We start from the raw sequence: 72,089 nt of genomic DNA on the forward strand, positions 1-72,089 counted from the left end.
ATAATACTAGCAGTTCAGTAGTATTTTATCGGTGTCTAGGTTTGAACCTAATTTTGTCTGAAATTTGTGAATGACATCTCTGAAAAGACAACACAGTGAAACGTTCCCAAACTAACTTTTCATCAGGTTCAAAAGCTTCAAGGATCAAATTCAGGTGTGTATTGTTTCAGTAATCACCTTGATCACAACACCTGAGGCTTAAATCACTGTGAGATCTAAAAGACATTTTATAACCAAATGAGACTCCCGAGAAAAGGTAGACCTCCAATTTGCACTGTCATTTCTTTTGTCTCTCTCTCCTTATATGAAATTATATCCACAGTGGAATCCATTTTAGTGATTTCTCTTTTAATGACACATGTTGCCAGTCTCCTGATTCCTCTATTTCTGTGTCATCATTTGCAGAGCACCATATTGATGTCATAAGTGATACTTACTGCAGTTGAGACGTTGACATTGATCTAGAGGATGTGTTGTGGACTCAATAAATGTTAGTTTATTGCTCATAACAGTGCAAACAATTTTGCAACATCTATCAATTCCCCTGGAATAATAATATCATATCCTGAGTGAGTGTTGACTAGATGTGACACACAGTATTTACTCCAAGATAAAGTTTATGAGGCAGTTTAACAGCAGGTGTACATTAGAGGGTCAAGTATTGAACACATTCTGAAGTTTTTGTGACAAATGGTTGATATATGTTAGAACCAAAACATGTATGTCACTGACAACTGACAATATTATGAATTTAAGGTGGATTGCTGGATCTTTGTTTCTGCCAGAATGATTCACTTTCCTGTTTTATGTTAGGCATAAATTAATCACAGAGAAGTATGTGTCAAATAAAAGGAGTGTAACTGTATAATTTATATGGAAAAATCTGACCTTCAGAACATGATAAAGATGGCTCGACACACACACCATGCACCGATGTAGCACACATCTTCACTTTTGCTTTGCTTTCTCCTCCTCTCCAGGCGTGACAAATCCATCGCCTAACAGAGGCGATGTTGTCAGAGACCTTGAAAACTAAGCAACAGCCTGGCTGGTATGACGAGCTGTGAAGCAAGCTGGGTTGCTTGGTTTCAGCTCACAATGCAGCGACAACTGGCCCTGACACATTCACAAATGAAGACGGATTGCACATGATGACACAAGTCGGGTTTAATTCGCTCTTTCGCCATAAGGGGTAAGAGCTAAGGGAGAGAGATGTATCGTGAGCGTTGGAAGTTAACTCAGTATGTAACAAAGCCCAGAGGTGTGGCTTTGATCTTCTCTTGCCGAGAGTTGTGACATTCCCCATTCCTGCATTTCTGAACTCAGATGGCCTTTCATACAATAGCACAGCAAAATAACTTCATCTCACAGACTAAATACGGAGCTCTTAAAGTCCCCCTAGAATCTGGAAAAGGAAGGAGATGAAACAACCGGATAAAATAGTATTATTCTTCCCTGATGCTGTATTCATTTTACATGGGGAAAAGAGCCATGTGCTGCTGACTGAGACCTGCGTGCATTGTAAATCTCTTATCTCTGCGCAGCACAGGTGGGGTCAGCTCGTTTTCAGCGCAATCAATTCAAAATGTCAGGAGAAATTCTGGTTTATTTTCCACAGTTGGAACATTCAGTCTCATTTATTTGTCAGCAGGTTGGATATATGTCGAGCTGGGATTCCTGTCACCCTGCAAACTACACATCTACTCCTTCCTGCGGAGCATGCTTTTGTCAACAACCCTGATTCCTGATCTATATTGGCCTCGCTGCATGTTTCACCAGACCTTTTGCTCTCAGAAGCACAAAAATCACACAGTATATCTGAGGTATGGCAACCACTGTTATCCAACAATCACAGATATAAAAGCATGGTTGAAGATTTTGTTCTTTTATTTTGTATTATTTTAATGCTTATAATCTTTCTATTCTATAGGCACCACATGTTCTTCGGGGCAAATGACCTGCCCCAGTTTTCACGATGATAAACCATCTTCATTGAATATTAAATACAAAATCTATTTTGCATGAAGCCTGTCAGTCATCAATAAAAGAGAGAATTAATATGTTTTTCTAGTGTAGATAGACCATGCTTGAGTACCCTGTGCACACCTAACTTTTACACCACACACACACACACACACACACACACACACACACACACACACACACCACAATATGTTTTTTGCATTGCCGTTTTTATTCTGATGTTTGCTCAAGACTCCTCTGAGCCACTTTGGCAACCTCTATATGGTGTGTATGTGTGTTTGTGTGTTAGAGAGGGAGAGAATGAGAGAGGAAAACACTGGCCGATGCTGGGGAGCCTGTTTGTGTGTGTGTGTGTGTGTGTGTGTGCGTGCACATTAAATGGCCTCAGGTTATCATCTATGCTCCATAGTTACTATAGACTCAACAGCTGCTGAACCACTATGGTGTGCTGATGTTAAAGAATGTAGAGAAATTGTAAGGATAGAATTGCTAGCTGCAAAAGCCATCAGCTTCATGATTTTTAACAAACGAGGGTTTTCACTCCTGTCAAACTCAAAGAAGGGTTTTTTTGTTTTTTGTTTTTTTAGATGTGATGTGCCACAATTGAGGGTATTTTGAAATCAGTTTCTTTGTCAGACTCATTCACTCTGATTCAATTCCAAATGCCACAGAAAATAATCAATTTCTAATGCATTTGTAAACACTGAGACACAGAACTAATATAGGACTAAAAAAGTGGCACAAGTCAGGGGGTAAAGGAGTAACTTGGCACTTAAAGGTGCAGGATGTGGCCATAAAAGTCATTGACAGTGATCAGGAAGTGATGGTGGGGAACAGCAGTGCAGGAGAATTGGCACTACTTGAAGCATCACGGATCTGAGTCAGAGGTAATAATGGTGCCTGGGGAGGTGGGAACCTCTAAAATATTGTTTGTAACTGCCTTCTAGAGCAACACAAATAAGCGTTTCCTGATTTCACACTGCTGCGGATCACTTAGGTTTGGGCACAAGAATGACTTGGGCATTTGCTGAAATGTTTTTTGTGGGAGGATAGTCTGGGGTGGTAGTAGGTTAGGGTGTGTGAAAGAGGAACATATGGATGCAAAATGGATTTCTTAAGGAGTTCGTTCGTCAGGTTGGCAGTACATGAATGGCCCACACTGCACTGTTACCAATGTTGCAGTGATGCCAACTCAGACTGCAAGAAGCCTTGGTGTAACCCTTAGCAACAAGAAATCATTCTCACCAAACATTGCAGCAGTGGTCTAGCCTATATTTGCCACTAGATCTCTGCAGATAGTCCACAGGTTTGGAGGCAATCCCAGTTTTCCTGACACCACTACACTGGCTCCATGTTGCGCTTTGCATCCAGTTCAAGACTCTGGTTCTGGCCTAGTATGGGAGGCAGTGCTTTCATCTGTCAGGCCTCCTGTGGAACTATCTTCCAGTTTTGGTCCAAGAGGCAGACACTCTCTCTATGTTTAAGAGTAGGCTTAAACTTTACTATTGATAAAACGTATAGTTTAGACCGGCTTAGGCTTCATTTGACCTATCCCCCCAGTTATGCTGCTAGAAACCTAGACTGCTGTGTGAATTCTAATGATGCACTGACCTCCTCTCGCCTCCTTTCCCTCTCCAACTGTACACATTTATATGCCATCAATGCATGTTACTAACTCGTCATCTTCTCTCTCCTGTAGTTTTGCGCTCTCTCATCTCCTCCTGTTGCTTTCTGCAGGTAGATCAAGCCACCTACTGGCCCTATGATCCTGCTCATTACACCCACTACAATTATTATTATCAATCTTATTATTATCATCATTATGATAACCATTACTATTGCTGTACATCTCTATGTAGAACTTGTGCTATGTTCCCTTTCCTCCTGCCCTCTCCATCACTTAGACAACCCTGTGCTCACTCATCTCTGGCCCCACAGAGGTTGAATGAACTCCACGCTGAGGTCAGAACAGTAGAGTCACTGCCCTTCTCCTGCTGCAGGCTGCAGCCCATCTTTTCAGCACCTACACACCATGATAGAAGTTACTAAAATCTTATTTCCTTAAAAAATGTGAGGCAAAATGTAGCTCTTGCTCCTGCCACTGTAGGTTGTTTTGGACAAAAGGATCTCCTCATATGTGTAATAAATTTTTGATTAATAATGAATTTTTGGACTCTGTAACCTCTTTACAGTGACAGGTTTAAAATTATTTTATATATGTTAACCATTACATTTGAAGGTGATTAATAATACTAATATAGAGAATGAGGAACATAAGTGAGTTTCTAACACAATACATTGTAACGTAATTGATCATGAATGATGCTGGAGGGATGATAATGGTCTACTAATGATATCACAATAAAGAATCCACTCTAGCAGCCAAGTTAAAGCAGTAAGCAGTGATTTAAAACATCCCAAGGCATCTATTGAAAGCATAGGATGAGACAAGTGCAAAAGGGAAGGCGAAACAGATTCCACTGGATCATGGAGAGCATCGTATGTGGGAAGGGGACAAAGAGAAAGAGAAGGTGTTGATGACTTATGTATGTATGGTAGGCAGAGGCAGAGTTTCTTTAAGGATACCACAATGCTGGTGCAATGTCTTGAAAATCTCTGTTTGCTTTGACTGTGTGCTTAGAGATTGTTCGTAGATTCTTCAAGGTTGGAAAATGGCTAACATTCAAACTAGCATCTGCTCAGTGTGGATAAGGTGGCTGCACAAAAGCCTAAGTGAGACAATATTCATTGAGGGAAGCAGCACAGTAGGGATTCAGAGCTTGAATGGACAGTTTGCAGTATGTGACAGAGAATGAGGAAAAGGGAAGGAGATGTGTTATTCAGAAGAAAAAAGGGCATGGATATGTGTGGATAGAGTTCTTGCTAGGACTGGGTTTCCAGCATCTACATTGGAAGATACTTATACAGCACAGACAGTGGTTCAGAGGTGTGTCATACTGAACACAAAGCTATTTAGCTGTATTAACTTTTAAAGCCTTTTTGCAGCAGGTGTTTACTTGGTAATGCTTGCACAGACTTTAGCTGCAGCTAGCTAGCAACAGGTACATGTGTATGTGGTGTGCCTGTGCAGTGTTTGTGTTTGCTCATCAAAGTCAGCAGGAGCCCTTTGTTATTTTCTTCTTGGTTCCATATATTTGTGAGTTGGACTCATAAAGCCTTGGCAAAAGCATTGTTTTTTTGCTCAAGATGAAAGATTTCTAATTCATGGATGTACATTTGACTTAATCTGCAACACGCATTGAATAAACACCACTTTGCATCTACTTTTGTCTTTGCCTTGACTTTATATGCAATTGTGCTACCTCTAAACTCATGTTAAGCATTTCCTATCTCCTAGAAATTACATCTATACAACTTATTTGCAACAGAAAATACATTTTGAAGGAAGCAATTATTATTTAACTTTTTATGATGTTTGGGTACTCACAGCACTTGGTTAAAGTTGGGGAAAAATGGTAGTCCGGTTTAATCCTGAAAGAGTTCACAGTGACTTCTTAATGTCTCTCATGTTTTTCCATGTGATTTGCTTGTACGAGCATTCCAATATGGGCTCAGCAAACTTTCTCAACTGCACAAACTTGCTGTAAATCGCTCTTCTCAACCAGACGAATGGCACCAGTTCATGAAATTGGATCATTAGCATAAACAACACTAAAGATTTCAGTCAGAAAAGTTTCACTGAAGAGTAAAAAAGATTAAGATTACACTGCAAAGCTTGAAATCCTGCTGTAAGACATCAGCTGACAAAGATAATGTAGAACAATCGTAGCTGTGGGGAATGGTTTGAAATGATGTTAGATGCTAAAATAACTTCTTGCTGAAACAAAGCGGTCCGTGACCTAGACAGAAGGTGGTTAAGGGGATGTGACAGTCATGCAGATATTAGATAAGGGAATATTATCCTATAGTGCAGGTGACAGCCAGCAACACAAGTACCGATTTGCTAACAGTGTAATGAAATTAACACATTTTAATTATATGTCAATATCTTGGTTTTTCATTAGCTTTATCTGACACATATTACTTTGTCCTGAATATGAAGTTGGTGATTAATTTCAGATTAATTAACTGTAACAACAGCTAGTTAGTGGCCTGTAAACTGAAAAGACTACCTGTCTTTATGACACAACAAATGACCCTCTTTTAGGTTTTCCTTTCCCTCATTTCAATTTACTTGGCCTGCTGTTCCTGACACTTCAGAATATCAGCTTATGTGATATCATGAAACATGAACACGGGCTCTTTTTAAGGCCACTTTTTAATTACTTTGGTTCCTCAGAGAGTGTCTGGCTGAATCCATGTTCTAATTAAATCATTGTGCAGGTATTCAAAGCATGATATGCCTCTCTGCTGCACTGGCTGCACCATAAGAACTAAAGCAAGTCCAATTATCTATATAGTACCCTCCTCTGAAAACCTCGGTAGATAAACGCTCATGTGACATTTAAGCATTTATGAGGATGAATGTGAGACACTGCTTCTTGAGGGCTGAACCTCAATAGAGTTCACACCTGAAGACACCTGTCCACACCTCCACATATGACCTCATCTGCTCTACTTTAAGTTTCAGCTATGACTTTTAGATTTTCACATTGTTTAATAAATCAGCAATATATACTGCTGGTAATAAAATGCTTTATATAAAATTCACACCCGGGGACAATAGTGCCACTTCAACAGAATAAGCAGAATAAATAATTATTTCATTTCACCAAGAGGAAATATTGCTTTCACTTCTGGAGGGGTGGAATGTAAAACTTTCTGTCTCTTTGCTCCAATTTATGGGTCCATTCATCATTAAACAATTACATAGGCAAAGAATTCAATTTCCCTGCTCTCATTTCTTCTTTCATGACCGTGTTTCCCAGAAAGGGCAAAAACATAATTACAGAATGCAGCAACACACTAACAAAGAAATATCGACTGCTGGCTTACAGGAGAACATTCAGTGTGAATTGTGAAGGGGTTTTTGTTGCTAATAATGTTTTTCCTTCTATTATCCTAGAGAAGTTTTTCACCGCTGCCTTGCAGTGTGGGAGAGGTTTATATTTAAAAAGAAGGGAATAAGTCTTTTTCAGTCCCATAAATCTACTTTTGTTTTGTGAGCAAAGACAAAAGAAACTGCCTTAACTTGCAGATCAACAATGTGATGTGCAGGAGGCACTGTGTGTGTGGATGCGTTTTAACATGTGCCAAACAATTTAAGCACGGTCTGTTGTCTGTCACTTGAATCATGCATTTCATTTCATGTTGGTGAATGCTTGAATGTGTGTTGAAGATGCATAGCTGCACATGCATGTCTTCTTCTTTTACAGCCAGCCACAATTTTTGGACATCGGGCTGGAACTGGAGTCTGCTCACATGGGAGCTCATTTGGCAGCCCAGCCTGTCACCAGGGAGTGTATGAAAGCTAAGCCTAATGAAAGCACACACAGCCAAAACCTGCCGGCTAACATCTGCCCCAGACTTCAGCTACAACCAGCTCCATTCTCTCGTCAAAGTAAAACCACACACCACACACTCAGCCTCTCTTTTTCTCACTTGAGTTGCAGGTCTATATGATCTTTTATGTGTTCCACGGCTGGTGGGGCTTGGAATTCTATCAAAAATGTGCTGTGTAATTTCAAAACTGCAGGGATTTTCTGGCATTTCCAAATGTAGATTTTTTTTTTCCTATTCCTGGACATTGTTTTGCAGATATGTCTATTTACATGGAGTACAGAGATAAACATGCTGTAAGCTCTCCTCATCCATAGCAGACTATTATTTCATGAGGCACAGCTTATTCATTCATTCACAGCCAATCTGCCATGTTCATGTGATTTTGTAGAGAAGAAGTAGGTGTGTGTGTAGGGGTGCACTCTGTTCAATTTATATCTGTGATTCTTTTGATGCCCTACAGTAGATGATACTTCTCTGAGACTACTACATGTACTGTGTCTGCAACCTTTCTGTTTTTAGCCACACTAACAGTATTGCTTTGGGGATGCAGTGTGTTGGTTGGTTCAGCACTGAAACAGCAAACAAACATTGGATGAATTGGCATTAAATTTTCTATAGGTATTTAAGGTCCTTGAGGTTCCAGAGGATGCATCCTAAATCTATGGTGATGCCCTGACTAGTGCGACCATGAGGTTGACATTTTTGAATCAGAATGTGTCAACAGCTGTTCGACTGTCATATAATCTGGTATAGATATTCCCTACAAGTCTAATAACTATGTTAATTTCCTGATTTTTCATTTAGCACCATCGGCAGACCAAAATTATGACCATGTACCTGAAAAAATAAAGACATTTCCATCAGCCTCAGTCATTCAGTTTAGTCCTAATTAGCAAATGTTAGCATGCTAACAAAATAACTAAGATGTAATAATGTGGTAAACATTAAATTAAAGCTAAAAATCAGCATGTTAGTACTGTCAAGACATTAGCCTTTAGCTCATTAGCTTTTCTTACTTTACTGTCACATTTAAATTGTTGTGTATGCCTTTAATAGTGTTTGTGGCATTTTGTCAAAAAATATTCACAATATATATCAGTGGTTCTCAGACTGGGAGGAAGTGCATTCATCACATTTGTTAAATCTCGAGGACACACACAGCGTGTTTTGGTGAGTAACACTGAATGTAAATATAGCTGTTGTTTGTTTACAAGAAATCTCCACAGGGGACCTTTAATCAATCATTGCCCCTCACTGAGCTGAATCAGGCAGATCATGATGTATCTTGTCTCATGATCACTTTAGTTACTAGATGACAGAGATAACAATAATATGTTGGGCCTCATTTTTTTCTGATGTTAGTGGGAACAAAGCAAGTTTATTATTATATCTGCAAAAGGGGGCCATAAATATATACTGTAACTAAATATACATTATCATTGTGTTATTTATTCTCAAATACCAAAAGGCCTCAATAATGTAGGATGACATTACTGTAGCAACAATGGTTGCTGTATGAAGGCAAAGAATAGGAAAGGAGGTACGTCAGTTTTTGAAATCTCTCCTGTCCAGTGTGAGCCAAGAACTGATCTATTTTAATAGAAACTGCATTAGCCATTTTAGGCTGAGAGACTCCCATCTGTTTTGCAAAATTATCCCCACTAATTACTCTGAAAATAAGAGTGGTCAGATCAGTCAATAACTGATAAGAGGGGGACAAACAGCCACACAGCGCTAACAGCTTTCAGATGCAATCCAAATGCAGCGATCCAATCAAAATGCAGTCAATTACTACAAACAACTCTGCATAACATGAAAGGATTATTCTGCACATCACCATGGAAATGCAAAACTCAACAGTTTTGTACATACCGTTGGTATCAGGGATAATGTCAGTCTATTTCAGCTGTTGGATTTCTTTTGAAACATATCTGAGTTAATGTAGGAACACATTGGAAATATAACCATTACTGGAAATTATTACTTACATGCGATCAGTATGTTTTTCTATAAACAGAGATGCAAATTTTATAACTCTTCCTCATCAAATAAAATGAAAGGCTCATGTTTACATCTCTTAAGAATATAAAGTACCACATGATGGGCAGAATATGTCTTTGAATGCTATTTAGGACCTGCAATATAAGGACCCTATGTGTATGATGTCACTCTGGCAGACCTCATTAAACAAGAAAAGAGATAGAAGGTTCTACTTTAGGGGTCTCATTTGTACAGGAATGCAAAATCGTGCTCACAGGTTCAGCAAGGAAAACATTTTTCATGTAATCTGACTAAATTAACACTCTGGTTTTGGGCATCACTGGCCTACAAAGTTAACCTTGTTTCTTTTGTATTTTTGGAGGAGCTGTAGCATTTGGTGCTCTGATTTCTGAAACTGCCCAGGGGAGAGCAAGCTCAGAAACCAAACATACAGTGGCTCCTAATGAGACAGCGAAAATGAGGGGACAGCACAAGAGATACATGCTTTGGGAAAAAAGAAGACCTGTGAAAAAGAAACCAATAATTTCTGATGTGTCATACGAGTAGATTCAGTAGTTAATGTTAGCAGAAAGCAATTATTGTATATTCACACTACAGTCCTTTAGCAAGTGTTTCTAGCAGAGAAGTTAATATGCTGAGGCACAATTCACTTTCTGGAACAATCCAAAAAACAGTGATGCAGGTAATGAAGGTCTAGATTATTTTCTTTTTTTTTTCTTTGTGGTAATCGCTCACAGAAAATCTCCATGAACCTCAGAGAATCATACTATCTGACGTGTATATGAAAATTTGCCCAATTGGTAAGCTGAAAATGGGCTGTTAAAAAAAGTGCTCCTTTCCGAGGAATCATCAAGTTTTTTTTTTTTTTTTTTTTTACTGAAAGCTTAATGATCAAAAACTAAATAATATTTTAAAGGTAAATGAGTCTATGCATGATGGCTCATCAGAAATAAGAACTGCCAGCATTGCCTCTTCATACATGATGAACAAAAGCTTCATGTCAAAATGTTAGTTGCTGCACCTAATTAAAAGCTCACACTATTACCATTTGATCCAAATCTCATATTTACAGATCATGCAAAATGCTGTTTTCTTTTTGGGGTTCAGTTCACATATACTTTACAATGAAAATCTGTTGCAGAAAACACATTGTAAACTTAGTATAATTTCACTGGTAAAAGATGAGGTCAGAACCAGGTTCATTTTAAAAGGAAGTTGATCACTCGGTAGACTCCAGTACTTATACTGTTTTTCAAGGCACGTTTAACATGAGTCTAAGATATAGCCTTACATATACTCATACACCACCTGGTTGTCAAAACTTACATAGATGCAATTTCTGTGATAACTAATACACTCCCACTTGGGAAACATGTAATTTAAATGGCACTGTAATCTGTGAAACCTCGGCCTAGTATATTCATGGTACCTGAAGTGAAATGTAATAGCAGGGACGTCCTTCTCATAAGTAGACTGTGATGTGATCAGTGAGCCTGAAGAGAAAACAGATTTCATTATACAGTGACCATTTATGTCCGACTCATTGGTACAAATACATCTTCATTTATTTCACATACATTTTTTTTTTTTACTTTTACTTTTGAAGTTTTCACAATCTAAATGATTCAACAACAAAATGAGGAACTACCACAACAAAGTCCAAATTTCCTACTGGGGAAAATTATGCAAATGTCACTGTAGTAAAATTGACACATGTAGCTTGCCAACCAGCAAAGGTACAGTTAAAGGAATAAAAAGAGACAAAAATAGGACAAAAAGGTGGTTCATGTAGATACTCTGACCAATACTGGGTCATCTTTATGATGATCCAAGTGTCATGTTAGATCCTGAACAGTGTTTGACAGAGCTTTTGTAAAATGCTCCACATTTTTCATAAATATTCTTCTATTTTCATTGATAAATAATATATATTTATTAATATCTAGGAGTCAATTGGGGGAGCAGGGACAGATAATCACCCATAGGAGCCCTTCCTGAATCCATGGAAACTTCAAAAGTCTGGAGAATGTTCTTGCTGAACAAGTGAGTTTGTATCAATTTTGGCTAATGCATCCCATGAATATTGCTATGAATAGTTCTTTTGAATGAATATGTACATACATGTACATAATGAAGCATTAGGTACACATATGCAAAGTATTGAACATAGGAAATTATGGACTGTTTCATAGATTTGTTCAGTGAATAAGCATGGCGCAAGACTAAACAAAGTAGGTTAATAGCTTAGATACAAATTTGTACTGTACATGGTTCAGCAGAGTCTGTGGATCCAACCCAAAACTGAAGGGTTCTTTTTGGGCATATAAATTTCAAAAAGCTGATAAATGACACCTATTCCTTTCACGTCCCCTTGGTGGCAACAGTTTTCATTCCTCATCCATACTGAAGTAGATGCCTGCTGGCAATTATTTACGAGGATGTCCTATTACGCTTTTCGGTATTTGAAACACAGTATCCAAGCGTTTTGTCAAGATCCAGTGTTACTGATACTGCTCATCTTGTTATGATGCCCCAAACCTTTTCACTACCACTCTCCCTGCAACACTGGGACGTTCAGTAGTCCTATTTGCAAAAAAAAATTACATTGTACTTTGGGCATTCCACAATCCAGAGTCTCGGATCTATAAAAGAAGTCACATCATTTTCATGTTAAAACGACGAGGACCAGCTTGTCCCTCTGCCGAGTCAACGTTAGTGCCATTAGACTTTGACCGAGGCACATATTCAACATCTATGTTGTTTTTATGTTTTCCTTTTCCTCTGCTCCAAACAAAAAGGAGCAGGAAACAAAACAAGACCACTCCCAGGAACGTAAAACAACCCATAGCTGTTGACACTAGAATAGTCTTTAGGTCCAAACCGAGGGTCACACCGGTCGTCCCATTGGCAGTGGTATTGCTGGGATCTGTGTAGTACTGGGTCCTGTTAGCATACAGCGATCCCAGACTTTTCACCGCCAGTGAAGTCATCAGGGTGTCATTCCCAGCAGTGTTTGATGCAAGGCAAAGGTACACTCCGCTGTCTTGTACCTCTGCTGACTTGATTTCCAAGGTACCATTGTTGTGGACGGTCACTCTACCATGGCTCCTACTTGTCAGAACTCGCCGGCGTGGGGACAACCAGGAAACAATAGGTCTTGGTGTCCCCTCAGCACTGCAGCGCAACATTGCCTGCTGACCTTCATCCACAGTGATTGTTTGTGTTTTATTCTCACGAATTTTTGGCTTGGTGCATGTTACGTAATAAGACAGAAGAGTCTCTTTAAACTCCTTAAAAGGCCTGCCACGGATACCCTCAGGTGTACTGCACTCTGGCTGTGAATCCCCAAAGAATATGGAATGCCGTTTTCTGTAGGATCCACATGAGACGACAGTCACACACCAAGGGGTTGTTGTCGATCAGAAGAACCTCGAGAGCCTCAGGGGACTGAAAAACACCCTTCTCTAGTGTATCCAGTCGGTTATGTGAGACATTAAGGACTTTAAGACCCCGCAGGCCCTGGAAGGCATACGGTTCAATGGTGGTTAACTGAGCACCAACCAGATGGAGCTCTCGCAGCCGAACCAGCTCCATGAGCATACCCCCCTCAATGTGCCTGATGCGGTTGAAGGACAGGTTGAGGTGTGTCAGGTAGGGCAGATGCTTCAGGGCTTGGTAAGGGAAGGAGGACAAGTTAGTGTTGGTTATAAACAGCATCGTCAGGTTGAGGCCATGCAGGGTATTGGCTGGCACATGGTCTAGCAAAGGCCAATTGTCAATTTCCAAATGCCGCAGCCGGAATAGCTTTTTGAATGAGTAAGGATGCAAAGTGCTGATGCTGAGGTATCGCAGATGGAGGCTGACAAGGTTATGCAGGTGGGAGAGGGCCTCAGTGGGCACAACTGTAAGATTGCATCTTTCTAGGGTTAGTATCTCCAGGCTTAAAAGTCCACTGAAAGCACGGTGAGAAATGTAAACCAGATCATTGTCACCCACTTCCAAAAACTTTAGGTTGTGCAAGTCCTGAAACATGTAATCCAGGAGGATGACGATCTTGTTGTCACTTATATCCAGTCGGGTAAGATTAGTTAAACCTGCAAAGACGCCTAGAGGAATGAGCTTGATACGATTGCTCTTAAGACTGAGTGAGTGCATGTTAAACAGGGCGTTGAAAGCTCCAGGTTCAACATAACTGATAATATTTCCACTGAGGTCAAGTTCTTCAAGCCCAGGAAAGGCAACAAAGTCGTCAGGGTTGATCATTGTCAGTTTGTTCTTACTCAGGTCCAGGATCCTTGTCTCTGTTGGGATGCCGTCCGGGATGCTGGGCATGCGTTTACGGTGACAGACAACTGCCTTGCTCTGCGCTGAACACTCGCAGCGCGAGGGACATCCCAGGGTAGAGCCCACAAAGACAGCCACGAGGGCCAGTCCCAGGAATGGTTGCCAGCATGAGACGACCGTGTGCAGCATGACTTTGCTCATACAGTCGACCATTCTGTCACGGTTCTACAAGAGAAAGAGAGAACAAGGAGAAAGAAAGAAGTTAGTTAAACACTCAAGAAGGATGTTGTTGTTAGACAAATGTCTAATTCTTGCCATCCTCTTTCCATTTTGTTACTTAAAAAAAAAATACAGGCAAGGTGAACTGCTCAGTTCTGAATTTTGGATGGGTCTCCTAGTGTTGATTAAATAACTTCTTTCTCTCTTGCTTTTTCTGGCACAGTTGAATATGTCATCTATCTTTGTTTTCCTTTCATCCATGGGATTCTAATCAAAGCATAACTCTGTTGGTGAAAATGCTTCCCTGGTGAGTGTTGGCAGTTGTTTTGAGTTTCACCAAAATCAAATTAACTGTTGAATGAATATATATTGTAACTTTTGGAGTCCATTGTATAATGTTACTTTTTGTTGTCCATTGGAAGAGCTCTGATAAATCTGAGCCTTCAGCACAGATCAGGGTGGCTTGCATTGCCCTTGTTGAATCTCTACTCAACATATTGTGGTTTTTTTCACACATATTCTCATTCTCTTTCTGATTCCTGCAAATAATAATATTTATAAAATATCATCCACCCTTCTCTTGGAAAACACAACACCAAATAGGTTAAAGGGGCAAAGTGAAAGATATTAGTCATGAAAGAATGCTTGGTGGTTTATGAAGTTCATGGACAAGTGTGACCAAACCTAGTCAACCAGTGAAAATTGTTTGAGAGCATCATTTTATACTGTGAGAATATTGTGATTTTAATTATAAGAATTACCACAAAGGTCACAAAAGCCAATAAAAAAGTCTCATGTTGAATATTTTTTTAAATTGTTTAAAAATGTATTCAAATAGTACGCAACCAAATGGTGGGTGTTTTAAGTAAGTTATTCTGGTAATTGTATCATCTCCATTAAAACTGACCTAAAAGCAATTACTGTCACCTCAAGGATTCAAAAATCAGAGAAAAACAACAAAAAACCTCTTGATCAATTTCAACATTCACTTCATAAAATCCTGTTTGTGTTACTATGATAGTTCAGGGCTGCCACAGTACAGAGTGTGAACCATAATCTTACTTGACCATTTATGTCTTAAAACACAGGTTAGCAAACACTACTAAGGAAACAAAGGAGGAATTCTAATTTTTCCTTTATGTATTTCTTTGATCGAAAAGATTAGGACTGGCCCATTTAATTTTAAGTGATCTTGTTCAATGTGTACATACATGAAATAAGACGAGAGAAATATGTGGCATTCTTGTACATGTGGCTCATGTATATATGTTTCCATGCAGCCTCTGCAAAAGTTCACATTAAAGCACAACCTGGTCCATCATTAATCTATTTATGTATGCTGGTTTTTTGATCCATAGGCCTACTCATATATATATATCACATAAGCACATGGAGTTGAGGAGATATATGAACTGAATGCACTGGTTGCTACAAACAGACTGCGTGACAGGTTGCAAAGATTGCAAACCATCCCTGCCTCATTTAGTGTGTCATGGGCTGTGCTAAATTTAAACAGTGAGAGGAATAATCTGAATTTCTCTCCAGGCTCTTAATATGCTAAGAGATTATGGTGCAAAGATAATGTGATGGCATACCCAGCAAAAGAGAAACATTATGTAAAATTAAGATATCATTTCAAATAACTGAATCACATTGCCAAGCACCAAGCGGTTATGTGTCAACTCAGAGTATCAAAATTTAAGACCACTGCAACACTGTGTGCAATTTTTTTTTATACATTGATGTTGTGTACATTGTTTTCTGTCAAAGTGCCACCACACTGATCTTAACTGATCTTTATAAAGCAAACATAGCCAGAGGCAGTGGCTTAAATGAGTCACTGGATTTTTACATTTATTACTATTTCTGTTTAGATGAAAGGTGATGCACTGACTTTCTCTAGTATTAATGTCATTGGCCTATATTTTTCTTAATAAAAGTTGTATATATTTGTACATATTCCTGGCATTAATGTGTACCACTGATTTTTCTTGATTTTCCCATTTCTGTGTCTATACCTTCCCTTTTCACCAGTCTGCTATAAAGCTGTATTGCCATAGTTAGTGAGCACCATATGGTTAGCTCTCTATTGCTGCAGACTTGTATAACATTGCCAAATGTGCATAGGCTCGTTTAAGTGTTCCAACAGCTTTCTAATATATTTAATTTGAAATGTTAAGATAAATCCTTGCTGCTGTAAAAGCAGTGCCCTTCCATCTTTGTGCTAACATACTAATTGCCTGAAACACGTGTGCTATTACATACATCATACCTGGCTTTTGCTTTGCAAGTTGTTAAGCAATATGGGAAAGAATACGCATGTTATTGATTCTTTCATTTTTTGGCCTTGGCAAATATATTTTCAGTTGTCACAGAATGCTTGGTCAGTTTCTGTCTAATAAGATACTGTTCTATTGCCAGACTTTATCAATAATTTTTTTACATTTTATTTGTATTTTATCTAGACAGTATAGTTCCTATACAGCTGTTTGCATTAATCCAAAATTAAATATGCTTATATTCAGCATAGTCAGGTATTGAATGTATCTGATATCGATACAGAAAACAAGGGAATTGGCAACATTATTGGAAAAAATGGTAAACAATAAAGAATCCTTATGCCTTGTGCAACAGCCAGTAAATCAAACCAAATGACTTTTAATGACTTTGTTGAATGTCAAGACCAATAAAATATTCCTAGATACACATTACTAATGTGATTGTGACACACATACAACATGCACACACATCTCTGATTTTTGTCCTTGCCTTTCTTCAGATTATTCCCACAAAATAACTACCTTATGCACACACAAGCTGTCCACATAAATTGCAGCACCATATGATTCAATGGTTTACTAAGAGGGTGTCTAATCAGGATAATGATTGGATGTCTCTATAACAGTGTGTAATCAGAGTAAGAGTGAGCCTGTGATGTGACCCCCTCACCTGGGCGCTGCTGAATGAGAGAACCATAATGCAAGTGCATCATCAGTAGCACACGCTAAAGTGTGTCTTGTGCAGTAGCAAATGCTGCATAGAATTAGGCAGATGCCCTGGGGCAACATCCGCAAATAAAATCCCAGCTATCTGCTTGTGTAGGGTGGACTTCTGTGTGTGTGTGTGTGTGTGTGTGTGTGTGTGTGTGTATCTCACTGCTGGCTACATTTCTTTTTTCTTTTTCTTTTCTTTTTTTTTTTTTTGAATTTCCTTATAATTTCCTTGATAATTTGAACTGTGAACCACATGTTATGATCTGTGCCCTATGTTTTATGCTGATTTGCACTGACTATGTACTGCTTGAGACATTCAAGGAATTTTTCTCAAGACAGAATACTGGATGGTAAATTTTGTAACCTGTAATACAGAAAAAAAACCCACATTTGAATTCTACCTTAGTTTTTCAGCCTTGAAAGAAAAATCTATCTAAACAATATTAGAAAATCATTTTAGCAGTGTAGGCTGCATTTCAGAAAACATTTCAGATTAATATGGACAACCTGTGCTAGGTTAACAATGCAACATCAAGGTAAGTAAAAACAACCAATATCTCCACAAAATGAGATACTAGTACAGTGGTGGAAGGTAACTAAGTTTTTTTTTTTTTACTCAAGCACAGTACTGAAGTACAATTTTGAGGTGCCTCCATTTCTATGTCTATTTTCTGTTACTTTATACTTCTACTCCACTATTGTTTTGCTTGAAAATATTGAAATACTTTGCCAAATTTATTTGACAGTTGTGGTTACTAGTTACTTTGGAAATTAAGATTAAGTAAATCATGAAAAAAATATTCAGTTGGCAAAAAAACAAAAACAAAAAACAACAAAATTGTTAAGGATTAATGGTGGTCCCCAAACACTGGTTATGAGATTCACCACAGAATGATTTCCCATTCTAAATGTATTTGATGGTTTTCATTTAAATAACTGTTTGATGCCCAAAAACATGTTTCTCCTTTACCATTAATCATTTCATTTTAAAAATGCTGCTTACTCATTAATGCGTCAGTAACAATCCAATACATCAGTCTCAGGGGCCCTTTTCTGCAAAACAAGTATTTTTTACTTTTGATACTTATGTTCCTTCACTTAAGTGGGATCTTTTATATAGGACTTATACATGTACATACATGCACTGTAGCCACAACATAAAATGAAAAATCTCTAACCTCTCTACTACTGCTCTTTCTCTGGATTACAATTACAATCAGGAATTGATCTGAAGGTGTCTTAGGGTAAATATTATTTATTTTTTCAGTTTTTCCCAACATTTCCATTTTATCTCAATATTCTGTAAATTTCCAGTGACATTCAGTAACAGCCCTGTGACGGCAGAAATCCTGCAATGCACAGTGAGATAAGACGACACAGTGAAGGTGTTTCTATAATGTGGCCCCTGACCCACATTAGTGCAGGGTTGGATCCTGAGAGGGGGATGATAACAGCTAATGGTGTCTGACTCAGCATAAATCAGTGAACAGCCATTTCGCAGGGGTGCTGAGGTCACCTGCGCAATGCCATCATCCCGAGCAAATGTACACAAGTGGGCCAACGTGAATCTCAAACTTATGTAATACTTTTCCTGAAATTATGATTTTGTCCTTCCACCATGAAAAATACAGTGTATGAGAACATATTTGTCATAGCCCATATTTTACACACATACAGTTTTCTATTCCCATCACAAACTAATTTCCATATGAATCACTGAGACATGCAGGGTTCTTCCATCCCATGATGCCACTCTTTACTTTTCAACACAGCCTGGGGCTAACTAGTAAGAGGATGAGTAGGGATGATGTCTGTCTTTACCAGAGTGGCAACCTCAGTCCTCAACATGTTATTAATCACGATTCCACTTTGCGTGTATAATAAATAGCCTCACGTATAAGAAATTTCTTCATCCTCAACTTCACTATCATATATAATTACACTAAATACAAGCTAATTTCGTATGTCTCCTGTCAGACTGATATAGCTTTGTCTAGTTTTGACCGTTGTACTCTTGACTTGGTGTCTAGGTGAATGAACGCCACAAGAGGTTTTATCAGACAGAAATCTAGAGGTGAGAATGGAGGTACTGCCTACAGGAGATTGCAATCGCTCCCCAGGCAGTCGAGTGATATCTTTCCTGGGTCATCACCAAATTTCTGTCTGTATTTTTCTCTCACTATGACTCTTTGACTTTGTTCACCCTTTTTTCACCTACTCTCTGTGTACCTTATGTAGTATTTTGTATTTTTGTACCATTATTTAGTAGATTTTTTGTGCTACTGTTTTCTGCCACACTGTTGCTCTGACTCTAGCTTATTATTATTATTATTATTATTATTATTATTATTATTATTGTTATTATTGTTATTATTATTATTTCTGGTTTGGTGGAATTTCCACAATGAAAACACAGACCAACTGAGTCCTAAAGTATATATAGTGATGGTGGTAGTGTGTAACCACCAAATGGATTAGCAATGTAAAAAGCAAGTCAATAACATTTTAGTTTAAAAGTGGTAAATTACCATGCTTATAAATAGTCAATCCTGCAATGTTTCACTAAAATGTTGGGTGTATAATAAGCACAGGAAACAATATATTAAATATCATGATCATGATTATTTACAGTGGTAATATGGTGACAATGACAATGGCAGCAAGTGTTTTAAGTGTGTTTAATATCTTGTGATTTTGATATCTTAAAACTATAGTGTGAACAGAAAAAGAAATAAACATTTAGTGTGCCAATTATGTTGGATTTTCACACATATACGGTAATTTTGTGTCGTAATGTTGCAAAAGTGCAGTCCACAAAAAAATTGATATGCTGAAAAGTCCGTCAGTAAGGACATTTAACTTGTTTAATTTTGAGGAAGAGGTGATTTTAGAATGAAAGCCTGACATTTATATGTATTTATTCATTAATTCTCTTTTAGGGGAAAATCCACAATAAAGCTTTAGTTTATGTTCTGCTGCTTTGTTTTCCTTTACTGCATATTTGTACATTCATACACACAAAATAAAGAGTATATGAATGGATATATGCATGGTGATTTTAGATATAGTACATAAAGACCACAGCCGTGGTCCTCAGCGTATGCTTTCCTGTAAGCTCCTCTGAATTAGAGCAGCCAGAAACTCCACAGAAACGTGGTCAATGATTTTGTTTTAATTGGAGCAAATTAAATCAAGCAATCATGGGTCAGTTTGCTCATCAGTGTCTCTTCGCCTGCCGGGCAGAGTGGACACCCACTACCCATGTTTGATTTCAAATTATTTACCAACTAATTAGCCCCACAGCTCCAATATGAAGTGAATATAATTATGCAAAATGATAAATTAAATCACTCAATGGTAGACCTCACTGTATAGGAGGTCAGCTTATTAGACAGCAACATGATCTTGGCAATGGAGGGTTTAAAGTCTGACTCACTAAGATCTGATGCACACATACTGAGTGTATTTTGAAAAACTACAGTTGAGTTGTACATAACTTATTTGTGCTCCTTAAATGCTTTAAAAAAATCATGTTTTGAATTTATTTGAATACAGGCTATGAGAGCACGAAACCTGTTCATCTGTTAAAGGATTATATAAGCTGTCAGTTCAAGTGAAAACATGAAAATCAAAGTTGGCATAATACGGTTTTTCCGCACTAGCAATGACACTGTATGTCAGTGGTCGACTTTGTAACCACCGCATCGTGTTTACGCTGAGTCTCTTAAGCCATAATCCTGGCAAACTATTGGTTGTAAACATTTTTGCTTTGGCTTTCATCTGAGGGGTAAGTTTGCACACCCTGAACGCTCACAAGGCACTTCTTATTTTGCCCAAGTAGTTTGAGGATTTAGATAACAACTTGGCCTCTGTGCAATCAACCAATAAAAAGCCACTTGTGAAATTGGCCTGCCTCTATCTCCCATGGAAAGGTTTTCAGACTGTGTTTGATGTGGCCCCCAGGCACTGATCATCGAACATAATGTGATTCCTCTTCACGCAGAAAAAACCTCCCTGCCTTTATGGTGGATTTTGGGAGACAGTTACTTTCTTTACCCAGCAATTATGAGCACCCCTTAAAAAGCATAATCAAAGCGTCAAATTTTGATATTTTGACTTGGAAGACGGCTCCGGTGGAAGAGCCACTTTGAAAGGCAGGAAAAGGAGGAAAATTAACACTTAGCTGGAGCAAAGCTGCAGAAGGAACAGGGCTGTGTGAGGAGTAAAGCAATAATAAAAGCAACATTATGGGTAATCATGCAGGCAGAGAATGTGTTACATACTGTGTGCAGCAGTTATACAGCAAGTTCTCTTGTACATTTGCATCTGACATGGCTGCCCTCACATCAGTGGATCCCTGTATACACAGTACATCTTAAATCACAATTTAAGATAAAATCATGTCACCACTTTGACTTATACACATAGTCTACTGCATGGCTTGTGTCAAGAGATGGTTAATTTTTGCTTTCTGAAAACAGAGGATATGCAAAAGCAGAGTGTCTGATGGTCTTAATTTCCTAAATACCTAAAAAAAAAAAATAACAGTACATCCTCACAAGGGTCATTGTAAGGGAAAGTTATTAAATCATCATTTTACTTTAATGAGGCTTATATTTTATAATGATGCTACCCTGAAGGAAAGATGTTATTAACTTGCAGGTTAGTTCATAGTCAGAGTGTGCAATTAACCCACCTTTTCAAAAGAGCATTGGCGAGTAATCAAATGGGATCATAATAAGAGGGAAGAGACTGGAATGCTCTTTGCCTTATCCATTATTGAGAGGATCTTTGTAAAGGGCAGCGAAGCTTTAAGGTGAGCCCTGCCAACATGCAAAATGACACTATACTCCTTTAATAAACCACCATCAATCTGACTTCTCATGCAACAGAATGCCTCCTCTGGATGTGACCTGGATACGATTAAACAATTCAGCCTCCATCAATTTTTCCAAACACAAACAATTAAGAGGAGAAGACAGCAGTGTTTCTAAAGGTAGACTGAGTAGAGTAAGAGAGAACAACAACAGCAGAAGCAACCGTGGTGATTCTCAATGCACACAGATAGCAGTGAAAAATATGAAGACCCTTGTTGGTAATTTTCACAACCGTTTTCATAAATTGGATTCAATGTGGCAAAGTATATAATTCATTAACACGCACACTGCAAGAGCAACACGAACGTAGTCACATGATCAAGGGTTTTGGGACCTAGAGCCCTTAACAGTGAGGATCAACAGCCTCGAGGCAATAATAGGCTTCCATGCACAAATTGCCCTTCTGCTTGGCTTGCGGAGCGAAGTCAAAGCTCAATTAATCCGTGTTAATTAGAGATAAACTTGGTAGATTGAGTCAGTTGCTCTTTTCTGTGTCTGATAACCCTTAGTTTGGGAAGGAGTCAAAACGACCGCATCAAACAGCCGGATCTCGATTCATCCCACAGGAAAAGCCTCTGAGAGAGGAGAGTTAATCCTGTGTTTAATAGCTATTAAAAATTCTCAACTTTGGAGACAGGAAGGAGCCTGTTAAAAGGTAACAAAACTTGGCAATTAAATGTGTGAGGATAAGAATACAATGGCAACAATATCTTCTTAATACAGGGGAACAGAGCATTGTCATTTCATTCCATTTACAGAGTGACAGATGAAAAAGAAAAAAATCAACCAATTTGTCAGCTGATTAGAGAGTAATGTGTTATGTATTAAACGTTTTATGGCAGGGTCAGAATGGTCTCCAGAGAAACATCTGTGTTCTTTCAGTATGACTAGGACATTCAGGACATTAACCGGGGCAAATAGTCTAAATAGGTGCAAATTGCCCAAAGGATATATTACAGATGTTTCTTCTAACAGATGTGGAACACTGGACTGCTTATCTGATGACAAATAAATAAATAAATAAATAAATAAAAAATCTACAGCTAGATACGGCCACTTTTCTGTATTTACTTTTAGCTTATCCCATGTTAGGTGTTCCACATTTTATATTATTAGATATATAATTTGGTTTTGATGAGATTTTGATCAGAAAACATTTAAGTGTGAGTGAAAAATCAATGGAAATAACTTTTTTTGGTTAGTATCTCCATTAAATTTTTCAATCAATCAAACAAGTTTTTAAAAGAATAGTGAAATAAAAAATACATTTTCCAAATGTTAGTGTCTGTTAGTGTTTTTATATTATTTTTATTATTTTTTAAAAATATTTTATTTATCTTATCTTGAACATGGGGCCATAGACATCAATTTATCCAATAAAACGTGTAAAACGGCACTAGACATTAGTTTGTACTACTAGAGTGATATAGTAGTGTTTTGATCCCAACGAGCAAATAAATAAATAAATAATTTCCAGAGAATTTGATGTCTAATTTACAAATTTCTAGAAAGTGTGGGTGGAAGCAAACAGTCCTCTAAAGCTCCACAACACTCACTAATCCAATACAGTGTGACAGAGAGTAGAAATAAAGCTATCATAGAGTAAGTAAAATAAAGGCTAACATAAAATAAAATAAAATAAAATAAATAGCAGCATAAATTACATACGGAAAAATAAAAGTACTAACTAAGTAAAGTGATGAGTGACATAATGGCCTCAGGACACAGTGTCTCCACTGTCCCTCTCGCGACCAGAGGTAGATGAGTTAAACAGTCTGATGGCCACAGGAAGAAAGGACTTCCTCTGGTGTTCTGTAACACCAGAGCTGATAACGCCTCTGTCATTTTAAATACCCAGAACATATTAATATTCCACTTCAGTAACAAGAGCAAAACCTCACACTCATTACTCATGGTGATAGAAATATTTTTAGATCATGAAAACAGATCTTTCACCATCTGCACCCTGACCACCACTTAGACTGATAATGTATACTACATATGTACTATGAAACATACATTCCATTATACAAGCAGTAAATATAACATGTAGCTCACTAAGCTACACTGGCTACATTGAGTGAAAAATCAATAGCTGCTTCAGAGACCAGAACCCTGTCATACAAGCATTATGGCATTTATATGGATGAGTGCCAGTATATTATTGATGAATTATAATAAACCACCCATGATTGGGACCTAACTAGAGTAAAGACAAAGTATATGTTACAATGTACAACTAACACAAACCATGATTCAAGTTTGACATTTTTTCATTTCACATTTCAGGCAATGCTACTGTGATAAGTCAGTGATTTTCTTTTTTCCACCTGGTGCCCCCACAGAGAGATTAGCCCACAACAGCAACCTTGAAGCTGCGAGGGATGCTGTGTCTTGCTCATGGGTAGAGCTAGCAGTGTGCGTACATGCCAAGAAAGACTTGGACCTGGGAGCAGCAGGTGTTAAAGAACTGCTCCCTAAATCATGCCTGACTGCTCCCAGGTACAGGTATAGAAAGGATAAGAGTCAGACAGGAAATGAAGAGAGAAGCTCCTTTTAGTCCCTTCCTTAATCTTCTTTTTCCTTTAATGACTTCATCATACACTTGCATAACCAGCAAGACTGCCTGAATTTTCTGTCACTCATCTCTTATATTTTCACTGACCTAGACTGTAGACCTATTCAGCCTCTTGTCTAAAGATCATTTTTAAAATGGTAAGGGGAACCTCAAGTGAATTTCCTCCTTCTCTGGCTTTGAACCAAAAAGCCTTGTGAGATAAATTGTGTGGACTGATTAAAATGCATCTGCAGTAGCCTTTAACACATTGTGTGGGCTCCTGAAAGCCATTGTGGACTCATTTCTTACCCCACCTCCCTTCCCGCAAAACCACCCCTCCACGTCTGGACAGCCTACATCAGGTCTGAGTCAGGGGGTGTTTCATCGGTACTATGACTCAACCACAGTGACAGTTAAAGGTGGTTGGCAAACCCCTTTACCCCTCCACCCACACACCTCACTCTGGCCTATATTTACATCCAAACGCTTTCATAAAAATACATATACCATACAGCATGTACAGCCTGAAACAAAAGACAGAAAATGCTTCATGGTAAAAAAGGAACTATATCAACAATCAGCCATAATAAAGGAAGACATGTACTGCTGACTCCATAAATGCCTGTAGCGAAAATTCAGAAAACAACAAACAGTATGACTACAGCATAATGAAAGCATCACGCTACCCATTGCCAAAAGTGCATCAGCTTAGACCAAGTGCTGTGCTGAGAGAATGCTTCTCAGTATTGCAATGAGATACTGTAAATATCTACTGATAAAAAAGTAGATGATATTTTAACATTTTGTCCAAGCTTTAAGAATTTCTCAAAGCAACCTGTGTTGTCATTTGTGCATTAAGCATCATTCTGCACACACTGTCTACAGCACAACCATGAGAAATCACTGGGCAAGAAGAATTTTATGCCCAGAATAACAGACATACAAATGCAGAGATAAAAGTTTTAACAATTTTTTACTGTAAGGGATAGAAATTATTCATGACATTATCTAAAAGGAACACATGCAGCTCTAACATACCCATGCCTCTCCGTGATGTCCCAGCAGTGTTTCAGTATACCTGGCAGGAAATCTTGTATAAATATCTGCAAGACATCTCTCCATCCCGTCCTCTAAGCCAAAATGGATCCACAACTTCCTGTTTTAAATCTCATTCTCATATTCTCGCTATTATTTTCTGTGTGTGTGATGCTCGTTCTTCTATGTGTCTCTCTCTTTGTCTTCCCCTCTCTCCCTCCTCTTCGGTTTTCTCTCTCCTCACTCAATCAAGAGATCTGGCCTCTGACCTTGCAGCACAATGCCATTACACTCCTTTCAATTGTGAAGCTTGTAGTGCCTCAGACAAGACAATGTAGCCTTATGCCGTCCTTAATATGAGCCCTTGATATCTGCTTGTATGTTTTTCTCTCTCATATAGTCTCAGTCATCTGCTGGCGTGAGGTGTGTGGTGAGAGGAGGTGACATTTTGTAGCCTAAACAGTTAATCAACTAATTGAAAAAAAAAGAAAAGTGGATTAATCCATAATGGAAATAATTATTTGCAGCCCTAATGGTCACTAAGTTGAATCCCCTCGACTTCCCTAAAGCTGTTCTGATATGATGTTATTAGTTGAGTACATAACTTAGCCCTAGGTAAAAATAATGAGCTGACTATAAATGTGTTAAGATAGGTGTAAGATGAGCTATCATAGTGTTGATGTTATTAATGCTAATGTTATAGCTCCATGTTCCACTCCATTGCACACCACTGCTACTGATAAAAATTAAGTGATGAGGGGCACAACAATGCCTTTTCAGTGGCAAATGTAAATGCTGCATTGCTGCTGATTCGAGTAAAACACTGCATATACATAAACACAAGTGCCTCAGGGCCTCACAATATGATCACTGCCCAGGGGAATGTATCCACCAAGGCTAATCTGACTGCAGTTATATCTGAAGACAAAGGGTTTACAAAGGGTTAATGAACTCTCAGGGGTAGGCAAATCAAAGCAGGCGTTTGAGTGATTTGACAGTTTTTATAGCTTGCTGTTATCAGCCATTCAATATGGTTCTCCCATGGGATTATGGTCCATGCTGGGATCACAAAGCCTTATTGGATATTGATCAGGTCACATGATTCAGTTGTTGTAGAAAAACAGCAACAAAATAAAATGAAGGCTACAGCAGGTGGCAAAAGATAATGTCCAGAATGACCGTCCTGCTGATTCTTGTCTGGAATGTCTCAGTCAATATTGCGTATATGGTGCTTCACGCCGTTTACTTTCACTTCAAACACTGTGGGATAGGTTTCCTAAAGCTCTCATCATGTTCAGAATATCAGTGAAATTGTTTGTAATCATATTCCCCCCTTTATCCATTCCTTCTTCTCTCTGCAGCAGCTATAAAGATGCCTAAGATGGTGCAACATTTGTTGCCAAATGGCAACAAAAGAAGACAACTGAAGCTGTCACCTTGAACTATAGTAAATTATAATGGCCTTACTTCATTGTTTTCTTAAATTATCAGTAAGTAGATAATCAACAGATTAAGCAATAATGAAAATAATTGTCAGCTGTGGCCCTAGTTTATATGCAAAATGTGGATAAGTGCTACCATTCACATTAGGCCAGTAGCTGGATTTCTGTTGGATCCTAACTCTTCTGGGCCACTACAGTGCTGTGGTTCCTTTTGTTAAACATGAATGTGGTTTTGGAAGTGATTGCTTGATGTGAAATATCTTAAACCAATTTAATAATCTACTAATTAGTAACTGCAGAAACTCTAATTTAATGTCACAACAAAACAGCAAGAACAACTGGCAATACTATATCTATGTAATTTTTCATAAGAAGCTTCCTGCTTTGACTGCCTTTTGATTTTACATGTTAATCCATCTCTACAAGCTGCACATAAGAACCGACATAAAGTCTGTAGTATGTATGTCACATAATAAGTAATTTAAATCTTCTCTACAGCCTGAGTGACACAATTTATTTCTACTGTGCTCTGATGTAAGTTTCATGTATTGCCTTCAAGAAATGAGCAAGGAAACGTACACATCATCTATATTTAGTTGTATGATTAATTACCCCACCATGATCCTTTTGCATCTCATACTTTTAAATAATTCATGAGCAGTGTCCTGGTGGTCTCCCTGTATTTTTTACACATCTCTCCTTAGGAAAAATGTGGGGAGGGCAAGTGGTTGGTGTAAAATGAAAAGAAAACAACAAAAAACAACAAAGAAACCCAAAACACATAAAAAACAAACAAAATAACAGGGATCTTTGAATTTGAATACTGATCTGTCAGAGTTGCTTGTCAAAGTCAATAGCCACAGGCTGCATTCACTCAAATACATGTGAGCAGGATAGTATTTGCACTGCCAGTGGGCGCTCAGGTAATGTCACTGCTTTAACAATGTTGACTTGCGACAACAGCACAAAACAATGTAGCTGAAATTTAATCAAAATAAACATGTTCAAGTTTAATTAAATTGCATTCTCCATTGCAGATTGCCTCCAGTACAAACACTGGAATAAGATTTCCAGACACTGTTCAAGGAACTCTGGAAATATTCAAAGTGGAGAAGTTTGTAAAAGTGCAATACTGTAAAAATCTCAGCTGTATCAAATTACTTCTGTTTCAAAGTATCTAAACTCGAGTTTGATACAAATGGCCTTCCTCAGGTGGCTGTCATCGTTATGGCAAACTGAAACACATTTCCTGCTCCATTGGCTCCCTTGGGTGTTGGGTGACTGAGGCAGGGGAACACCCTCAGCACTTATCACTGAGCCACACTCATCCCTGTAAGATAGGATCTCACATGAGTGTTTTTGTGATTATAGCAGCCAAAATGACTGAATTTTAAGCTGTTTTTCTTAAATAAAAGATGAAATCTTTGCATTTTTTGCTATTGTGCAATGAAAATGTTTACTAATTGCAAATCCAGTGTAAAAAAAAAAAAACTTCGATTGTATTGAGATGTCACTGATCATATCATAAATATGTAATAATTTCAGTGGGAGTAAAAAATTCTCTTCAGTTTTTTTACACAACTGGTGCTCTTCACAAAACCATAATAACGTGCAACAAAAACATGTAAATAATTTCATTTCTTAACTCAATGTCCTCTCAGAGCTTGTTATTCATAGTTAATGTTACAGCTGGTACTACTTTTGCAGTTATGTATAAAGTGTGTATAAAAATCCAAAATGGCCTCCACTTTCTCTCACTCCCTCCTTTCATTCACTTTATTCTGTTTCATGTCTCCTTGAAGATGCTTGCTTAGTGAAGGAGGAGCAGTGAGAAAGCATTTCGATCCACCCAGGGACTCTGTAGCTCACTACACAGCAGCAGTTTAGCTAACAATAGCCCTGGGTGATTAGTTTAAGCACTAGGAAAAGGGGTGGTGTGGGAAGCTAATATTTTAACAGTAGGTCTGCCAAGGCAGTGTGTTTTAGGTAGCTGCAGTTACTGGAATATTTAATATGTACTTCTACCTCAAATTGATGTCTGTATTCCTGTAGATGAAATCAAACTAACACAAACATATAGTATTAAATATCATGCTGCTGAAGTTAAAACCCAGAGACAAAACCTGACCAAGACACAGTGAAAATCAACAGTTATCGTCATTTAATGCAAGGTCAACCAGACCAGTTTCAGACAATTTGATATTGTATGTTTTATTTGGTCTGTAAAACAGAACCATTTTGGTGTAGAATTTATCATGGAACAACATTTCTTATACTGAAGAAACTACAGTAGTAGACCATGGACTAAAAAGTAGAAAATATAGTGTAGTGTAAATATAGTATACTGTATTAGCATTAGAAATTTGTAAATGCAATTTATTGGCTTTTCAAGACAATTCTGGTAAAATAAAATGTTAAACATCATCAGATCAGTTGTAAAAGTAATTGAGGCAGCTTGATATGAGCGGAGCTCTTTGGTGACTAACCCTTTGTAGCTGCAATGTTTGTAAATCCAGCAGAATCCTGTAGGATGTCACCTTAAGTGTTTACAAGAGCTCCATCAATCAATTCTAAAAATGGTATCAAATGTCAGCATCACTGTAAACACATTTTTGTATTTTACTCTCAGCCTGGGTAAAAGACAGATTAAGTCTGTACATGATGAGAAATTGTTTTATTCTATTACACATCGGATAAAACAGCAAAGAGGGCAGTACTTAAATCTATTGTATTTGAGTGGGGGTATGGCATATCTACGTTTTCTGAAATAACAGTTTGACAGCTAAGCAAAAAGTTATATTTTTTATTTCCACAGCACTCAATCAACATGACATGAACCTTTTTTTTTCTTAAAAAAAAGAATTTTTTTTTTTAAAATTCAATATTGGTCAAGCTATAATTACTGGCAGTTCCTATAAAAACCGTAACGATCACTGGAAACCCATGTTTCTGCTATAATAAACGAGAAGCACTTTACATTTATCTAAGACCATTTACTGACCAATTTTGCCAAGAAAACAGGTTTGGAGACATACACCTCAACAGCCCTGTATTTATACAGTAGATGCGTTGTGGATTTTTTTGGGGGGGGTTTTTCAGAATCACTCCCTCACATTAAAAGTTTGTTGCCACCTGGAGACCTAGGGCAGGTTCCATCATGGGTCTGTTTGCTGAAGATAAGCCCCGAACCCACTCTACTGCAGACAGACCCTTTTTTGCAGAGAAATCATTAACATGGGCATTTCTCATGGCACTTCACCAATTTCTCCCATCGTTTTCAGCATCCTCAACACCGACAGTGTCTACTTAACTTAATGACTTTCTTGACTGCTTCCAGGTAACTGATTGGGAAGTGTATAATCTTTTAAGAGGGCTGAAAGGTAACACTTAAAGGAGGGAATGGCTAATAATGTTTTATTATGAAAACAGATTAAATTAATCTTTGGATTTATCAGTTGCTCTATGTACTGCCCCTTTAAAATCTTATTATACTCCTCTTACAACACTGCAATGTTACTAAGACACTCTCTCAAACTGCTGTCCACACTGCATTTCTTAAACCACTCCTTCCAGAATTGTAATTTATGTTTAGGATTGTATGTAATTTACTGTGTTTATGGTTAAGAAATGCTTTAAAAACACTGATATCAAACACTTAAATGATGCATTAGAAACTGAGGAGGATATGGATCCAGAGTTTTGAGCTTATCTTCGATAGCAGCTGTTTTATAAGGCAACCACACCTTCAAGCTTCTGTCTGGCCAGCCTATGCTACATCTCACAGTCCATCTGCTGGCGTCTGCTAACAATATCAGTGTTCCACAAAGACACACAATTTATTTCCGCCTGTTTATTCGCATAACATAAAGGATTCACACAGATTCTGAAGCAACAGAGACATGCAGACTAATTTACACTTGAAATATTCTGCTAACTTCTGACACTCTGGCCAAGTTTGCAGCGGCTTCAAACACTGACCTATGAACAAATCTAGCAGGCCTGTAAATAGCTATGGAATATGTCACTGACCAAATATTGAGATGAACTGACTGTAATTTAAGGGCAAAAAGCTGAGGGCAAATGTTCCTGAGATGAAGAAACATTCTCTCTTTATGTGTATCCACAGAAAATCTTTCCCACAAAATACTACAGAAAATATTTATAAATCCATTCCCATGGTTTTTAGCCTCTAGATTCTCTATGAATTTAATATTTATTGTAAATAAACAAAAAATAAAATATAAGCAAGGAATTGACACCATTGTGCTGGGTGTGCTTGATTTTTCATTGGTAGATGGCTAAGATCATTCAAGACATCATAATGTAACAGGCCCCATCACAAGGTGAGAACCAGGGCTGGACCTATCGTCAGCTTGCAAACCCTCTAAGACCCCCAGTCTTACTCATGTGAGCAGCAGCTCAAACAGGGACATAAAACAACAGTAATACTGTAAAGGCAAGACAGTATAAATGGAATGAGGCAGTTAAGTGTGAAGGGAGAAACATAAAAACATTAATAAGATACTATCACTGTATCAAGTAGTACAGCAACATGATAATAACACACAAGTAAAAAGGTGCTTTTGAGGCAAGATTTAAAAAAACAAAACAAAGCAAGGGTGATGCCAGCAGATCTAACTCTAAAGTTGTTTCATATGAGTCACCACTACAGCAAAAGCTTGATCACACTTTGTTTTTAATTTGGATTGTGAAGCAGCAAAATTACTTAAATTGGCAGACCCAACAGTAGGCAGGTAAAGGTCACTAAAACAATTAGGAGCCAGCATGTATGTAATTATTCTTTAATTAATTAATTGTTCTTTAACCAGTGCACCCACATCACGTACTTCTCGCAATGCATAATTGTCTTGAATGTTATTTGGTTTTATTACTGACCCCTCTTCAACCATTTTCATTAAGGTTTCTGTGCGAGTGCCCACAAAAACTACAGCCAAAAACAGCACTACAATGCTCTACTTGTTCCAAGGTGCCCCTAAGGGTTACTTCTAAGGACACTATGTCATGACGGTAGAAAAGTTCAGGGGAAAAGGTTATTGCTTCCAATCTGGTGGGGGAAAAAAGGATACATGACGACTCTTAGCTAGAGGGCACTACTGTGGCCTAATTATAGTCCAGATGGTCTGAATAGGTAGGACTTCCAACAATTAATTACTGAATGTCCATGTGCTACACATGGCCAGCATCCCTCCACAGGATGAGCAAACATATCCTCAGTTCGTATTACATGGAATAATTGAGATTTAATGTTTTTGTCCATGAAATTATGATTAAGTTTTTAAAGAGATTATTGTTTATATGTCAGGTATACCTTGATGTTTCCATCTTAAAATGCAACCTCACAGCCTCTGTCACACTTGATTTTTGTTTGCAAAGCACATCCTCTCAAGGGAAATTTCCTGACATTTTATTACCTTGTTCATAGCAACTGTGTGTCTACCTTTTATCTCAACCCTATCACAGATGCTTCTGTGATGACATGAGCCTCAAAAAATATAACCTCTTCCCTTGATCAAATTCAGGGTATACATGTGCAATGTTTAGGGTATTTAAATGTTCCAGCCAAGAAAACTAAAGTGCCTTCACGGGAAATTTAAAGGACATGGTTGTGATTTAGAGCGAGGGGGTTACTGTGAATTTCTGGCACTTTATTTGCAAAAACAAGGCAGTTCATGGGAGGACAGAAAATAGAACTCTGCTTTTCCCACAAGACGTCTGACTGGTCAAATGGCATGAAGTTTCATCTTTCACTTCAGATAGAGTTGGACAGCTTCCTTTCCCAGCAATATAAAGATAATGTTGTGGGTTTGTCTTGGCCACTGGCCACCATTTTTTTCATGTGACAATTAATTTGATATATATCATGTATGACAAATCCCACGGGTCCCATTATAGGATCCAGGATATCCAAAGGGTCTCGTGCAGACACTTCAAACCTATCTTGTTTCGACAGATAGAGTACACTCCGTTCTGCTTTAATAAGAGAAGAGAGCTGCCTCTGTCTGCCCATACAGAAGTCTATTTTTACTAGTTGGTAGCACACTTCAAGTTGGAAAATTTTGGGTGCACTTTTTAGAGGGATGTGGAGTGCAATGGAGGAGAAGGGAGGGGGGCATTATGGAAATCAGTTGTAATTAAAGAGGACCGAGTCAAAACAGCACAACAAGGCACAATCACAGAGCTTGTGTGATCAGAGAGTCAGGAGTGCAAGATAGGACAACCATCTGTAGATGTAAAGAAGGCAAAGCATAAAGGGATTTTACAGTTCGGGGGTGAGCGTAACTTGCTTTGATGTGGTACATTTTGTGGAAGGGGGCATGTTAGAGCTATGCTAATGATTTGTCAGAAGTACAAAGAACCATTAAGCAGTGTTTCCTGTTGTAGACCTGTGGAGGAAGTGGATGTTTGGCCTGGTACAACAAAGGTTATTTTATCTCCTCAAAAACCTGCTTTCAAAGGGATGCAATAAATGTATTTATCATCTACCTTATAAATATTTTGTTAATTTGAAAATGTCATAGAGGCAAGTCACCAAGCTTGTATACTACATAAGTGGCCACTTATTTAGCAAAAATTAAAAATGAGTTTTTAAATTAGTCTTATACCTCGTTCGTCAATAGCATCACAAACAAAATCTCATCAGCTTTGCTAAGACAACACATATCAGCAGTAAGAATATCAGGTTACCCCTCTATGTGAAGATGATCCTTATTAAAGTTGCATGTGACATAAATAAAAGATTAACTGGAAAAAAGGAAAAAAAAAATATTGTGAGCTGTAGCTTCAGTTGTGCAATGCAATACTTCTGTTATCACAGTTGATGGTAAATGTGAGCTGGCTGTGTGTTACTTTTAGAAACTCAAAAACCATAAATTGACTGCAGGCTCAGGCATTTTTTTCTCTTGCATTAATGCACATGAAGGCAATTATGTGAACAAAATTAAGGAGTCCTGATGTCTAATGCATTAAAGCTTGCTCACACCCCATGGCCTTCACTTTTGTGTTTCCACAGTGATGCTGTGATAATTCACTTTCACTGTAAGAGCTCCTTCTTTGCTCAGTCACTCAAACAAAAGTCTTGACTTGACTCATCAAATTCTCAAGGTGCAGCCGAAAGCAATTACAGAGCCTCTGGGTGGAGGAGCTATAGCCAAGGCCTTTTTCTTACTCTGCCCCTAATAAAGGCTCGCCTTACAAACAAGATGAATCATGCTCCTCTTTTCCTTAAGCCTCAGCACTTTGGTGAAACCTCTCAGACTAGCATTGTATGCTCATTACACACACACCTCACTGCTGAAGACAATAATGGCTCAGATTTCCACACTATTTTAGCAAAGGAAGATTAAGCCTGAAGTACGGCTCCGTTGGAAGTACCATGTGTAAGATGCCCCTGCAAAGCTCTCTGTTTGCCTGTGGGGTCAGATATTTTTATGTTTCAAAAGGCACGTAGCTCCTCTCTGAATCTCTGGATAAGAGTAATTTATGTTTTACTTTCTGTGCACAAGAGTAAAATGGTAATAAGTGTGACTCTGACACAATAGTAACACAAGGATAGCAGGTTACAAGGTATGTGTTCATGTTATAATTGGGGATTTATGTAGAAATGATGCATTAACCACTCAGTGCACCATTCTCCCCTGCTGCAACATCCTATTACTCAGCTGCTCATGTAGAGCAGATGAGTAATAGGATAATAGGCTGGGTAGTATACACAAACGTTCTATTGTAAGATGGATGCAGCTTAGTAAGGCAACTCAGAAATATGCAAGCTGTTCTGATTTTCACAAAGGGCATCTGGCATCATGATGGTTCTGTAAAGTTTGGTGGCACTGGCACTGATTTTATGGGATGACATGGATTTACTCCCATCTGTGTGAGAGTCAAAAATAATCATTTGTCTGAAGGCAGACACACTCTCAGTGTGTAAACTATTTCAAGTAGCAAGGGGAGCAATGCAATATCCTACTTTTGAAGTATTACAGATTCTGAAACAATAGCATATATTTTACAGATTTCACAGAAACCTGGAATGTTACAAACCCAAGCATCTAAATTAGGTCACAGAATGTTTCTAGCAACTGACTGAATGCAGACTCATCATATGAACAATTAAAAAATCAATAAATTATGCTTAATAAATTAAAGAGGATTACACTGAAATGAATGCAGATGTGACCCCCTGACTTTCTAGTTGGAGATTATCAATTCATAAATTAATTCACTCTGGGTTTTGCACTTTTCTGAATAATACCACACACACACACACACACACACACACACATATATATGTATGTAATATATATGTAATAATATATATGTAGCAATTTTTAATACAGAACTGTAGTAGTAAGAAAGGAGAAATAATGGTCTTACCGGTCATTCAGAGAGAAGCCTACAGACACTGTTGTGGTGCAGAAAAACCAAACCAAGCCAAAAAACCAAACCCTTAGAAAGCAGAATCCCCATCTTCATCCTGTGTGTCTGCCTCTGTCTCGGACAACAAATATTTATCACAGCTGCAGGAAACTACAATACAAGCGACTGGCTGGACATTCTTCTTGCACAGGTAAAATTAGTTTGTTATTTTTGGTCTTCTTGCCTTTTCAAGGCGAAATCTGCTAAACTTTGTGAACGCTATCTAATACGAGCACAACACAGACAAAGAAGATTCAATGGGTCTGTTTGTCTGCTAATACAATCGGAGGCTGCTAGCTAGTTACCTAGTCTGGTTAATTAACCCCCGGAGGTTTAGAGAGAGCAGAGGCTGCGATCTCGATAGGCCTACTGGGCTCAATCAAGTCCACAAACTGAACATTGTATATAGCATAAAAGTGTTGTAGTAAACACATTCTCTTCCCTCTGCCAAACCCTGGGGAGCTCTTAATCAAACCACAGTGCACACATGATGGTGCCTCCACACAAAATGAGGAGGATAGGAATGGAGAGAAAAGACAGAAAAGTGTGTGAACTCACAGGCCCCTGGCCTTTCATCTCAACTCCTCTGTGACATTTTAGTGCTGCTGCTCTCTGTGGAGACTGTTTTGCCAAATGATGGGAAGAAATCACAATATATTGTGGGGAATTATTCCTCATCTTTAATTATGTGCCTCACCTTGTATGATACTGTTTCTCACAGAGGAGTGAGTTAGCATAACAAAGCAACTAGAGTAATTTCATTGATCTATGTTTTGTCATTCAATATAGAATGTGATCATTAGCAATATGTTGTAATGTAACTGTTCTCCTATTTCAATCTAATGGCACAGACCTTATGAGTGTAATTTGTCCAAACAGCATTTTTCTTCTCACGTGATAAGATTGGATGTCACTGTTGGGTCATGAAAAAATGCTTTTTTTTCTTGTCTGTTATATTACTGAAAGATTAAATTACTGTGTGTTCAGAAATCACTAGGCCATTTTAGAATGGTTGGGTAATTTAAACCTGGTTAAACAGTTTCGAAAATTCTGAATTAGCAGAAAATAAATTTAGCCTTTATTCCTGAAAAAGTATTTATTATGGATTCAGGCTTGTACTGCACCTGTTAGGAAAGCTTGATTATTCAGGAAATAGGTCAGACCAATGAAACAAAAATAATGAATAATGAATAATGTGTGTTGATTAAAAGACATCTCAATGGCATCTTGGGTCTGTAATCTCATATGAATCTGGTTCAAATGGGGTTTTGTAGTGAAACATACTGTAACATGACAGGAGGTGGGGTAATCCAAACATAGTGAATAACAGCAGCTTTTCTCCATTTTTAAATGCAGGAGAGCACTAAAAATACCTGGTAACTGGTGGCAAAGGAAGACAGTAAAGGTTCCAATCATATCACTAGGGGCGCACATTTATCATCCACTGAGGCCTTCTTGTAAATCACTGCAAGGTCTTGCACCCAAATTACCCAGGACATAGCCAGAAAATAAATAATTAAAAGCCCATTTTCTGATGTGAGAATCCTGAATGATAAATGATGAGGCTTGAATGGTGAGCACAAGGAGCCAAGTTCTCACGTCCTTCAATGGAGGTGATGTGGGTACATGGGTTACATAATTATACAAGCTGGAAGAAAAATGATCTCCAAACAACAAGTGTAGATAAAGGTCTACATCACAATCTATTATGCCATGGTCACATTAAGTTTCTGACTGACACCTAAAACATAAAAGTTCCAGTGTAACTTTTTTTTATGATTAAGTGTAGAAAATCAACCCAGTCTTAGTTATATAAAGTTTGGATAGATTGAGAGTTAAGGAAACATTGTGAGTGGAATGAAAATGACTACTTTAAGGTCAGGGGACCACTGTTATCATGATTAAGATAATAAACACTTGGTTCATCTCAGGGAACAATTGCCATGGTCATGCTTAAATAGGTGCATTTATGCAGGGATTTTATCCAAAGCATTACAATTTGCCTCTAATTCAAGCATTCTCTCTCTCTCTATCTCTCTCTCTCACACACACACACACACACTCACAAGACAGTGACCTCCCATGCAAGGTGCTAGTCTGACCATCAGGAACAAGGTGGGAAGTGTCCATGTGACATATCCTTGTGAAGTGTCCATGTGACATATCCATGTGACATGTCGCTTCAGCATGTGGACAGGAAGAGCTGAGAATTCCACGGCCAACAGACCTGTGATTAGTGGACGACCTGCTCTACCTCCCTCACCATAGCTACAGTGAGTGCTGGTTAAAATAATCCAACATTGACTGGTTGGAACAACCTTCTTTGCTCCTGACAGACAACAGGCATAATTCCTTCAGATGCTTCCGAGGGCTTTGTCACTTGAATGTCAAAATGTGTGGTTTTTAAGGATTTGCTGAAATGACTGGCTCTGTCATTTTTCTTGGAAGCAGAAATGAAACTTATTTGTATTTGATTTATATTTGTACATTTTTCTTGTAAGACATGAACTTGTACAGGCTTTGAAAACAAATTTCCCTCCTGGGACAATAAAGACTATTTATGTATCTATGCACTGCAGTAAAATACTATTAGGGTCTATTACACCAACAGGACATTATCTACAATACAAATGTATTTTGTATCTGAAAGCTTCAGCAAACTGTTTATCAGACCATTCCATGTTTTATATGTGATAGTCCTCTCTGTGAATCATATCAGATATTAGATTAGTCATCTCTTATTTTGAGGGCAAAGGCAGCTATGTCTGTTTTTTATCTATCAAGCACTGCCCCAGAAATTACCCGCATATCTCACATCTAGAAAAAAGATACAGCAGAACTATCCAAAGTTCAGGTTGTTGTTTAGATTCCTTACGAGTACAAATGCTGGTAAATGAAAAATATGCACTCTATTAATGTAAAAATAACAATCACACCTGTGAGAAATAATGTAGGTGGGATCACACATACATGTAGAGTCAATTCAGTGGCACTAATATAATGATCTAATTTCACCCACAGTAGCTGACCACTTTACTGGCAAAAACATCTAAAAATACAAAGCAGAAAATTATATGCACATTAAAACACAGAAGGAAATGTAAATGTTGAGTTACTTTAAAGTGTAAATAATAATCACAAGAAACCCCTGAACAATAAGGGATGAAAAAATGAATTCTGCCAGGCTAAAAAGGTAAATTTTGAGCCTCCTTTTCTCAGATCCTCTGGGAGGCATTTTCAACAGTTTTTGTTCTGCATTTTGGCACAGTAAAAAGGCGACTCACAGAAGACCTCGGGGACTTGTGTTGGTTGTAGTCAGAAAACTATTCTCACTACTTTAAAAGTGCAGCATTAAAGAACACTTTCCTTAATTCACCCACTGGGATTCACCTGCTGGCATTAGAAAAATATAAAACATGAAATTTGCCACATGAAAAGTTATTCCTCAGTGATGCATAATTGTAACAAGAGGTTGCAACAAAAAATAATCATGTCATGAAATCTGACTCCTGTCAGCACCCAGAGAAAACTAATAAGAGCCTTTGTAACAAAAGGACTATAGTGTAACGGTTAGTCTAAATATCCAGTGAAGATGGAAAAAAGTGATGTGATGATTGGTACAGTCGAATCAAAATCACAACACTTTCATAGTGTAGTCCAAATCCAAATCCAAAGTGTCTTAAATATTGCTGGGGAAAGTGTATATTCTGTGCAGGTACTCACTACATTTTTGACAAAAAAACATGCTAATGAAATTCGTACCAGGTTTAGCAGCTCCTAAAAGCAGGGTGAGGCAGGGTTCACTGCAGATTTTATAGACCCCAGAAGGTGTTGAAGAAAATCATGTCTTCATCTCCATCATGGGTAACACTGACAGACTGATATCAAAAGCTAATGTTACTTTGATATACAATATTGCCTTACATATTCTCACACACACACACACAGATGGACACACAAATGTTGGCATATAAGGGAAGAGCAGTAAGAGTTTAGGAAAAACATGCTTCAGGGCTCAGTCTTTAGCCTCCTCCTATTTTGACTTTGTAATATTGTGGCTTAGTTATCATGTCTCGCACAGTCAGGTTCAAGAACACATCCCTGCATGCCAAGCTGACATTTCCAGGTGGATTTTCTCCAACAGGCTAGAAGTGAAAATGGCTTTCTTCTGCCCTGTGACTTCCTGTCCCCTATAAAATGACACTACAATAATACTCTTCTATCTGCAAAAACCTTTGTGTGATTTTTAACAACCAACTGTCCTACATGATGGTACCTGCTGTTCTGGCCTGTTCTCTATAACATCCATTGGATCACAGTTTCCCTCATCAGCTCCTAGTCCAGACTCTTGTCATCTCAAAGCCCGACTCATTATTCGTCTCTTTGCATTGACTTTTTCACCCTTATATCTCAACCAGAAAGCTCCAGTCTAATAACCAAGTGTTTCTTCCTTCTTTCCTAGAGATCCCTCAGCCTTTTTGATCACAACACACTCTTCTTCCAGTGCAGCTTAGTCAGAAAAGTAAATTCTATAACACTTTTTTGAACAGAAGAATATGCAAAAGACAGAAACCTTTTGTGCATTTCTGTGGAGACCTTTGTGTTCATGTAGGAACTCACTAATTATAGTAAACTGCTGATTGAGAGAACAGGCTTTGAAGGCCTGTAATGTTATCATGGGCATGTCATTAAAGGGGTTATAGACTGTAGTTTACTATTTTTAATTATTTTGAAGCACATTTTGTTTTCATAGTATAGAACTCTGACTTCTTAAGCACTAATATAACCACTGATAAAAGTGCTCTAGATCTTCTATTTGTATAAAGTATAACTGTAATATAAGAAGTTCAAAAAGTGTTTTTCTGCATGGGCACATATACCCTTTATAACATTTTTTATTGTGTAATCAGACCTTGCACTTTTAAAGACTTTCCAGCACTCTAAACTTTGAGTCGTGGATACCAGTTCTCTTTTCCTCCTGACAGCTTTGGGATCATAACATATTGTAATATAAACCCCAGATAAAATGAGCCTCAATTTGCCTGTCTTAGTGGCCCTGCTGAATGTGATTCCATCAGCTGTGGCAGGGAACATTGTGCCATATTCACTGCTAGAGATGAGACTAGGTCAGCGGTGAAAGATGTACTCATCCACACACAACCCTTCTCAATGTGTCACTGCGACACGTGGGGGTGAAGCTTCAAATGTTAAGGAGTTTTGTTGTGAGAGCTTGTCCCAAAAAGCTTTCTCATTACTTTATAGCACTAAGAGAATTCAAAAGTAAGGTGTGGAGTGTTTTTCCACATTGAAAACTGCATAAGATTCAATGTCCAGGTTAACCAGAAAAGACTTTTTGATGGTTCCCATTGATCTAGACAGTGGTAGTGCTGCACATTTTCAACTTTTGCATTGACAAGAGAGAGTGTATTTGTTTTGTCTAAAACAAAAATATGCCCAGACACAGACTTCTAAACTAGTTTGGCAAATGTTGAATAAATATTGCCCATTACTAGTAGATAAAAGTATGAGCTAAATGCTTCAAATCAAAATGCAAATGCAGTATGAAATGTGAAGTGATCAGTGCTGCTTTATCACAGTCAGACCAATAGCACCTTGGATAATGTAAATGGGCTGATAGTACACACTGTTTCAGCCACAACTGTGATTGACTGTGAACTATGGATTGTATGCATAATTATATGATGTTCTATCGTAAAGCAACACCAACATGCATTTGATTGATACATCAATTCCTTGTTCACCTATGCATGAAGTCATGAAGTAGCTATAAATGTTTTTTTTTTTTTCATCAATATAATCAAGACGTTACTAAGGACTGTAGCTGCGGTAGATGCTCTCAGATACAGCTGTCGCTTTTGCTGTAACTAGGATGAATAGCCAAATAACTGGGATCTGTATTATTTTCAGCTTAGTTCCCAGTGGCAATAATGCAGTATTGAAAATGAAAAATGTTTGTAATTGCTGAGTTTCATAAGTTGTACTCGTAGGCTGGAGAATTTTGTTCCAAAAGACGAAATATACCATTTAATAAACAAAAAGAGAGTAGGTACCTTAAGTCCAGGGTTGACATTATGATATGCTTAACTGGTCAGATTATATATATTTAATATATGTAGGATGAGCAATTATTTACACATAATCCAACAGGCATACTGCAGACATGATGTATAGATCTATCAGAGATTAATTCACTTTTCCTATTAGTGAGTACTGTGCTTTCTCATTGTATCAGCAAGTCTGTTTGATTAAGCACTTTATGATTGATTGTGGAAGCAGAACAGAACAACAAAATATCACCAACTGAGATAACAAAATATTGTGGACACATAATTTTCAGGTGCTGTTAGCACTCAGTGGCATTTATGTGATTAGTAGACGTTGAAATTATCAACGCTGGCCACTGCCTGAGAGCCGCACCCTGCCTTAAAGATCTTTCCCATTCAATTTAACGGCATGTTGCCCTCGTCCTCCTTAACTATTTGCCTGTGCCGTTCCGAGGCAGTGCATCACTTCTGCTTCCTCATTGGACAGGACACTCCACAGTCCTAGCTGAAGATGGGTGACCATTACCTCCCACCCAACTCTGCCGCTTCACTTAGCTCAGATTTAATTAACTTCAACCAGCCTTAGTCCTGGAGTGATGGCTGCAGAGGACCGTCCATTGAGGGTTTCTGATCAGGAAGTGGACAGGAATACAAACTAGGACTTCAAGCTCAAGGAAAACAAAATCACATGCTAGTGATTATGATGCCACGGCTCGTGAAATGCATAGAAAGCAACAGCAGGATTCTGTGCTATGGGCCAAGGCTTTCCCCTTACACCCAACCCTTTATTCTACTGGTATCCCTCTCTCCTCCCAGCTCTCTCTCTGATTTTTCACTCCTGTGCTTAATTAGGCCCTACAGTTAAACAATGCTCTCAGCTTCTGAGGGTCTTACTTTAACAGTGTTAAGAGAGAGAGTAGGAGAAAAGAGAGGGGGAGATTCATATTCAACTCACATAAAACTAAAAAACTCTGCTGACACGCCATAATTCAGCCCTGGCTCTGTGGCTCCACTTGTGGGAGGAAACCAGCTAACACACATGCACATGAATTGGGGCTGATAAAACATATAATATGTTCTATGTGGTTCAACATAGCAGGTGGTCTGATGCTCTATTTAAAGGCATGTGAGAGTGGCATCTCCATTTAAAACGACTCAGTGTGTCCTTTCTGGCCTATACATTCTTCCTGGATATCAAGTGATCCATGAGGACTCCTCCACAACAGTGTCAGCAGCGCTTGACAAATGTGCTAGCCCTGCAAAATGCTTGTACAAGCACAAACATATCTGGACTATTTATCTTCCTGCTGGAAAATTTATCAGAATATGAAAGCATATCAACCACATCCATTTTGTTTGGAATCAAATCTGACAATAACAGGCAGACATTGGGCAGATGATAGATGGCAAAATGCAGAAGAAAACAGAAAACGGCAGTTTCACACTAAAATTATTTCATGTTTAATATCTGGTTGGTTTCCTTCCAGCTATTCACATTTCGGTTGTGAAGGAAGCAATTCTGAAGTTTGATGTGCCTTGAAACAACTGTGGTCAGAGATGCATAACTTACTCAAACTCAGTATAAAATATTTTGTCCTATGGATCACCTTTTAAGTTTATCAACTGTAGCATGCAAACATACAGATGTGCAGTATGTATGTGCAGTACTGTAAATGTAGGTGAGTTTACGGTGTTTCCACCCATGAAATGCGAGCATGTCTGATTATTTGTTTGTTCCATTAATGCCCTGCCCTTGTCCTGACCTGCTGCCCTGCTTATCATGTTGTTGCTGGGAAATGTGCCTGCTCTTTAAGAATCTGAATAGGTTTAAGCAAGTATAGAAAAAACTGATAAATACATTAATAAAAGTAGTGAGTGCAATATAATCATATTGTGACAACAAAAGAGTCACTGTATTATTTTATCCTAATGTCATAGAATTTGTTGAAATAACAATAATTAGAAGTAGGATATTTGTATGACTATTTGCTTTCTTGCTGAGGGTTAGATGAGAATCTTGATGACAATCTCACTGCATGCACAGTAAATATGTGGAACTAGCAACCTTATCACAAAGATGGTAAGGAGTTCTTTGAGGTGTTGGTAGGCAGATTTTGTTACCTTTGGACAGAGCCAGTTTAACTGTTCTCCTGTTTTCAGTCTTTGCATTAAGCTAACAGTAGCTTTATATCTATCTCAATCTTCTCACCCAACTCTTGGCAAGAAAGCAAATTATTACTTTAAGAGTTGAGCATTCCACCAGGTTTTGCGATATCTGCCTTTTGACTTTTTGGTTAACGCTGTGTTGAAAAAGGTCGAAGTGATAAATCCAAATTTCAGAACATGCACAAATTCCTAATTGTGTCCTTTTGTGACCTCCTAATTATTCAATCAGTTTTAACTTCAAGTGTTCCCCCTTATTTGAGTAAAATGTGCAGGTAGCAATTATCCATCTTGATTAATGTTTCATTACTTCACAGTCCTGCACATTATGTTTAATCTCACCTTGGCATAAACTGTGATACCTCTATTGCCCTTAACACAGAGCTGACTCCTGAATGACAAAAGCAACAGGATTCCTAACAGAGCCATTCCAACATTTACTGTCACTGTATCACTGTACTGTACAGAGTCAATGGCACATTTTTCACTCTGTCTGTTCTCTGTGAGCAGCTTGAAGCCCTGCTGAGCACATTAATCCTCTGGGATGGGGCCCTTTAGAATCATTTATTCACAGTGGGGGGTAAAGCGAGGAGTCAAAGGTCAGTACTTGGCCATTCATATCACCATAACCCTGGGGCTTTTCTATCAATGTACACACTCTATCTGGGTGAGAGACGACAAAGGTCAAGGCACACATTGTTGGGAGTGGTACTTTCTGCAATTTTCTGGTCACTGATATCTCAAGCAATGTTGTCGCAGTTGGATTAGCATTTGCCATCTGGTGCGTATTTTCATATTTCTTTATATTAAGGCTTTATTCAGTTCTCACATGACTTCATCATATAAAGGTAAGAAAAGGGAATATATTGCTGTCAATACAATAGTATTATTACAATAACTATAGTAATAGATACAAATAAACACAAACTACATATTTAATAAAATACACTTAAGTAACTTTTTTTTAAATGGCTCCAACTGCATGTGCATGAGTCATTGCAGTAAACACCAATAGCCTCCAGCAACAGAAATTCCATAGGCATGCAATCATATTTCTTCTACAGGTCAAGCACTGTGGTACACAATAACTCTAAGGCTAAACTCTCATTGGGTATTCATTGCCGCAAAACCTCCTATTCATAAACAGGAAAACAATAACAGTATGACACAGTAGCTGGATATTTAAATAGCCTGAAGAATAATTCACATGATTTCACATAATTACTATCCATGGATGTCTATTCAGCAGAGGAGCAAATAACTGCTTTTGGCAGAACATGAGGGGTAATTTAAATGTTGCGTTTTTCTTTAAAAAGCCTGGATTTTCAGTGGCACATGTCCATTTAAAGATAATCCTTTATTAGTCCCACAATGGGGAAATTTGTGTAACCTTTTCATATATTGCATCTTTTCCCACCACTATCTGTAAATTTTGTAAAGTTAGTGATGTGACATATATAGATAGATACAAACAATGCCATTTTAAGTGATGGTAGTCAAGTTTTTAGTTTGTGCCAACTATTGCATACTGATCCAAATTCCTTCTCTGTAAAACTGGGTCCTGATGGAGAGAATGATAGGTAGAAAGAGAGACTGACACAATGCTTAGAGGACCTAGTTGGGTGCCCTGCGTCACTAAGGCTGAACTGCAAGTTAATCTTGGAGAGACAGCATGGCAAAAAGCACCCAGTGCTTTAACAGTCTGCGATTTCACCAAACACAAGGGCCAAAGCAACATGCATTATAGCGAACTATTTTAACCACCTAATTCAACAGAGCTATTGTGAGAATGGCAGAAGAAACTACAGGAGCAGCTGAAAGGTCCTTTAGTCAAAAGACCATTTGTGATGTTATATAGAATAAAATTAAACTATGCCAGTTGTCTGTGTGAAAAAAGCACAGTGCATTTATAGTACTTAAAAGTGACTGTACAGTTGAAGTGGTTGTGACTGTTAAGTGCCATGATGAGCCCTATATTCCCAATGTCTGACCCTGAGTTATAACATAGAAAGGTTTCTCTGGAGGTGTAATGCACTTGAATTGTGCCCTCAAGTTTAGAACTAATGCTTTATAGAACACTCCATCACATCCTTATAGAGGTCAGACCTCTGGAGAATGTAGACCTTCTCTGAAAAGTTTTTTCCAGGTGTAAATGCAGCCATATCTCTGCCATTGCATTACACCTCAGACAACATCCTCACTCTCGCTCTATCTGAGCACAGTAGAAACTTTAAGTGTCAGAGGACTATGAAAACCTTAAAAGCACCCATGCCTTTGTCTCCATGTTACTTGCCTCTTCCCTTTTATATAATCTTAGAATCTTCATTCCTCTACTCAAATGAAAAACAAAGCAAATGGAAAAACAGGAATTGTTTTAACTCAATCCTAATTGCCCCCACAAATGCTTCAGTTGAGTATGAGCCTTATGGTATCATAAAGAATCAAAGGCTTTTATTTCTAACACAGTTATTACTGCGGTGAAGCTGAGAGGTGGGTGTGGGTAAGCAAAGATGAATGTTCTCATTCAGCACTCCACCCCACCATTCAATTCAGTGGAAGTGTCCTCGTATGTGTAGCCGCTCTTGAAGGATATGCTTGTCTGAGTTCTGAGGCTACGCACTGAAGGAACAGGCAGCCAGCAGACAATCATAGAGGAGCTGAGTGCGTCCATTAAGGCTGTCAGTTAGCAAGGCCCCTGATTAATTGCACACTGCATAGTGGCAAATTAAGGCAGGTCTCAAGCCCACCCCCCTAAATAATTAGGTAAGAATAGATTGCCAGGGAGAGGAGGGTGAATACTGGCTGCCTGGCGTCACTCAGTCTGCCTTACATGTAATAAAAGGTCTCACACTGTGTAAGCATGAGCAATAAGTGTGTGTGTGTGTGTGTGTGTGTGTGTGTGTGTGTTGTGTGCATGACTTGGGCTTGTGTGATGAACTGAGGAAGTAATGATGGTGCTGATGGTGCATACATTTATGCTTGCCCTCTATGGCACTTGCTTGTAAGCTTGCATAGTGGAGGGTATCTGCATGGAGTGTGTATGACTTACTATGGTAGACTTTGCTTGTGTATGTGTGTGTATTTCGTTACAGTGTGTATTAAAAGAGCAATGCAAATGTAGCACTGCATCACAGTTGACAGTTCTCCCATGCACCCCTGCAGCCAACAGTGCCTTGCGCTGCAACTTAACCAGCTGCCCTTTTATGTAACATCACTGCAGCTGTGGTCACACCTGTCTTTTCAATGTGAATTTTAGCATCTGATCATGCCGGGATGCATTAACTGACAGCTCTAACTGCTGCCTGGGAGAGGATTTTTAAATCTAGTGAGCTAAGCTACTTCCTGAATTTCACTAACATTAGACTCTGGGGAAAGGTGAACACAATTTAAGCACAATCTAGACATTCTTGTTGTTGCGTCAGCAATGCCATACCCTACAGTCAGACCCAAGTCTCTGCAATGATTCCCCAGTGGAGACACAATCACACCAGCTATGGCCTTGATCTCAGACCCACACACTCCTCTCTCAGGGTTTCACAATAATTATTTATGCCTAAAAGCTCTTAAGGATATGACCTGTTAGCTTAACATCCTCTCTATATATGGCACTTTTCTGTCACATTTTCAGTCCTCCGTCTCCCGTCCATCTGATGGAACTAATTCACTTCAGTTTTAATCAATGTATTTGTCCACACTGGCCATATAGCTACTCCTGCTTCACTTGGATTTATGTTTGTAACTGCAACCCAAATCATGTTTGTAGGATTTAAGTTAACATTATTCTAACTCACATAGTTAAGCACACACAATGCATTGTGTATTGGGTTGTGAGAATTTATGAATGCTCACAGTTATGATGGTAACTGCAAACATGCATCTCTACATGTGGGTAACCAAAAAGAAGAAGTAGAAATCCTCATTATGCTCCATGGGCATGCTTTGTATGTCAGTGCTTAACAGCAGACCATGTAGCTATAAAAATTACACAGCAGGATGGAAAACAAGGTTGAATACTGTGGAGATGGATGCAACATCCGGCATGTATGTTAAAATTGCTGTGGTAAACAATACTGCTGAGGGTTCTACAGTGTAAGGACTGGTCAGCGGCCTTGAACATATTGTTCAACAGTGAAATGGCCCCAGGGAAGATGAGTTCTTCTATGTGTTGATCCTGTGGTGAAGGACAATGAGCCTTCTCTCAGATGGTAGGGGCTTAATCTTCTTACAGGCAGACTGTGTAGAGTCCATTAAAAATGGTCTCTCCTCTCTCTAAAGGGCCATTTCTCAAACTTTAACCACTGCTCAGGCTACTGATTTTTAAAATTGTTGCACAGCTTCTCCAGGTGGTTTTAATCAGTGTGTCCGAGTAAAGAAAAAGACAAAACAAAAAACATCCATCCATTCATTATCTATTCCGTATAAGGGTTGTGGGGGATGTTGGACATTTTCCAGCTGACATTGTGCGAGAGGCAGAGGATATCCTGTACGTATCGCCAGTCCATTGCAGGGCCAACATATATAGACAAACAACCATTCACACCCATGGGCAATTTAGAGTCACCAATTAACCTAATGTGCATGTCTTTGGATGGTGGGAGGAAGACAGAATACCCAGAAAGAACCCACACAGGCACAGGGAAAACATGCAAACTCCAGACAGAACCAGGGTTCGAACCCAGAACCGTCTTGCTGTGAGGCGGCAGTACTAACCACAGCACCACCGTGCTGCCCCAAAATAAAAACAAACCGTGACAAATATGTACATAAATGGAATGAGTGTATATTGTCCTAGAAAATAGCACAGAACATGGGCCATGGTGCTGTGTAACCCCTCTAGATTGCTTCTGAGCAGGACTGGCATCTCAGAGCAGCACCAGTAATCATAATGATCAAATAACCACCCTCAAATTCTCATTTACTCCCTTTTCCTTGTGCATCATTTTCTACCTGCCCACATCTTATGTGACTTGTAATCTCAAACAATAAAGAAACAATGGTTATGTATTGTAACTCTAGCTCTGTGAACATGGATGTAGCAACTGCTTGATTCTAACTTATGGGCTTGTCAAAGGCTGCGGTGACCCCATTCCACACTGACCAAGCCTTCAGGAAGTAGTGGAGCATCAGGAGGCTCTGACTGTATTCACAGAATTAAGGTTACTAGAACTTCTGTTTTTCACACAGTCCTCTGAAGACAGTTGGTCCTCAGTAGAGGGTGGGAAAGAACACTTGACCTGCTGATCACCAACATTACAAAGTCTATCTCAGTGACAACCAGGGTAGAAGGCAGAAGCCAATTCTGTATTCTGTAGCAGAGATACAGGGGATGACAAAGTCTAATTATCATTGCCTAGTAGCCAGTCTCAGTTCAGTGGTTGGTGAGATACAGGGCCAAAGGGGCAGGTCTTAGACAAGCCACAACCACTGTCCTCTTCCATGAGAGGCTCCATAGGGGAAATGCTTTGAAAATACTATGCCCTGACATGGCCCAGTGGTGATCAGACCAGGGCAAAAGGGGCAGACTCTGACAGAGTCCTGGGACAAAGTCTCTGGTAGCTCTAATAATACTAATAGTTGTCTGTGATCAAGAGAAGTTGAAGGGTAACTGCTGCCCTTTTATAGGAACAAAGCTCTATGGAGTTTAAGGGGCTAATTTTGATTTACAAAGCATGTCCATTCAACATTTTAGTGTGAGAAGAGGATGGGTCTAGCCATGCTGAAATTAAGCGTGGTGATTAGCCTTAAACATAGGGTTACGTATTAATATCATGATCATGATATATCTGTGTAGTGGAATAATTTGGACCTGATGTCAAGCAAATTGAGTAATCATCATCTCATGCAACCTTCTCACAGAGAAGTTGCTTTACACTCAACCTCAAATATTCTTTGGCCTGGGTTTGAATCTTTTACTTAGAAGGTGCATAATATTTTGAAGGTCTCATTGCTCACACCTGAAACATGTTTCTCTGGGTTGCAGGCAGGCGGACGACTTTTGGAGGCATTCATGTAGCTATTTCTTTTACACTTGTATAGATTTTGTAAGCAATATTTACTTTTTCTCCTCTCTGTTTCAAGCCCACCTTCCAACAGGAATTGGATCAACTACTAAATTCTCTGTGTAGGTTCTCTGAGGAGTTTATATTTACCTTCACAGAAGCATAATTCCACCTTAAGTCTGAATTAATAAAAAAGAAGATGCATAACTGCAATTTTTATGATGTTTTTAAAAATGGATTTTAAAGTTTTCTATCTTATTCAAGAGATTAGATTACTGATAGCAACAAATTAATATATACAGTATATTATTTACTATATAGAATTATCAAAAAAGTAGACTTTTTTGAATAAACTTGGTGTACAATAAAATGGGACTCCTGATAAATTATCTGTTGGTACTATGGGGTTTGGTATGCAGATGTGTCAAAACAGTGAAAAGAAGAGCTGACAAATATGTAAGTTTAACGCACAAGGACAAGACAAATAGAAACTGTAGTGCTTGCTCCACAGCTGGGGAGAATATTTAACAATAAAGAGGCCTAGGTCTGTATCAAATATTCAGTATAGTGACAACCCCCCCCCCCCCAAAAAAAAAACAAAAAAAACAAAACAAAAAACATACTGATAAAGTTAGACCTGCCACATGTTATGGGTTATTGAACTGGGACTGACTGTGTCACTCTCCCATGTCTCTTTCACTTTCTCATAAAACAACAAGCTATTTGCAACGCAGCCAGAGAGTAAACATCATTGTCAACATATCTCAGCATGTGTCTGTCTAACACTGATCAAATGGGTTTTGAGATGTGGGATCCCTAGGAAGTGCACATTGGTTGTTGTTATCCAATTTAAGCAGTGGGTGTAATACACCTCAGCATAAAATTGGAATTATCAATGTCACCAGGAAAAAAAGGAACCTCATATTGTGCTATAGATACAGCATTTGAAGGAGAGTAGGCTCAAAGTGATGTAGTGTGACAAAACAAATACAAAAGATATGCCACAAGGGAGCACTATAATAAAAGAACTGCTGAGGAGAGGGGGAGAATATGGTTTAGCTTGAGCATACTACAGTAAGATGGCTGTGTGTGTGTGTGTGAGAGACTGTTTCGTGCTTGCATGGGCGAGCCCAGTGTGTGCACTTGCGTATGTTGTGTGCTGCTTACAGGGCCTGAGCCAACGAAGATGCAGCGTGAATTCTTGTTGCTCGATCAAAGTCCCTTGAGTAATCTCTCATAAGAACAGAGCAGGGGAAGGCAGGATGATGCCCATTTCATTCTGAAGTGTATTAAATCCCTACACTCACAGACCAGTATACCCCAGTGTGGCAATGTAATTATGGGCAGGGTTGTGGATACAACAAGTGAAGAAGAAGAAGAAGAAAAAAGAAGTATTCATAAGGCTGGTGTTGACACTAAACCAAGATTGGAATGAAGAATAAAGGAACACACCTCAGTGATTGGCCAGTGGAGGAACTCCCCTGTGTCCAAGCAGATATGTCTCTCCTTCTCATCATGGCGGGGCAATTTTGTCCCGGTTATAGCTCCTCCATCTTCTCCCAAGCTACTCCTTATTTCAGCATTTCAATTTCCTCCCTTGTGCAAGCACTGAGTGCTAACCTACTTCAGACTTTTGCTCAGATGAGAGGGAGAAGCAGAAAAGATGAGAGAGAGGGAGAGCGGAGATGAGGAACCGCTGGGCTCTTAGTTCAGTCCTGCTTCCGGTTTCCCCAAGGTGTGGGAATGCAGATTCAAAGAGAAAAATATGCCCAAAGATGATGTTGTGGTTAAAATCCCTGTCTCATGAACTACATATGCCCGTGTTGGCAAAAGAGTGCCTACTGAGACAACTTCCTCTCCTGTGTCTCCTCTATTTTAAGTCACTTTCAGCTAAATCTAAATCTAAACAAGACAAAAGAGTTAGTAAGTAGCTGGACGATTCCATTGAATAAAAATAACCTGTATTCCCTCTAGACACATGACAGTAGAGCATCTTGCATAATGGAACTTATCTTAACCAGTTTTTACCCACAAGATCTGAATTGTTTCATTACCTTGAAAAGATAAGGGAGTCCAAGCCCACTTTGCACATCATCAAATCAATTAAAACCAGTCTGCTGTCAGTGTAATTGAGCTTGTTGACATCTGCAGTCTACCTTTGCTGCTGTCTGCAATTGCATTGTTGTGTCATCAGATAATACCACAGAGGAAATATCCCTGACGTAGATACAGTAAACATCCTGAAGGCCCAGAGCATGAGGGAACTTTTCCGTTCTCTTTGTCTTTATACCCTTAAGTGTTAGTGTGCACATCAATCATTTTAATTTTCATTCATCTTCTCTCCCACAATATGCTTGTCACTGTTGCTGTAATCCTTGCCTTCACACCTCTCTTGGTTTCATTTTTCATAGTTCTCATTTCTGCCACCCCCCCAGCCCCCCCACCACCACCACACACACACGATCTTTGCATCATTCTCTCCATTTCCATTTTTCTATGACTGTTTGCAGTGCATCATATCCTCTTTCACCTCATCTTTTTCACCCACCCAATGCCTTCTCTCCCAATTTGACACCCAGGAAAATTTCTTTTTCCATGTTGCCCAATGGCAATGAAACATTTATCCACTCCTCAGAGTCCCCCCCGAAATTGTCCTTCAAAGGCTTCTGCAAAAGCTCTTTGCACTGCCTTGTGTGTCCCCTAAATTACAACAAGTAACATAAGAATGGAGGCAAATTTGAAAACAAAGATAGAATCTAATGCTAATTTCACTGTGTAGTACCAGTGAGGACTGAACCGCTAGCTGTTTATGCTATTATCCACATATTAAAATGCACAGGCCTAAATTGTATAAAAATGCTAACAACTGCTGCTACTGGCCTAACTTTCTGGTAACTTGCAGTAGAGTTTTAAAGCTATATGTCTTCATTTATGTGGCCAAACATTAAAGATACTGAATCCAATTATTTTACGTTACTCAATTTCAGGAGTCTGACTATGGTTATATTCTCACATGAGGAATAAATTCAAACTGTGCCAGTGAGCTCCTGTCAAATATACAACAACATATTAAAACCAACTCGAAGTTAAATTAAAAATGTAAATAGTTCTTTCATAGCTCTTTCATTAGACATAGTCTGTATGGCTGTGTGTCCACTTTTGCTGTGCACACTGCTGTATGAGTAACACAATGCGAAGTGTCAGTCAGCACTTTGCACTGTGGGATGAACTCCCTTTGGATTCAACTCCTAGCCTCCCATGACTCCGTAAGTGTGATGCATGAGACGGGAAGAAGTAAGATGGAGGCCACTTCTCTGCATTCTCAAAACCATTTGGGACCACGACAGTCCTCATACCTGCTGCCACAGCCTCCAAGTGGTGCCCAAAGTGATGTGAAGGTACTCTCCCCCTTTTCTGAAAGTGGGACATTGCTTTTCCCCAGAGAATGTAAGCTCCCAGCAAGTGCTCACTTCTTTTCCTGAGCTGTAGTGTCTCTCAGAGTCTGCCCGACATTTAAAGGATTTGGGCCTTCGACAATCAAAGGGTGGCATAACCGGGACTGTGGGAGAGCCGTGGCTTCAGCCCTGAGTTTGATCTAGCCTGGGGTAGTACGGGTCAGCCTCCCAGATTAGGCCTGCTTTAGGGAGACACTGCTTCAGATAAACCCACAGAAATTCAGGTATAGCAAATAAGTCCTTCTAGCAGTTTCTTGGCCTAGATAGACAACTATGGGGCAGGGGTCTGAATTCATTACTGGCTAACAGATGCTTTCTGCTAGTATTATGCTCACTGTGGGTGTAAGCACGCATGCCGAAAGTGTAAACTTGATCTCCTTCCCTCATTTCTGTCTCAAGCGTACTTCCTTATTTTGAAAGTAAATGCACTGCATGTCGAACACAAGCAAAAAACAAATTTTCCTCTACTGAGCAAGTACAGAATGTGCAGTGAATTTTTAATGAGTATTTGATAATGAGCTAACCATGAATGTGGAGAATATTCCTGTGTTGCCTTGAATGATCAAAAGGTAGTGTATATAGAAGGAAACTGCCAGATAAAAAACATGAACCAGGTGAGAGAACAGGCACAATGGTATTGTCGTCTATCTTTGAAAACCCTGGTCTCAACCCCAGCTTACATAACAACATGAGAACAACTCCGACATCCACCTTTCTCTCTGGAACACACTGGAACATGCTGCAGCCTCCCAGATCAAAACCGCGTGGAATCCTAATGACCTCTCTGAGCTGTACTAGTCTGAATCCCACTGAAACTACACTACAGCACTCGCCTGAGCTACAAGTGAGTCAATCCTCTCCTCAAACTCTTGGCTTCTCTCTAGCCTCATCCTTTAGATATTCAGTGCCTTTCCACACCATCAAACTGATTTTTATAACTTTAAACTGAGGAAGTGTAAGACTTTCCATACAACCTGACAGGAATACAACTTCTACGTCATTCATCCTCTTTGGGTTCAAAAATGCAAAGGTAGCAAAATCACTGCTACTGCATCTCTTAAAACCATTTATCAGTCAATCAAAACTGAACCTCAGCTTCCCTTTGACAGAGGCATCCCTGTCCATTATTTAGTTATTCATTAACAACAAGCATCCTAGCAAACAAAACAAATAAAAAAAATCAACAACAACAGTGCATTAAAGTTGTTAGGAATCTAAATACTGACTGTGGCTGCTCTTGGAACAAATACAAGTCTCCATGGCAACAGAGGACCCAAGTTGTTCTTTCAAGCCTGCCAAATAGCAGTGAACCAGAGGAAGAAGCACGGAGGATGAAGTTCTTTCATTAAGGTTTAACTAAGATCCCACTGACATCTGACACACATAGTTCACGCCCATATTCAGACTGGGAAATATGATTTACTGATTATCACTGTTTTGATACAGCTTTACTATAACTAAAATGGTAAACAGAATGGGCTTTACTTGTCAAAGGAGAGACTATGTTCTATTAAAACAAGGAGGTACAGCTGCAACAATTAGTCAATCGATGAAGTTGATTAACAGAAAATCAATTGCAACTTTAAATAGCAAACATTTAATTTTATTAAATGTGGGAATAGAATTCTTTTCTGTGTAATACATGATAGTAAATTTAATATCTTTGGATTTTGGACTTCACCTTGGATGTCATCGTTAGCTTTACGAAATTATAACTGGCATATTATATATATAAACATATATATAAATTAATAGATGATGAAAATAATCGTTAGCTACACCCATAATAAAAGGTAATTATGGCACTAATTTCTCTCTTATTATTTGAAAATTATACATGCAATCAGAAGTTTACATTTTTTTGTTTCTTGACTGAAAAGGACCAAACCAAAAGCTCTTTCTCTGGTAATAAGAAAAAGTTTTCAATAGGGTGATTGCACAAACAATAATGCAAAGTATTTTCCTCAGTCAAATTCTCCCCAATTTCTGTTTCCTCTTTTCTGAGAGCAATTTGGATGAAATGGAGAGGAAGAATACATAGGTACATACAGCAGCCTAAATAGTAGGAAAACAAAAACACTTACCTACATCAAGGGCAGCAGATGAGAGAGAAAAAAGAGAGAGAATAATATTAAGGCCTCTGGGAAAATATTAAAAACACAACAAATATACAGTATATTAGTGTTACTTTTAGTCAACAAACTCCACTCTATTCTTACTTGTTAATTTATGCCATTACACCACAGGGAAAATACATTGTTTCCGCATCACAAAATGAACACAGAATGACCTCAGACATACTCAGGTTCCCCATTATCACTTATCCTTCATCACTTTTTGAGTTTAACAGCTCATGGAACAGTACAAAAAACTGAAATGAGCATCGAGATTTGCCATTGGTGCCACTCTCAACATATACCATTAATCATTCTTATGGGGGCTGACGCCTAATTGTATAATATTGACGCACTGCTGTCTTGCAACACCCATTTGAAATTGTAAAGAGTATCTTTTGGGATAAACTGTAAACCCAGTTTTCAAGACAAACACCCTGAGCAAATGGTGTCAAAGCCATCAAGTGAGTAATATAATGATTTAAAGGTTCTCTACTGTGAGACAGTAGAGGATCAGTAGCACTCTCACCAAAAAATCTGGCCAGTGGATTTACTCTCAATCATTAAAAAATATATATGGTCGGGATCGCATTTTACAGCATGATAGGATCCCTGGCCCAGTCAGCCCAGCCAGGCATCCAGCAACCAATGTGGAGAGTGGAAAGTGAGTGGATAGGTTGAAAAATGACATCCGCATACCTGTTCTCACCCATACATCATTCAGAGGGCAGTTTTTCGATGGAGTGTGAAAGGAGGGAATGGAGACATTGAGTGGAGGCGGTATGAAGGTGTGTATGTGGGTTGGTGGAGTGGTGAGGTTCTGCACTGTGACTCTTGTGAAGAACTGGGACCTTGCATGAACCACCGTGCTGACAGTCACCCTTCTAGGTTGAGACTTGATTATTATTCATTATTGGCAGTATTGAATTTTCTTACTTTTCCTAGAACCCAGAGTCTGGCAGTATGGCACAGAACATTACCTTCAAAGGTCATAAAGATAAGTCTGAGTAATTATTGTGCGGGTTTATAGGTGATAAACACCTTGCATGTGACTCAAGAAGCAAATTCAATCAAACCAATCACAGAAAATAATATAACAATAACAGCAATTAATCACCAGGGTTATTTTGTATACATATGATGTAGCAGCAATATTAAATTGCAAACAGGACCTGCATCTTAATAGGGATGAACTGCATTGGTGTTAATTGAATAAAAATTCACATAATAAATAACACAAATAGCTTAGTGAAAAATCAACAGTCCCTTGGTGCTACCGCTTATCATCACTTTTATCTAGCCCATTCACCTCACAATGCCCAAGGATATTTGCACATTTTTTGCATTTAAATAAAATATGTTTTCTCCTTAAATTACTAAATGCTTCTATTTCAATTCAATATCAAATAATTTCCTCCTGATGTGGTTGACTTTTCGGGTCTTCTTTGGAAAAAAATAAGGCAATAAAACACAGTATGCTACTCAGAGAGGCAATACACAATTCATTATTGCTCTATGAAAAAAACAATGATAATAAAATGATGGCAAGTGATTTGTCCCCTTTTCCCACTTGTAAAACAGCTATGCCAAAAACTGAAAGAAAAAAACCCTCAAAGTTGTTGAGAGTGACATTATTAAGCTTGGACTGACTATGTGATCAGAGAATAAGAGGAGGCTGCAGTGATTTCCAGCCATACAGCACCAGCTCAACTGAGAAATCGCCTTCCATAAAAACCCTCCTGTGGTCTGAGAGAGAACACGACAGAGCTTTAATTACCCGGGCAACACTGGAGAACAAGGTAAAAGGCGTGTTAATGAAATACTAATAAGGTTCCAATTTGAGTCCTTCGGCTTTGCCATCCTCTAAAGTGATCTCAAGGTCTTCGGTTCCTTCCGTAGCTGATCCCTGTTATTGCTAATTACCATCGCTCACATGACAGAAGGCAGTTTAGAAACCATTATTTCTGGGGAATGAATCCTTCGTGTGTTGTCCTTTGATGGAGGACACCCAGGCTGGTTTACTGGAAGTCAGAATTGAGGGACAAGGAAAAATGCTAAAATCCTTAAAACTCCTAAAGAGAAAATTAGTTCATTGACTGCCAGACATTTTGCTTCCTCCATTCTGTCATTTAACAGTTGGGGAACAACCTAGTTAGGGTTCTCAAGAGGGATAATGTTTTTGTTAGTCTTTGTAATGTTCTAATTGAGCTACTTTGTACAGCTGCAGTATTCAGCTGGAAAGTTGAGTCAAGTAACCATGTGTCCATTTTTCTTAAAACTTAAGAAAATACTCAAGTTGAGTTAGTGTTATTAGGTCTTCAGAGCTGTCTAGTAACTGTAAATCTAAGGTTAGGATCTTCAAGAAAGGTAATGGAATTTCCACTATGGGCATCCTGCAGGACCAAACAACCATTTCACAAGACTGTGCACCGCACTGAACCACATACTGATAACATAAGTCAAAAGGAAAGTCTTTCCAAGTGTTGGCGAGCAGCAAGTGGAGGAAAAGCAGACAAGGATGGGAGATATTCTCAAAGACATTTGAAGATACAGCAATTTCTCTGAGGCAATCATTTGATGCTCTCATTCCGTGATGGCTGAGTGTCACTACTTTTGCGCTCCCATCACTCAAGTGCATCCAGCACTCCAAGAAATTGATTGTTGGAGGATAGGGCTGGAATAGTGCACACATACAAAAGTACACATCTTGCCTGGAATAAAACTGTTTCTTTCAGCACTCAAAGCAGAGTGTGCAACTCTGTCTGAAAATGGATTTCTTGTTGATGGTTTTAGTATTAGCTCAACAGTGCAAATACAGTTAAGTCTATAACATCAACACTTAATGAAGTTGGAATAAACTCCTAGTGACTAGATGTCATATTGAATACAGCAAAACATAGCTAAAGGAAGAAAGAAAAAAATAGGTTAAAGTACAGGCTAAAATTGATGAAGAAATGTCAAATGGTCAACAAGCTATTATTGAATTAAACTGAACTGCAAAAAAAGGCACACAATTCTTTGTTTATGTTTTGTTTTACTAAAGTTCTACAACTAGGATGAAAGCATATATCTTGTTTCTTTAGACAGATTCAGAGATTAAGTTATTGATTTATATGAGTATATTCTAGGGTCTGGCACACCTTTAACAGCTGTCATAGTACCTGCTCATATTACACGGGAGCTGAGCTCTTTGAACCTCTCGTCAAGCACAGCTCACTCATATCAGGTATAGAAACATATTAGTTCAGCAGATTATTTGCCTCCTAGAGTCACTGCAGGCACTGCTGTAGGTTTTATTTTTCCTGGTCTCACATGAAACATTCAATGCATCTCTGTACTGAAATGACTGAAGGTCAGAAGAGCTTTAGTCTTAATGAATATCTTTCAATTATTACTAGTCCTATAATAAAAATGGCTTTAAATAGATTAATTCCTCTGAAGCATCACATGAAAGAGTATTAGCATTCAGCTTCAAACAGCAAATCCAGAACCAGTACAAGCTCTAACAATTGCTGAATGTCACAATAAATGCCTGCACATCATAATATTAGAAAATTCTACAGATTTTCTGTCAAAAACAAAGGACTAAAACCTTTGTTACATTGTGTGGTAAAGGCTGGAATAAATACGTATTCCAGTAAGATGTAGCATATAATAATAAATGCTTTTTTCAGTGTTGTCTGTGTAGTAGGTTCTGTTTGGAGACCCTGAGTTGTTTGTTAGAATTGCTTGTGTTTCTTCCCCCCCATCAAATAACATGGCAAGCTCAGTGTTTCCATATGAATATATTCAAAGTGTGGCAAATTTAAATTTTCCTGTACTCCTTTGTCTCGAAGTTATGTTGTGACCAGAGATATCTGATGATTCAAAAGACTCAAAAAGGATTTCAGCAAGAGCCCAGTAAACCTATTCTGCTCTCTCTCTCTCTCTCTCTCTTTTTTCCTTTCCACATCTCCATCTGGCTCAGAGTACAACTCTTAGGCAGTCACTGAGACTGTGTTTGTAGTGCTTGCACAGCAGTGGTCGATAATAACTATGATGATAATGGGATTCTGGCCAGTATCACATTACCCGCAGCTGATGGCATAAAATGTGATTATCATTTGCCATTTCTTCTATGGTAAATTTTAACACTGCCAGTACAGCTGTCTCTGTTATCATTAGTAAAGTAGAGCGTTAAGCATGGTGTTGGATGGTGTTATCATCCCTCTATATTTTTGAAACTTACAAAAAATCTGGCACATTTACTTTGTCAGGCTCATGGTGGTATTTAGAGAAAATATTTCACCCTGGACAATTTGTACTAGAAAGAAAATAAGCCTACCAAATGGCTCCATATAGCTCAGCGTAGTGTTCAGCATTTGGTATTATTTACTTGTGAATTTGACTGCAGCTCATCATAATAACTAGTAGAAGGTCTTTAATTAGGTCATAAATAGACTGACTAAACAGTAGTAGTCAGGAAACACCATCAGCACTGGTCAATAATCAGGGATTACACATCAAAATTTTGCTGCCTTTGGGTGTATTTGAGTGCAAATCCTCCTGTATATGGTGTTTTCACGAAGAAATGTAGCTTTAGAAACTCTTGCTAGAAATTATAGTGGATAATCAAGTTCCCCGTTTATTTCAACAATATTTTTTTTACTGAGAGTTGTATTACTAACATTGAATAAAATTTGCTATGACAGATAGATCAATCAAGTCAATCATATCAAAGATACACTAAATGTACGCTATGTAACATCTTTTCATTAAGCTCATCACTTGGCATAAATTGCAAACTTTTATAGATGCCAGTTTCTATTCCCATTTCATGCAGTGTGAAATGAAAATAGTGAAGTGTGAGAAAATACTTAAATAGGTTCTGAAATTATGCTTGTGATGAGTAAAACTACCACAGTATTTGATATTATACAAAAATATCATTTTTTTCCATTGCAGGGCTCTGACCAGAATGGAAGCTGTACAACTCTCCAGACAAAGCCAAATAAAGCACCTCTCTTTCCTGAAAAGCTCACACAAGGCTTTTTAGTTTGGTGACACGCCATCTTTATCGTGCATGCTTTCACTTCTTAAATCATTGCTGAACCATTGGACGTTTAAGACAAGCCTCTGTTCTTGTTTTGAGGAATGGCAACGTACAGGGAAAGCATTGTGGATTATTGAAGTGATGCTGCCTAAATTGTTTGTCAAGCCAGAGGGTGTTTTGTTGCCTTTCTCTTGTGCTCTCCCAGCATGATATCTACACCACACTTGGCTGTGTGACATTGGACTTCCTGGATTTACACATCTGTGAAATCCCTCTAGGGCTGGGGTGGAGGGAGGGTCTTCCATGTGTTCACAATGTCCCCATCTGAACAGCAACAAACAGAAGACTATCTGACCAAAAGAACAATAGCTCACAAATACAGCAATATGTATGACCTGTAATGAAACCAAATTTGCAGCTTAATTAGTTTTGAGTCACAAAATTGCAAAGACTACACACTACCGCTGAGACAGACACTCAAAGAAAAAGGTACATGATGTTATCTATCAGACTGTGCTATGAAATTCAGCACCATATTTGTGCTATTGGCAACAGTGCAGTTTTATCTTGCAAACTCATTTTAACTCCAAGAGCTCTTAAGAAATTGCATGAGAACTGCTACTGCATCCTAAATGTAGCATCTATGCGTTTTTTTCCCTTTCCTAGAGAGTTGAGAAGGGAGAGATGGGCATCCGCCTCGTTTGCATTCCGCACAGGTCGGACGATTCAGGGCCTGTCAGGCAAGAGCTCTCTTCCTCTGAGATGCCTTTGAGAGCTTGGGAGAAAGAGATGCATGTGAGGAGTTCTGAAGGAGGGTGAACTTCACACTCGCCTAATCTCTACTCTGGATCTGTCTGTCGTTAAGCGGAAGCACCAGCTAGCGGACCTGGCACTAATTCAATCACTGATTCTTGATTGGCAGGGGAGTGCGCTGTAGCCCTGGGGAAGAGAAAAAAGTCCCTTTTGTCCTTAAAGAAAGACAGAGGGGAGAGAGGCTGTCTCCCTCTAGACTGAACCAGACCAGTGAGTGCCATCTGTTGGAGCCAGAACTCAAAAGATCAAATAAAGCTGTAATAGTTGCAAAAGTATCAACAATGGAAAAGAATTTACATAAACCCTCCATCACTCTGTTATTCATCTTTAGAGTGTCCTCCATAGTTACTGAATAATGTACAGTTAAATCCTTTTCCATTTTCATTTTTTAGAATTAATGTTCCCAGTTCAATCAAGAAAAGCCAACCTGGCTTGTAGAAATCATGTTTATATACAACATTTTCTTTGCCAACTATATTTTGAGAGACTCTTGATTGCTGCCTGGATTATATTTTCTGGAAAAGGAAGGTGGTTGGATGGATAGTAGGTGTGCAGACTTTGACTGGTGATTAGTTACTGTGGGTAGATATTGCAAAGAGGACAAAGAATAAGTTGTCAGTGAACATTTTTCCAAATATGTACAGTGTGGACATTTTGTGATTTTGCTAATATGTTCATTTAAAGTGTTTCCTCATTATGTTGACCAAAAAAAGTCTGACAGCATTACATTTCTTTTAAAGTGTAATTTCAGTTCTAACTTAGTAGTATATGAAAGTAATTTCTAGGAGATGGGAATTAGTTGGTCTACAGTTTTGTAACTGATCCCTGAACTTGTGTTTTTTCAGGGGTCAACAAAAGTGACAAGTTAGCAAAAAATGGCAAATGCTATTTTTGGCTGTGACACTTATATTTGAATGCTGGCCAACTTTCAAGTGAGAATAGGAGAAGAATATGTCTCTGCCCAGGGAAGATAATTACCTTTCAAGTTTGCTTCTAAGTTACTTGATAAGGCAGATATGCTTTCAGCATTTTACATTACTGTTCCTCTCCTTTAAAGTAATGCACAACACAGTCTCCAGTGTAATGAAAAATAATAATTCATATAATCCATCACACCCGTCCATGCATTCTTTCTCCCATTAATTTAATAATAATGAATGATGTCGCCACTACAGCATGTTGTATTAAGAAAACGACAGTGAGATGACAATAAATGAATAAGAATAAAATAAACACAAAAAGAACACTGAAATATTAATACAAAATTTCGAAACTGTCCCTCATGGCCAACCAGGTGGGACCATCACAAACATTCAGGCATAAAATAGAACCAGATCCTCTAAATACTTACAGACACTGAATTAAGCCAAATGGTTATCTCTTGCTCTGCTATTAAATTTGAATGACGCTTCTCCAGAGAGTGACAATATTATGAGAGGAATAATTCCATCTGTATGAATAATTAAAAATAAAGTTATCAAACTTTTTTCCTTGCTCCTGTCTTTAATCTCATAAAATCTGAATTATAAATCAGAGTCTGTCACACTGTCACACTGCTCATATGCATACTGTGCTGTCTGTATTGTCTGTCTGAAATACTTCATTAGGCTGATTGGTTGGAAATTACATTCGTATACAGTACTACTATTAAACCTTCTATCAATGCAGCCCCTTTTCTTAAATTAAAACCTGTCTGACACCCAGAGGTACATCAAGCATTAAACATTTACATTAAAAATTAATGCCATTATCAAAATTCATGGGGAGATATATCAAGCATTAAGCTGAAATGTAGGCGTCTGAAGTGGAAATTTAACACACTGATGTCCACAGTGGAATTATATAGTTTCCTACCTGGCACTTAAATTACTAGCTGAGTTTAGCACAAAATTATTGACACTTTTCAAATCTCTTAAAGTAATGTGCAAGTACAGTGCAAGTTTTTCTCAACATCCTATTTTAGTCATTAGTCACAAGGACTTTTAAATTTATTTTCCACAAAAACATTGTTGAGACAAGATGTCTGGGAGTCGGGTCAGATTATATATTTCTGCACATTATTCTGTATGTCTGATTACAACTAGAGAAAAATTACATTTAATACACTGATTTAAGTTCAAGAGTATATGTAACACACAGTACAGCAGCAAAATCTGATACTGCTCAACATAAAGTTTTCTAGACTCCACCAACATATTCAACACTTTTAATGTCACACATATAGGCCCTAGCCAAACAGTGTTACAGTGTTCACAAACAAACTATGAAGTTTATTTTAAACTACACGCAGTACCTGTTGCTGAGTGCTGTTTGAAGCTGTTTGAGGTATTGCTGCCATGTCTTTTTTGACACCATGAATCCATATCCAGGAAATTATATATATATATATATATATATATATATATATAATATTTCCCAAGATAACAATTCTTATATAAATAAACGAGTCATTTGTAGAAAACACATATGTTGTTCAATAAAGTGAATGACAATAAGATAGGAATGCTATAAGATTGTATGCTTTGTGTAGATGGTTGAATGAATGGGAGCAGGAGAGATAAAGCAAGTTTGTCTGGTGGCTAGTTAGCGGCTAGATGGTGAGAGTTAAGGAGAAAGGGTGGAAAGAGAGTGGAGCTGCTCATGCCAATAATTGTCCTGTGCTTTTGGGGACAAGTGATTGGTCAGTCGAAACTGGTCAAGAGTTCCCCTCATCAGTGATGCAGAGTGTCACCCCTATCTAGCGGATATGGAGAAGCAGTCTCCTGGTCCATAATGGGCTCCAGGATTGGTGATAAAACAAGCATCAATACTCTGGGACTCTTTAATGACCCAACCCTTTGATCTGGAGCAAGGAAGACTTGTGAAGATTCATGTCGATGGAACCTAGCCATCTCAGGTTTTGGTCATTAACACTAGTTGCAATTAAATCCTTTTTTATGGGCGCTCTGATAGAGTCAAAGTCAGAGTGATTTATCTGTTGGATCTTACCAGTATCTGAATTGTCTCTTCATACTAAGGCCATTTTTTGTAATTATTTAGCAATTAATCTGGTTTCTTAAAGTATTTAAGCTAAGGCTGTGATTTATTAAGGGACACTGTCTTTGTTTTTAGGGTGCTACATATATTTTTGTGAGACAGTAGCTTGTAGAATATGAATGAAAAATGCTGGACATAATCATTTAGTTCAATGAGAGCTGTTTTCCAGAAAATTACCAAATTTCTTACAGTCCTGTTAAATGGCAAAATACAACATTTTTTGTAACAAACTAATACTGAACACTAACCTCTAAGCACTAATCTATCAGTCACCAGCTTTGCATCCCACTTCATCCACTTCATTTTCAAAAGTTACAATGGGGATGAGACTAAAACCACAGTGGCTACATTTGACAGTGAAGATTCTCTGAGCACTTTCACTTCTGTGATGAGGGAGGTTAGCACAGCTCGCTCAACTCACTTTCACCAACAAGAGAGCACAGCCTAATCAGTATGCTTCAATCAGACTGCCTTGCAGAACAGAGCATGCTGTCTTCCACTTAAACGCATTGGGAAAGCTGAGCTAGAGCCACCAGGTGGACACTGAACACACAGCCAGGCCACAGAGTCCAGTGTGCACTATAGAATGTTAAGTCTGATTTCCTTGCTCCCTTGCGAGAATATCCGCAGCAATTTATCTGGGCTATACGTTTTGAAATTCCAATGTGGTACATGCAGAGATTAAAAAAGTTGTCTGTAAATATTTACTTCTCTAATTTTTCAGATTTCATTTTTAAATCTATACAGGAACAGCCGGTTACGTCTGTTTGGAAGCAAATAGTCAGAAAAGGGAATCCATGAAATGTTAGATTCCCAAATATGTACTCAGCTACTGGATTTATGCAGAATGCATTGCCAGTGTTGCATAATGCATTGCACTTGCCTAGTTTAAGAAATGCAAATCACCTCAAGTTGATGGAATCCATTCAAGTTGATGGAATCCTTCCACAGGCATGGCTATGAAATATTTGTGATTCTTCAAATGTTATTGATGCACGGAAAGTTAGAGACTGAAATGTAGAGATAGATACAGGTAGGGACAGAGAGAGAGAGAGAGAAAGAGAGGAGAAAGGACGATGGGGGGACATGAAAGAGTGAAATGACTATAAAGCAGAATATGACACCAGCTGTTACTTTCTATCCCACAGTTATTAAATAAGGGATGAAAGATGGTGTGTACCACTATGTGTACACTTTTAAATGAGCTCAAAGAAGCCATTTTGCAGGGTAATATCCCATTCATGCAGGGTACCATTCTGATGTTTTTTGGAAGCATGTGTTTTTTGTAACAAAATGCCCAGGCATAGAAAATAATAAAATAATCCTCTCTGCGCACTGGTTGGCTTTTAAAGCCCCAGAACTGTGAGTGCAAGTTTGAATGCTTGTGTAATACTTTTATCCCCTAAGTGATACACTGGACTGAAAGCAATTTGTGAGCTCTTTAATAGGGAGAAAGTGATAGTATTAGAGAGATATTATGCTTCAGTTAAACATAGAGTGACATGTATTTTTGGGCAACAACAATATGCTGAATCTCCTATGAATGGAATTACATAACATCAAAACAAATCTGCTCTTATAAGATGTAGATACGTTTGGGTCAATCAAAGCAAGCTTGTAAGCTTTGTCTTTTGCTTAAAGGGACATCTAATCACTATCTCAAAACCATCCAAACTGCTGTTCAGCTCTTGCTGTGACAAATATAAATCAAAGTGCCACTGCCCTCCATAGTTCCACTGATCTTCTTATGTTAGAAACTATCAGGCATCCTTATCGATCAAGAGGCCACAATCCATCAGAGGCTATTTGGCATTGTCCGCTTTCTCCAAGGAGTGCAGAGCGTCACTTGTTATGTCAGTCAATAACTTTTATAACAGGTAGTGAGAGTCAAGTTGTATTTGTATCAATATTTGTGGAAAAACATTATACAGTACATTGTTTAGAAATCAATAGCTTTAAACCTTTATCCTGAACCAGATAACTCACATTACTGAGACTGTGCTGATCAGTCTTTCTGCCAGTAAGTAAGCTCTTACATGGATAATACTATACAAGATATTCTATTATAAAAGAAGTAATGATAAAGCGCTGAAGTATAATGAATAAATATAAGCGGTAGAAAATAAACAGCATTTTCAGCGACCCCTGAAAGAGTGCATAATATGTTGATGGTTGCTTGGCAGTTTAGTGAGAATCCCCACAATGTTTCACTTTTCAAATTTCCGCTAACTTGACCATTGGAGAGGGATGACAGTGTGCAACAGACATCACTTTGAATTAAGACTGAATGACAGTCCCTTCCTTTGAACCGCAGCCCCAGCTCCTCCTAGACTCTTAACCTCCTGAAGAAAAAGGTTCAAACAACTGAATCGATAGCAATTTAGGGCAACAGTCTTGTCACTTCCTTCTCCTTCTTCTTCTTCTTCATCTCTCACCACCCATACTGCATCCTAGGAGACAATTTGCTGTGCGACAGTGCTCTGATAGGACAACAAAGAAGGCCCAGGACAAATGGCTCTTTGGAGGAAATTGATGGGACTCTGATCAGACAGGTCCCTTGATAAACATATCCCATGCCACCAAGTCTAAAAGGACACCATGTTTTCTTTCTGTCTTCACATGTATTGTTTTCAAACGTGACTGCAAAAATATATATTTTTTTCCCTGATAGTACAGTGGAGTATGCCCACAATGATAAAAATCAATTATGGCAGTGAAAATCTGTCCATTTATTATTTACCAAAGCTATAGTAGATGGCATGATCAGACACAGGAAGCAAGCACATCTCAAAGTAATTATTAAAAATGTGCCCAGATTTGTATGCATTCCACAGATATGAAACTCCAGCCAATGGACAGGTGTTTTCCATTTTGGAACTGAAATACAATGGCTCTCAAGGATCAGCTTTCCAAACCTGTCACCCTCAGCGCAATCTAATGTGGCTAGACTTTTAAAATTAAGCAAGGAAATTGAAGTTATTACTATGCCTCCTGGAGGTTATTAAGTTTTTGTGGAAGTCAATTTTTTTATTACATATTTTTTCCTATTTTTATTAAGAAACTCAGAGTTTTTACAAGCATTTTCTACTCTCTCTTCTGTATTTTCTTCTTCGTCTTTTATCAGTCTTATGTCATCAGAGCTGGGAAAAAAACCCAACTTTCAAATGTCACCGTGTCGAACCACCATGTTGAACTAATCCAACTTTCTTGTTGTAGTAGGCTGGTGGATGCTGATATTTGAATATCATTGTTGAACCTGCCATTCTGTCTTACAGAGCACAAATTGCATGGCCCACCTCCTAATCCATCACCACCATTATCTTCAGAGTGTCCTGCGAGAATAAGCCGAGAATGAGGTTCCATCATTCACCTGCTGTCTCTCTGCCATCACCACAATCTACACTCCATCCTGTGCGAGCTCCTTTACCATTATTACCGGCCTCCATTTTATAGAAATGGCATACATTTTAACACAGTATTGTTATATTGTGTTGATTCAACTATCTGGATACAAACTTGACAAGGCTGCTTAATGGATAAGCTGATTTTGGCGGTAGGATAAAACCAAACAGCCTCTATATTACTATGTATTTCATGTGTCTCACATTAGTATCAGATGTATATCAAAAAAAGAAGAAAAAAAAGAAGAAAACACCCTTGATAGATTTCTTACAATGATAAATATTTATGTTAAGCCTCTATTACCTTTGAGGTTGGTGCATTTCTGTTTTGAACTGCAGAACTAAAATCTTGGTTTACTCTGTGGTCACTGAACTAGTGGCTCCGTGGGCTGCAAATGTTATGAAATTGTGGCTCCAGTATCCTGTGGACTGGCCTGTTGAGAGCTAATTGAAACCTACTACCCTTTTGAAAAAGGACATTATTTGTCTCCACATTCTGAGCTGCTATATCTGAACAGCCTTAAAGGTCAGCCAAATGATCTGAGCTGTCACTTTGGGTTTTTACCACTTCAGATAATCAACAGCTAATGTTACAGTGCAGAGACACTATGAGGAAACACTGTCCCTGTTTTAAATATATAGTTTTTCAAGATTAAAGCATAAAAAAGTCAGTTGGGCCTTTACTTCTTGGAAAGTCAAGTAACAGTGAGGCTAAGAGTCCCTTGGTTTTGGGGGATATATATATTTTTCAATTTTCCTAAAAAAATGTAATGATGTTGTAAACTACACTTTTCTTGTATTAATGTTTAAATGCTTTTCAGCGTTGCTGTAGCACTTCAATTTACACTAAGATTTTATTTTAGAATATAGGTGTCTTATTACCTTAGATCACAATGTAGTAATTGCATTCAAACAGTCCACTACTTCCAAGACAAAGTGTTCTGCCCAGAGAAAGCTGAACTCACCACCGTAACATGGTGTGTGTGTATATATATATTTTATTTTTATATATACATATAGGCAATGGGTGAAACTGACTAGAGTAGCTTTGAAATATTTACATAATGGCGAGAAATAATAAAAATAATAATGTCATAAAACATAGGCTTATGCAGTTAAAGTTTTTGGTAATTAAATTAATTAATCATGTTAATTACAACTCTCAGTAACCTCTGTGATAACACAGGATAATACAAATCCATTTGAGCATAATAAATCTAAAACATAAAAAAAAACCCCAAAACATAGACATAGTTCAGCATGGGGTCTCTGTAGGCTGACTTCCAAACTACAAATATGGGGATTCCATGTAAAGTGCATTAAGAGAAGAGGAAGGCGAAGAAGAAAAAGGCAATCAAATATTGAAGACTCTCTTGGGCACTGGCACGCAACAGCCCTGTTAACCTGACCCAACTCTTTGGCTGTCGCCAAATGCAGCTGCACTGTACTGAAATATTAACTGCCTGCAATCTGTGACACACACAGGTACTGAGAAGTCTTGACAGGGCTTCACTATTGATCCACGTGTAATGGAAATAAAGACATCCAAACACGGCCATTTCTTGTGATGCATATACATTCAGCTTCTATATTATATTACATTTAAATATCATATTAAACATACACAGTTTACTATATATGCATACTGTGTGCCATATGAATGTCATGCAATATATGATATATTGTTTTTAATTCACTAATATAACTGATATACATAATGATCATATACGTTACTGATTGTGTTGTGTATTTCATAAGGTATGCATCATTACCTGCAGCACAAATTAAATAGCATCACAGTGCGACCATATGTGCATACAGCATACAAATATAATCTACAGCAAAAAGGCAGAACCTTTATCAACTACAGTCGTAACAGTGACCAAACAATAGTTTTTCAATTTTCAAAATACAAGTATAATCTTATTACACACAGAGAACCATTAATATGGATTTCAAATTGTAGTCTATTATCAAACTACATTCTTATGTATTTGTGTGATTTAACAAAAAGACATTATGTTATATTTATATTAAGTTTAAATGACACAATGGCCAAAGACCTAGGGTGATATTGAGAGTTATGGAGAGTTTTTTTTTTTTTTTTTTCTTTTAAGCCAGCTTTTTGAAGGAGCCTATGATTGAGAAGTTGAGATCTGGAAAGCATCAAAGCTAGACTAAGTATTATAGTGTCGTGTCGTGTATAGAACGAACATGACGTGTCATAAAATGGATGATAAAATAGTGTTAATACTGATGATATCTATGTGCTGTCATTATCAGTACATCAAGAATAGAGCCCATTATTGATTGATCATTTTAGCCTGCAGGCTGCACTTTCTATGGAGGATTTTGTGATCTATGGTCTTGAATGTTTTAAGATGTTGGTATGTTTTTAAAAAATTGCTATACAGCTACATAAAAAAACATGATGCTGAAGTCCTGAGCGGTAAATTCCATTGTGTGCCATACTGAAATAAAGAAATAAAAATTGGTTACACATCAGCTTTCCCCTTTGGCCAGAACACTGTGTCTCTACTGAACAGAGGCTTAGTTTCATAAAAACTACGAGTGATCACAGTGTCTGTGGACTCTCTTCACTAATCTTTTTCGCAAAGCAACATTACCCAGGTTTAATGATACCTGTCAAACACTATGGATTTAAAGGAGATACAGAAATGTTTTGGAGAAAATGTCATGATATTTAAATTGTAATATACTGGACAAAAGCATTATGCTTCGATATGAGTGTTTCAACACCGCAGTTTATACTGTAGTAATTCTGGGTTAATGAAGCAGTGCTTCTATGTCTCCCTAACCCTGTTCATGCTTCAGTAACAGCTAAGGCTCTGGGCTAAACAGATGATGAAGTTGTTGTTGTCATCTGATCATTGCACTGCTTTCATAGTGGATGTAAATCAAAATTTTCTTTCATTCAGTCCTTTTACTCATAGACATTTTCACTAGAAATCCTCCTGGCTGGAGTGCAAAATATGTCTACAGTATGTGCATACATTTAAGCAATCACAAGTATATGTATCAGTATATTTTATCAATCAATGTCAAAGTATGAATAAAAAATAATTTTAAAACTGAGGCAGGATAATTTGTCATTTGTCTTCTGGGTGATAGTTCAGTTAACACTGATGGTTTCACTTTATCCTGGGACAGGAAATTATTGTGGAGCCTCCAGGTGATTTAATGGAGAGGAAAATGTCAAGATGAGGACATGGAGAAGACTTCCTGTGCAGCAGTTTTTTTTTTTTTTTTTTTTTTAAACTTGCCCTGAGCAAGGCTGACAAGATGAAACCAGACTGGACTCTGAACAACAAGGGCTCCTGTTAGGGGACTGCTCTCTGACTCATCCTCTGCAGCTTTAACAAGCCGTCTGCAAAGGGCCATGTCTTTGTCTAAAGCATGGCAGCATTCACTGTCTTCATCTCTCCTCTTTGCTCTTTGTCTTTAATACATGCTCACTCACATGTTTAAACCGAAGACACATAAAGAACACACATACATGTGAAAAACACAGCAGTGCTGTAGACTAGTCTTGTTTCCTGCTTTGCTCCCACTGTATCCTTAATGTACGTGGCATTTTTCAGCCTCTTCCTTTCTCTAGGAAACTCTCACTGTCTGCAGTTGTACCTACTTTGAACCACACCATCTATATACACACACATATATGTATGTGTAAGTATGTGTATATACACACACACACACACACACACACACAAAGCAACTAATGCTCATGTCAATATCTGTCATTATTAAAGCGCAGTAATTGTTGCAATGTTGATATGAATACTGAGTTTAAAATTGCTCGCTTGGTGTTACTTGGCCTCTCACTGTGGTATGGCCAGCACCCCTAGTCAGCCACAGTCACTGGTAATCTGTGAGGGTTTTACACTTCCATTTTGGCTGGACAGAAACATTATCACAGTTTGCATTCATAGCTGGTCCATGTGGATGCCTGATAATCCTGTAAACAATGCACTCAATCCTGCCGAATACACAAAGATAAACAACAAGCGGTCGCAATGACACAGCACGAGGTCAAGGCGGGCTTCTTTCCTCATTTTCCATTTTTTCTTCTTCGTAACTACAGTTAGAGACACTAAGATGTGCTGCCAAAAGCCTTCATTTTCCGGGGAAGGGATTTCACTCGACAGTGCCAAAAAGCCTCTCCCCCAGAACTCATTATCTAGTCCTTTTTGTCACAAGGAGCAAAAAGCCACATTTGTGAGCGTTGTTTAATCTCTGACTAGAGGTCAGGTTTTACTAACAGGTCAGTAATACAAGGCGGAGCAAGCACACTTTACATTTATGCAAATGAGACAGAGTAATCATCAGCTACACAGGTTTCTGATGGTTCCCTGTGCCACTGACAGAGAGAGATTGTCTAGTAACTGGCGAGCATTGATTATTTTCAAATAAATAAGAGTGATGAGGGTCAGAATTTAATCAACTGCAGTGCATGAGGAATAAACAGCAGATAAATGAATGTTTCCTTCAAAACAACTGAGCAAGTTAATTTATCTCGAGCTGTTTGGAATTTGCTTTTTAAAAAACATTCTCATTTGGTGGTTTTAATTTCAATTCAGCTGTTATCCTTAGTCTACTGTAACATGACAATTTATCTCTTGGGATCAATAAAATATATCTATCTATCCATCATTCATCATCATTTCATTATACGTGGTCAACAGAGAAGATGTGTATGAATT

General features: G+C 38.3%; 1 protein-coding gene across 1 annotated transcript; it reads right to left on the bottom strand.

Moving 5' to 3' along the window:
* Positions 1 to 10,987: 10,987 nt before the first annotated feature.
* On the bottom strand, positions 10,988 to 51,078 carry lingo2 (leucine rich repeat and Ig domain containing 2). Its single transcript, XM_018693712.2, is given in 3 exon segments — positions 10,988 to 12,815; positions 12,817 to 13,956; positions 50,967 to 51,078. Coding segments are annotated over 2 exon segments (1,842 nt in total). The 5' UTR covers positions 13,945 to 13,956; positions 50,967 to 51,078; the 3' UTR covers positions 10,988 to 12,101.
* Between the last annotated feature and the right edge of the window lie 21,011 nt (positions 51,079 to 72,089).

The sequence above is a fragment of the Lates calcarifer genome, linkage group LG8, assembly GCF_001640805.2.
Source record: "Lates calcarifer isolate ASB-BC8 linkage group LG8, TLL_Latcal_v3, whole genome shotgun sequence".
In the NCBI taxonomy this organism is placed as follows: domain Eukaryota; kingdom Metazoa; phylum Chordata; class Actinopteri; family Centropomidae; genus Lates; species Lates calcarifer.